General features: G+C 45.1%; 1 protein-coding gene across 1 annotated transcript; it reads left to right on the top strand.

The window, feature by feature from the left end:
• Nucleotides 1-22,691: 22,691 nt before the first annotated feature.
• On the top strand, nt 22,692-51,071 carry SPINT2 (serine peptidase inhibitor, Kunitz type 2). The gene is made up of 8 exons (XM_040323530.1): nt 22,692-23,333; nt 41,122-41,292; nt 43,608-43,667; nt 43,844-44,005; nt 45,688-45,741; nt 47,152-47,322; nt 48,481-48,531; nt 50,580-51,071. The coding sequence occupies exons 1-8, from the start codon at nt 22,985-22,987 to the stop codon at nt 50,747-50,749; spliced, it is 1,188 nt and encodes a 395-aa protein (XP_040179464.1). The 5' UTR covers nt 22,692-22,984; the 3' UTR covers nt 50,750-51,071.
• Nucleotides 51,072-67,326: the final 16,255 nt, after the last annotated feature.

The raw sequence follows: 67,326 nt of genomic DNA, 5'->3' as shown, positions 1-67,326 counted from the left end.
CTGCTGCAGCCAACACAAAGATTCTGGACAAAAAATGACTTTTCCCCTAAGTCCGTTTTTCACATTGTAGGCTCCCCATGTGACAGCACTTAGCTCTGTTGATTCTTCACTGCATTGAGAGAAGCTGGGTGGATGTAATAGCACAGCCAGCAATTATCTGCCATTATGGAGAGATGACTGCTCCTGCACTCAAGCTTTTTGCATCCATCTGTTCATAATTTCAGGTAATCGCTGGCTGTGCAATAACATAGACACACCCTCGGACAGCTGCGGCCTTGCATTCACAGCTGTTCTCATCCATCTGTCTGCTGGATTATTGCCGCAGCTGGAGGTTTGTCATATGAAGACTGCGCTGCTTCTAATTTTGATTGTCCTATCAGCCTGGACCACAAACCTTCCTCACTGTGCTATGTTTTCTGCTGCCCCATTGGCATGGTTATATCTTCTTATTCCTCCTCCCTATAAAATTATCTTAAATTTGTGCTTAAATTAGAACTATAGGCAACACTTTTTTTTTAATTTTTGGATAGAGTAAGGGAGGGTTATAGCCCATGTCAGTTTATTTTTGACCATCCCTGTCCCATTGCAGAGATTTCCCTTCACTTCCTGCCCCATAGTCGAACAGGAAGCGAGAGGAAATCTATGCAAGTTAAGGGAATTCATTGCCCCCTCCCCCCCAAGCCCTTTAGAACTAGTGTCCCCACTCAAAAATTAAATTTAACAGCAAGGGGTGTGGCCTTGACAGGAAGGGGTGGGTCATATTTAAATTAGGGGGTGCACAAGTTTAGTCAGGCCTAGGGCAAAACAAAACCTAAATACACTACTGGCTGAAGCCCTTCTGCCTACACTTTATGGCCTCAGAGGAGACACAAGCAGCCCTCCTCAGGGAGTCAGGGGTGTGGCCGAGCTGAGTGTGTCTATGGACGCACACATCCTGGATCTGGGGTGCGCCCACACTGGTGCCCCCATAGTACACAGTTTGCTATGTGGGCACCTGCAGGAAATTTAGAACATGCTCTAATTTTTCACTACGTTTTTAACGTCGTCGTTTTTAACGTCATAAAAAATGGTCGTGTGTGGGTTTTAACGACGTGAAAAAAACGTGCATGCTCAGAAGCAAGTTATGAGAAGTGAGCACTCGTTCTGGTAAAACTAGCGTTCGGAATGGAGTAAGCACATTCATCACGCTGTAACAGACTGAAAACCGCGAATCGTCTTTTACTAACACGAAATAAGCAAAAGCAGCCCCAAGGGTGGCGCCATCTGAATGGAACTTCTCCTTTATAGTGATGTCGTACGTGTTGTACGTCACCGCACTTTGCTAGAGCATTTTTTTTTCACGATTGTTTGTAGGCAAGGCTGTTTTAACGATCGGGTTGAAAAAAACGTCGCTTTTTCTAGACCATTAAAAATTTCATTTTTTACAACATGAAAAACGGTCGTGTGTACGCGGCATTACTCTCAGCCCTGGTAACATTAGTGAACAGGAATTATAGAGAGGGTGAATCCTCCTAATGGGAACACAAAGTAAAAAATAAAAAAAAACTCACGGGGGTTCTAACCCTTCCCCACTACATCTAAAACAAAAAGGTTTTGCCTTTAGATATATTCTAAGAGCATTTCTATTGGTCTCAGAGGGCATGTCCTTATCAGTATATATTGTGAAAGTTTATTGTGCCAAATGGTAATTTGCCATTATATTAGTAATTTAAAGTCAGTAGCCATCTTGGCTGAGCATATGTTTGTATATGATTTCTCTTGCCTCCCCCTTCCCTTATCTCATCAGGAACACTCATATAAACAGACTGCTCCTGTGTAAGCTGGTTGGATCATGTATGCAGGTTTGGCTATTCTCCGATAGCTCCAGCCAAGTTTAGGATGCCTTTGATTCTTGAGTACTATTGGTGATAAAAGACTTATGCCGCGTACACACGATCATTTTTCAGCATGAAAAAAAACGTTGTTTTTTAGCATGTCCAAAAAACAATGTTTTTCCAACTTCATCATTAAAAACGATGTTGCCCCACACACCATCGTTTTTGAAAAATGATGAACAAAGCGTGGTGACGTACAGCACGTACGATGGCACTCTAAAGGGGAAGTTCTATTTGCCTTTGGGCTGCTTTTAGCTGATTCCTTGTTAGTAAAAGACGATTTGTGCTTTTTTGTCTGTTACAGCGTGATGAATGTGCTTACTCCATTATGAATGGTAGTTTTACCTGAACAAGCGCTCCCGTCTCATAACTTGCTTCTGGGCATGCGCGGGTTTAAAACGTCATTTTTGCCCACACGATCATTTTTAACAACACGAAAAACAACATTTTAAAAAATCGATGTGAAAAAATGCAGCATGTTTGGGAAAAAAAAGATTGAAGATTTAGCCCCCTTTCACACTTGTACGACTTCAAAGTCGCGCGATTTTACCGCGATTTCACAGCCACGATTTTGCCGCGACCCGCGGCCGCGATTTTAATGAATGCCTGCGTAAGTGGCATCAAAATCGGACCAAAGTAGTGCAAGGACTACTTTGAAGTCGGCACAACTTAAAGTCGTGCCAGTATGAATGGTAGTCATTGAAAATAATGGAGAATGACTTGTCATACGATTTTGCAGTCCAAAATCGTGAGCCAAGTCGTATAAGTGTGAAAGGGGACTTAAGGGAAGTTCAGAGAAGTAGTTGGCTCTGAACCTGTTTAATTGTTTAAATTTAGGGCCTCTGCTCTAGCTTGGCTGTACTGTCTGTGCATGCTGTCGTTGTCTGGGGAGTGAGTCCCACCCCAGGCCGACAGGTGGCAGCAGTAGGGTCAAGTCTAGTTGGATATTTCTCCCCGGCAGCCAATCAGGGAGGGTGGCTACCTCGCTGTGCATGCTGGGGAGGGGTATTTAAACGGCAGACGCCATTGGTTCAGGGTCGTCGTGTTTACGCCCTTGAGCTGGGCAGTCATCCCAACACCCCCTGTGTGGCCCCCCTGGCCGGGGTGCGTGTTGCGGTGTTCCCGGGACCACGTTGGTCCGGAGCAATTGATCTGCCGCGTGGGCCCAGTAGTCGACTGGGTCTCCAATCTGAAAGTGGTCCTGAGCTGTCCGTCCAATTGGAGGAAGCTGATTGATGAGGAGTCTGTCCGAAGGATACCAAGCACGAGGCTGGTGTTTCAGGAGAGGTGTGTCTGTTCATTGGAGGACAACCTTGGTTCTGAGAGGCAGGATGTTGGTCGCCTGTCAGTGCTATTTTGGCTAAAACTAATTGAAGGAGATCCGGGTGCTAAATCCAGTCAAGAAGGATTTTGGACCACAATTGTCTCCAATCTTCGGGAAGGTCTGTGGCAGAGACTTAATCCTATTCATCCGAGTGACACTCTGCCTGCCAGGCTGGTGAGAGGGGCCTGTCCAGGTGCGCTAGGTGCTGGAGTGGCGATGTAGAGTTATCGTAGGAAGCAGGACTGTTTCAATATCCAGTTACACCTGAATTTGCTATCTTTCATTCTGCTATCCCCTCACCTTCCACTCATTTCTACTATTTTACCCTGTAATAAAAGCACAGAAAAGCACCTGATTACCCGTTGAGTAATAAAAGCACAGAAAAGACACCTGTCGTGTGGACATTGACTTTATTGCAGCTCTCATCAACTACCCTAGACAGAGGAGATACAGAGGTAACGTTCCACCCAAAACAAACCAATAGCTCCTTTGAGGGTAGTGCTACACTTGCATGTCCCCCTCGGATCTACAGCGACTGCACTTTCAAGTGCACTTTGCACTTGTAGGCCCGGATTCACACAGCACTTACGCCGACGTATCTCGAGATATGCCGCGTAAGTAACTATGCGCCGTCGTATCTGTGTGCCGTGCCCACAAAACTAGATACGCCTGAAAATAGGCTTCCTACGACCGACGTAACTTGCCTACGCCGTTATGCAAATGAGGGAGATACGCCGATTCACAAACGTAGTTGCGCCTGGCGCATCATATACGTGGTTTGCGTAAGACTTACGTCCGGCGTAAAGTTATTCCCCATAGGAGGCGCAACTCATGCAAATTTATGGACTAGGAACAGCCGTCGTATTTTACGTCATTTACGTAGTAGTACGTGAATAGGGCTGGGCGTAGGTTACGTTCACGTCGTAGGCAGTGATTCAACGTATCTTAGGGAGTAGTTTCGACGTGATTCTCCTCATGCGCACTGGGTTGCGTCCACGGGACAGGGCGTTCGCCGTACATTATTCGTATCTTTATGACGCTCAGTACATCATTTGCATGGGGTCACGCCACCTACGCTGGCTTACGCCGAGGAAACCCATCGTAGATTTGGGGGCGAGTGCTTTGTGCTTGGCGCTCTGCGATACGCTAGCGTAGCCTAAAAAAGATACGCTACGCCGGCATAAATATGTGCCAATGTATGTGAATCCGGGCCGTAGTAGTGCAAAGTGGATTTGCCTTTAGTAAATAACCCCCATAGACTTTACAGTTGCATTTCAAACAGCTTAGTGAATATGGTAAAGCTCTGCAATCATAGTGCAAGAAAAAAAATGCTGTTTTCTTTTTAATTTTCCTTGTACCTGATTGGGTATTCTTTACAAAGTGAAGCTTTAGTACATTTACTAAGCTCTGAAAAAATATGTTCAACTGCACTGTCTGCGGGCTACAAGGTGCCCCTCTTTATCATTTCAGAAAGTTGGGATGTATGACTTCACTGTTGGTAGAAGTTGTCCTTTGATCCATGGTCCCATCCCATAAATACTACCTGGAGAACTACTTAGCTTCAGGGATTTTCACTGTTCCACTTTCCTTGAATGGTTGCCTAATTTGAATTGTTTATGATAAATTACAAAAATAACTTTAACAAATCCAGAATTCCCTCCATACATCCTGTACTAATGCCTAGGTAATATGGTTGGTAGCCCAACACTGTCCAGATGAGAAGAGACATTGCATTTATTCTGTCTGCCTTCCACAAATAGATATCATGCAGCTTTCACTTTAAGGTCTAGTTATTGTTTTCATTGTTTACAGGCTGCTGTCACATGTTTGCCAATGGCACAACTGGTTTTGTAATGTGCTCTTGCTTCATGGAGGAAAATACTTCCAGACCACATAGATCAACCAGTTTTACAAGAATTGTTGTCTGATGACCAATTAGAGCTTCTCTCATTGCTGCAGATCAGTGTTTTCATCAGCTTTGACTTTGTGTCACTAGTGATCTTATTAGAAAACAAAATCTGAATATAATAATGGCGTATTTGTATCAAATGTAATAGTATTAGGGTTGCCACCTGTCCAGGATTCACCCGGACAGTTCGGGTTTGGAATCATGCGTCCGGGTTTCAGACTGTCTGAGACCCGGACACATTATTCAGACTGCACTAAGTCTCCCCCTCCCCCTTCTCTCTCCTGCCTCTAAGTAAGTACGCTAAGGTAAATCAGGGTTCTTAGAGCACTCATTACATCAGAGCTCCCCTTTACACCAGAGACCACAGTGCTCCCCCTTACATCAAAGTCCTTGCCATACACCAGAGCATCCCTTATCAGGGCTGCCATCAGGGGGGTAAAGCCCACACTCATGTAAGGGGCCCGGGCATCCCAAGGGGCCCGGATGTCCCGAGCGACTTGGGCCCCCAAGATATTTCCAACCGCTGCCTGAAGGCTAGATGATTGACAGCCACTTTCGGTCACTCCGCCACACTTCCTTGTTGCCAGGGGAACGTCAAGCTCACTCCTTACAGGCGCCGCCGATTAGAAGCACATGCAAAGCCATTTGGCAGCGGTGCTTTGCAGGCACCTTTAACCCTTTTTTGGCCGCTAGTGAGGAGTTAAAAGCGGCGAAAAGTGCAGTTAAAACTACGGTAAAGCGCTGCTAAGGGGGAGCAGGCCTAAAGCTGTGTAAGGGCTTTTGATGGCTTCCCTGCCCCTTATGTTAGAGTTACCAGAGTTCTCCTTTACATTAGAGTCTGCAGAGTCCCCCCCCTTACAGTAAAAGGGTATTCATATGTAAAAGGGTAACTCGGTGGACTCTGATGTAGAGGGGTAACTCTGTGGACTCTGATGTAAAGGGGTAACTCTGTGGACTCTGATGTAAAGGGGGACGCTTGTGATTAACTTCATATGATTAGAAATGTTATTTAATAGCAACATCTATGCATAGTTTATGTATACTATAAAAAAAGAATTGCTGTGCGACGCTGAAGTGTTCGGGTTTGTCTTGAAGGTGGCGACCCTAAATAGTATAGGTACAAGCTGGGAAAGTGTAAGCCAAATCAAAATGAGTTCATATGTTTTTGAGAGTGGGAAGGAAGTGTAAATTCTATGAGTTTTTTTTTTAGAGAAGTAGGGCTGTTTTGACCATACTATGATCACAGAAGTGCACAGTTAGTTCTGCATTCCTGTGACTCGTATTCAGCAGACAGTGGGCAAAAAGTCTGCTGACATCACACTGCTGAGAGCCTAAGCCAGCCCCTCCCACTCCCTCCACAGCCCAGCACTCCAGTAAGCACTTGAGGGGCATAGAAAAGAGCCGCTGACTAAAGTCCCGTACACACGGTCCGAATGGTCGACCGATGTTCAATAAAAATCGTCTGACATTTCGACCTGTGTGTATGCCAGACGGTCCGACAGAACCTAACCAATGGCAGAGAGCGCTGATCAGAGTGTTCTGGCGGGGGGCGTCCCGTCTGTCAGACCACAACAGCTCAGCAGGGGAGATCGCTGTACCAACGTTGGATAATTAGTACCGCAGCTCCGACCAAAGCTGACAGCTTTTTTTCATTCAACCCGCTGGGTTGAGCGAAAAAAATCATAGTGTGTACCAGGCTTTAAAGTCACAACTCCTTGCTCAGATTGGAGGGGAGAACTGAGTGATCAGTGGTTTGATTGCTCAGTTCTTACTGCAGAGCCAGCGGGGGACAGATGCAATATTGGATCAATGCTGCATCCACCTAGGTGAGTATACATTTTTGTTTTTTTAACCACTTCCGGACCAGCGATGTATGGGGACTTTCGGTGATTTTTTCGGGATGATGCCTGCCACCAGTTCCATTGTAAAAGCAATCCTAGCCGTTAACTAGCTGCTAGACTGCTTTTACAAGCAGCGGGAGGTGACGTCCCCTCCCGCAACCCACCAGCCACCACTGGCTCTGACTAGGTCATGCAAGACATTCACCTTGTTCTCCTTCAACCACAGTGTGGTCATTTTTGCTGTGTACTTTGGGTCATTGTCATGTTGGAAGGTAAACCTTCTTCACATTGACAACTTTCTGGCAGAAGGCAGCAGATTTTCCTCAAGAATTTGATGGTATTTTGCCCCATCCATTTTCCCTCTATCCTGAAAAGTCTCTGATGCAGAGAAACACCCCCAATAACAGGATATTACCACCTCCATGCTTTACTGTAGGAATGGTGTTATTTGGATGGTGAGCTGTATTGGATGTCTGCCAGACATATTGCTTGATGTTGAGGCCAAATAATAACATTTTAGTCTCATCTGATCTGACCATAACACATTTTTCCATGTGGCCTCAGAATCTTGAAGGTGCATTTAAGGTGGTCAGATGAGACTAAAATGGATGCCCTGGCTTGGGCAGGAAGGGGTTAAGAAAATTCTGCTTGAAGTAAGTATTGTCATAGCAGTCCCCATTCTTCCCACTACTGAAAAGTTTGTATGTCCTTTTATCTAGGTTTCGGAATTCAGCTGCTTGAGGCAACCTAAACAATACATAGAAATCTGACTCTGCGGATTATGAATATTTAATATACTTTAAACAAGTCGTGGACTAGAAACATTAGATGTTTACCTGGACAGTCTACTGAAAACTGACAGTTCATTATGTGGTGGAGAAGAAAATCTCTGCGCCCTCCCCCACTCCTGGACCATACTAGGCCACATGCCCTCAACATGGGGGTGGGTGCTTTGAGATATTGGGGGCTCTGTACTCCCCATCCCAAAGAATCTTGTTGCCATGCTCATACTTATTCACATAGGGGGGGGGCTGGGATCCAGATTACGATAAGGCCCCTGCCCCAAAATCACTGCCCAGGGTTGTCGGAAAGAGGCCCTTGTCCCGCAGGTCTGGTGTTGTCGGATCCTGTTCATTGAAGCCTTATGGAAGTGGGACATAAAGCCACAGGGTAGTTATTTTTTTATATATTTTCTTATTATTATTATAAATTCTTAAAAAACAAAACAAAGCCAAAACACATATCTTATTATCAACTACAAACATTCCACTTATGCCTCTTACACACAATCAGTTTTTCTGACAGGAAAAACTTTTTTTTTTTCCAGCAGGTAAATGGCTGAAATGTGTCTTGCATACACACGGTCACACTAATCTTGTCTGAAATACTGAACGTCAAGAACGTGGTGAAGTACAACACGTACGACGAGCCGAGATCAATGAAGTTCAATAGGCAGTTCGGCTCTTCTGCTTGATTTTGAGAATGCACGTTTTTTTCACGCCGTAATTGCATACAGACGACCGTGATTCTCGATAGTAATTTTTCCTGTCATGAAAATTGAGATCCTGTTCTCAATCTGTTTTTGGCAGAAAAATTGACAGAAAAAGTGTGGTGGAGCATACACATGGTCAGAATTCCTGACAAAAACCTCACATCGCACTTTTCTTGTCAGGAAAACTGATCGTGTGTACGAGGAATTACCTATTCCGATTCCCCCCTCCCCCCACAGACAAAAAAAAAAAAAGCACCCCGATCTATCTCCCTCTTAACCCTTCTCCCCCCTAGACCTCTGCTCTCCTACAGAACCATTTCCCCCCCTTACAGATCTATTACGTAGTCATATCGCTTCTCCTTCTCTTGGATACAACCATCTTCATAATTCGTAATTCTCTTCTATTCACTATTAATTATTAATCCCCTCAGGCACCAGATATAGTCATGTACACTGTAGACTTTTTAAACTTTGACCATTTCCCCCAAATGGTTTAATATACCTCTAGGGAATCTTCTGCAGTATGTTTTGTTTCTTCAATAGATCTCAATAAGTCAACCTTTACTACCCATTCCCTCATAGTCTGGGTATCAAACTTGTGGCTGCATTTAGCAGATGTGTTACTAGGGTGTTCTTATACTGGGCTAGCCAGTATATATGGTCTGTCTCCTGTGATTTGATAGATCACCCTAATAATATGCTCCCAATAAGTCTGTAGCCTTAGGTCGCGTACACACGATCGGTTAAACCGATGAGAACGGTCTGATGGACTGTTTTCATCGGTCCAAACCGATCGTGTGTGGTCCCCATCGGTTATTTATCCATAGGTTAAAAAAAAAGCAATCTTGTTTTGAATCTAACCGATGGATACCTAACCGATAGAAAAAAAATGATCATCCACGCATGCTCAGATTCAAGTCGACGCATGCTTGGAAGCATTGAACTTTGTTTTTTCAGCACGTCGTTGTGTATTACGTCACCACGTTCTGACACGATCGTCCATCAGACCGTTTTCATCGGATGGACCGATCGTGTGTACAGGGCTTTATACATTCCCACCATAAATGCGCAAAGGTCCCCTGAGCGTTGCACCCCCCCCCCAACATGTTGGGGGAACATCTGCTCTGAACTTCCACGCCCTCTGTGGAGTCACATATCACCTAGCGAATAGCTTGTAGCACATCGTTGTCTTACCATAAAATGACGAAAAACAAACTAATCTTAGACCTTCCTCCTATTTTCTTCATCTCGAATGGCTCCTATTTCCTCCTCCCATTTCCCCAAATATAGTGGATATATGGGTTCTGCTTCCCTTACCTATATTTTGGATATACTGTGCTTAAGCACAGAGGGGAGCAGATCAATTTCTCTATTAACCTCATGCTGCCTTTTCCTCGCAACGGCTGCGGTAGGGATTGTGTAAAGTGCAGTATTTGTGTATACCTCCAACTATCTAGTGGCATGTTTCTTTATTTATGTGTTATTTCAATATATGTGCAAATTATATTCTCTTTCATCACATTCCGTAAGTGCTGGTTCACACAGGGGTGACTTGTCAGGCGACTTAGCCGCCTGACAAGTGGTGCTCCGTTCTGTACTATGGATCCATTCTAATACGCTCCAACTTAGAAAAGGGTTCCTGTACGACAGGGGTGCCCAACCTTTTGAAGAGCGAGGGCCACTTAAGCAACTTGGTAACCATTTGCGGGCCACAATGAGTGGAGCGGGCGGATGACAGGTCACGGCTACTCTATAGGCCCTCCGATCCGCCGAGATGAAAGGGGAAGAATTCCCTTCTGTTTTTCGGATTGGAGGTAGGCGGGCGTAAACTGACATCTGTCGCTCTATAGCGGTGAATTGAGGGTCCTATTTGGTCGGGCTGGTTGTGTGAAAGGGGCCTAAGACTGCTTTCACACTGATGTGCTGCGGTTTACCCACACTGCGGGTGCAGCGTAGTTTACCCACACTGCGGGTGCAGCGTAGTTTACCCACACTGCGGGTGCAGCGTAGTGCCCCTGTGTCTATCCTGCGGGTTAGCTGAACTTTGACATAGACTTCACCTGTGGCAAAAGCCAGCGCTGTAGAGGAAGCATCAACTTATGGGGCTCTGCTCCGCAGCCGCTTTCTTCCTCTACCACCAGCTTTATTCACAACACTGATGCTGTGGTATGACGGGTCAGCAACCTGCGATCTAGGCTTGCCAACCCACCATTCCAGAGCAGGAAGTCACGGGCCACATCAGAGGGCTCTGCGGGCCACATCAGAGGGCTCCGTGGGCCACATGTGGCCCCTGGGCCACCCCTGCTGTACGACTTTGGGACGACTTCAGGGCGACTTGCATTGACTTCAATACAGAAGTCATTTTGTAAGTCACCTCTGAAGTTGTGTGCAGATCGCCTTGCAGAGTCGCGCTGCAAGTCATGCTGCCCCAGTGTGAACCGACACTAACTGTATCTTTATTTGCCCATCTAGTAAAATATAAAAAATTCATCTGCATATGCAGCCACTTTATACTCCCTATCTCCTAGTCTTACCCATCTAATGTCTGCATTTTTTTACGAATCACGGCCAGCAAAGGTTCCAATGGTATCACAAACAGCATTGGGGAAAATGGACACCCCTGCCTGGTGCCATTAAATAGTTTGAAAGAGGGGGACAAACTTCTATTTACTTTCATTTTAGTTGTTGGATGGTAATAGAATGCTGAAATCCATTGCATCATCCTATCTCCAATACCCAAATGTCTCAAAGTTCCCAACATGAATCCCCAGTCTACCCTATCAAAAGGCCTTTTCGGCATCTATTGACAGAGGTACGACTGGGGTCTCCCTCCTTCTCACTTCATGTGTCAGGAACAATGACTTAAAGCGGAGTTCCACCCAAAAGTGGAACTTCCGCATAATCCACTCCTCGCCCCCTTACATGCCACATTTGCCATGTAATTTTTTTTGGGGGGGGGGAGTGGGGGCTTCAGGAGGAGTGGGACATCCTGTCCCACTTCCTCCTTCCGCCGAGGGGGCCGCTAAGGCGATACGTCATATCGCCTTTTGGCGGCCCCTCCCTGTAGGCGATCGCCTGGGACACGTGACAGGTCTCAGGCGATCGCCTGTCCAATCAGATAGCGCAGCGCCGCTCACGCATGCGCAGTGAGTGCCCCGACGTGAAGCCGAAAGCTGTCACGACCGGGTGCCCACAGCAACAATGAGGACGCCGGCCGGAGAGGGGGGGAGAGGAGAGGAGCTCCGGCCGGCACGTCGCTGGAACGTGGAGCAGGTGAGTGCATGTTTATTAAAAACCAGCAGCTACACTTTTTGTAGCTGCTGACTTTTAATAAACATTAAAAATGTCAGGAACACCCCTTTAAGGCAATTGTCTTTCCCTTCCCGACCTGTCAAAAATCCTACCTAATTATTATGGATACATCTTGGCAGTAATGATTTTAACCTTTCTGCGATTATTTTAGCAAAGATCTTTATACAGTAAAACCTTGGTTTTAGAGTAACTTGGTTTGAGAGCATTTGCAAGACAAGCAACATTTTTAAATAAATGTTGACTTACACAGCAAAGTCTTGATATACAAGTAGCGTCATGTCACAACTGAGTAAAAAAGAGAAGTGAAGTGTAACAATATGGTTACATTTAATGAAGGTACAACATTTAGCAACGTATTGCTACATTTAGAGATGTCTCTCTTCTCTTTTATACTCTGTAGCTCCTGCTGAATTTTGATTCTAATCCCCTTGTGGAGGGTTCCATTTGTGGATGGACATTTTATGGTTACACAACCTGGTCACATTGCTATAATCTTTTTATATGGACTATAAACTGAAGGACCTATGAATAAATGGTTGTGGAACGAATCATCGGAGTTTCCATTATTTCTTATGGGGAAATTTGCATTGATATACAAGTGCTTTGGATTACAAGCATGTTTCTGGAACGAATTATGCTCGCAATCCAAAGTTTTACTGTATCTGTATTTAACAATGATATCAGTCTGTAGCTTGGATCTTTTTCCTCCTTCAGAATAAGAGTTATATAGGCCAATAGTGACTCCCCCCGCAGATTCTCCCCCTCTCCAAGCACATTCAGGTAGTCACATAGTTTTGGGGACTAGGAGTTTTTGAAACCTTTTATAATACAAAATGGAGTACTCATCAGGTCCGGGGCTCTTCCCCAGGGCCATATTCTTTATTGCTTTTATCACCTCCTCCTGTGTAATCAGGTCCTCTAGTAGTTGATCGAACTCATCTTTGGGTATCATTGGAATGTCTAGTCTCTGAAGGTACTCCTTTATTGCAAGGTTCTCCTCCCTTTCCCCCTATTTTCCTCTTTCTGTCTCACATTATAGAGCCTACCGTATTATGAGTGAAATACTTTTTCAGGAGATGCACCATTTTCTCTTTATCGTTTTTAATTTTTGTGATAAAGGCTTTTTTTTCCCCCCTTACTGCTCTCACCCACAATTCCCCCGGTTTATTCCACCATTGGTACCTCTCCTTCATAACTTTATAAAATGCAAGTTTTTTTCTCTTTTTCCAGAAGTGCTGCAAGCTCCCCTTTTTTTCAATGAACTCTCAGTTTTCTCTCAGTTTTCTGGGATACCTTTAGGCCTAGTCTGTTGTTCCAACTCCTGAATCTCTCTATAAAGGGTACTCATCTTCTCCTGTGTTTTTTTTAAGCTCCTATACCTATTAATACCTATTAATACCCCCCTTTATATAGGCTTTATGCGATTCCCACAGAGTGGACCGTGAGGTTTCTGGTGTATCATTAACCACTTAACGCCCGCCGCACGCCTATTTACGTCCACAGAATGGCACGTACAGGCAGATGGGCGTATATATACGTCCCTGCCCGATCGGGACCCCCCCCCCCCCGCTGCGTGCGGCAGGCGGATTCCCGCCGGGAGGGATCCGGGACGACGGCACGGCTATTCGTTTATAGCCGCTCCGTCGCGATTGCTCCCCGGAGCTGAAGAACGGGGAGAGCCGTATGTAAACACGGCTTCCCCGTGCTTCACTGTGGCGGCTGCATCGATCAAGTGATCCCTTTTATAGGGAGACTCGATCGATGACGTCAGTTCTACAGCCACACCCCCCTACAGTTGTAAACACACACTAGGTGAACCCTAACTCCTACAGCGCCCCCTGTGGTTAACTCCAAAACTGCAACTGTCATTTTCACAATAAACAATGCAATTTAAATGCATTTTTTGCTGTGAAAATGACAATGGTCCCAAAAATGTGTCAAAATTGTCAGAAGTGTCCGCCATAATGTTGCAGTCACGAAAAAAATCGCTGATCGCCGCCATTAGTAGTAAAAAAAAAAAAATTAATAAAAATGCAATAAAACTATCCCCTATTTTGTAAACGCTATAAATTTTGCACAAACCAATCGATAAACGCTTATTGCGATTTTTTTTACCAAAAATAGGTAGAAGAATATCGGCCTAAACTGAGGGAAAAAAATTTTTTATATATGTTTTTGGGGGATATTTATTATAGCAAAAAGTAAAAAATATTGCATTTTTTTCAAAATTGTCGCTCTATTTTTGTTTATAGCGCAAAAAATAAAAACCGCAGAGGTGATCAAATACCACCAAAAGAAAGCTCTATTTGTGGGGAAAAAAGGACGCCAATTTTGTTTGGGAGCCACATCGCACGACCGCGCAATTGTCTGTTAAAGCGACGCAGTGCCGAATCGCAAAACCTGGCCTGGGCATTTAGCAACAAAATGGTCCGGGGCTTAAGTGGTTAAAGGAGAAAAAACCCTTCAGCTCCTGTTCTATCTTCTTAATTTCTGTATGATCCTGAATAAGGCTGGATTCACATTTATGCATTTTTAGTGCTTTTTTCATTTTTGAAGATTTGCACTACAGAACGTGTTCCATAGGAAATCATGTTAAATGGACTGAAGTGCAAATCTGAAAAATTCAAAAAGCACTAAAAATGCATAGGTGTGATTCCAGCCTAGGCCTGATTCACACCTATGAAGGTTGCAGTTTGCATATTGCAGGTGAATTTTGCTTTTTTCAATACATGCTTTTCATCCATTGAAGTTTATGGAACACAAAACCAGAAAAAAGTCCATAGTAAACCATGTTAAATGGACTGTAGTGTGTTTCTTCAAAATTGAAAATGTGCTAAAAAATGCATACTGTAGGTGTGAACCAGGCCTTAGAGCAGGGGTCTCAAACTCAAATTACCTGAGGGCCACAAGACAAGTTTTCATATGCCATGGGGGACCGCATGCAAACTTTCAAACTTCAAAAACAACAGTACTGGTGTCAGCGAGCACATTATTACCACCAGCACTGGTGTAAGTCAGGGTTTGACAAATTTTCTTGGAATCTAGGAGCCAGCTAAAAAAGTTAGGAGCCAGAAAACGCACCCTGTCCCGACGAGCTTGCGCGCAGAAGCGAACACATACGTGAGCAGCGGATATGTAAACGGTGTTCAAACCAAACATGTGAGGTATCGCCGCGATTGGTAGAGTGAGAGCAATAATTCTAGCACTAGACCTACTCTGTAACTTAAAACATGCAACCTGTAGATTTTTTTAAACGTCGCCTATGAAGATTTTAAAGGGTAAAAAAGTTTGTCGGCATTCCACAAGCGGGCGCAATTTTGAAGCGTGACATGTTGGGTATGAATTTACTCGGCGTAACATTATCTTTCATAATATTTTAAAAAATGGGGATAACTTTACTGTTGTCTTATTTTTTAATTAAAAAAAGTGTAATTTTTTCCCAAAAAAGTGCGCTTATAAGACCGCTGCGCAAATACGGGCGTAACAGAAAGTATTGCAACGATCGCCATTTTATTCTCTAGGGTGTTAGGATAAAAAATATATATAATGTTTGGGGGTTCTAATTAGAGGGAAGAAGATGGCAGTGAAAATAGTGAAAAATTACATTAGAATTGCTGTTTAACTTGTAATACCAACGTCCACCACCAGATGGCGCCAGCTCACATCTGGTGGTAATAACTTGTAATACCAACGGCTCACCACCAAATAGCGCCAGCTCACAAAAAAAAAAAAGAAAAAAAAAATTTTTTTTTTTTTTTTGCTCCCCCCACTTCTGCCCTGCCTGCGGGCCATTTATAACTGGTCCGCGGGCCGGTACTTTGAGACCACTGCCTTAGAGAGTCACTCAATTTCCAAGTGATTCCCCCTCAGGTTCCTGTCGGTATTTCTAACTGAATCACTACTGGGGCATGATCAGAGATAGCAATTGTTTTGACGGCTGCGTTTTTAGGAGAGACTATTAATGGGTGTTCTAATAATACATAGTCAATCCTTGAGTATGACCCATGGACAGCAGAATAATAAGTATAGTCTCGGGCCTCCGGGTGTCCGATCCTCAAGGCGTCCACTAGCTGATGTTCTATTAATAATTGTTTTGTTTCGTTCTGCCTTTGGGCTGTAAAGCAGGTAGAACCCCCAGGGGTAGCCATCTGCAAGTCTTTACACATGTTAAAGTCTCCTGCTATAATATGTTTTCCTTCTTTAAATCTGTCAACCTTCTCAAGATTTTCTTCAAGAACTTATTTGGATGTGACAGTTTGCATAGGTGTGAACCCAGCCTAAAGAAGAATTAAACCCTCCTATCCTTTTCAGCCAAGGAAGCTGCCATCTTGGCCTCTTTTTAATCTGCAACTGCCATGGTGTTGCACATGTGATCAGTTATGACACCAACCATTTGATGATTTGACAGTTTGGTTAAGAGCACAAGCAAATGTGACAGTTAGCATTCCTGGCATGCCAGGAATATGAGGGTCCTTTCACAGGTTTTTCAGTTAAAAAAAAAAAGCATGAAGGCCTAGTTCACACTATTGCAGGGGTGGGAATCACATGTGTTCCCACACCCACATTTAAAATGCTTTTTAACCAGTTCCCAACTAGGCCAATTCTGACATTTCTCTACTACATTTTTTTGCTAGAAAATTGCTTAGAACCCCCTAATATTATATATAAATTTGTTTTTGTTTTTTTTTTTGTTTTTTTTTAGCAGAGACCCTAGAGAACAAAATGGTGGGTGTTTTTTATGTCACACAGTATTTGCACAGCAGAGGTCTACCCAAAAAAAATAAAATAAAAAAAAACAGCAGCTACACATACTGCAGCTGCTGGCTTTTAGTAATAGGACACTAACCTGTCCTGGAGTCCAGCAATGTCGGCACCGCAGCTGATGTTTCCATCAGCTGTCAGGTGCTGCCGCCACCATTGCGGGTAAGGGTACCTGGCAGTGTAGCCTTTAGGCTTCACTGCCGGGAATCCTACTGCACATGCGCAAAGGCCTGCTCCTTTCATCTACTGGCCCAGCGACAGGTTGAGGAGGAGGGAGCCCCAGCCGTGAGGTCAATATCTGCGGCTGAGACTCCCAAAAGTGGGAAAGGATACCTGTCTGTGCCCCCCCTACCCCCACAAAGGTGGCAATTATGGCATCAGAGGGAGTGAGGAATCGGATGAGCGGAAGTTTCACTTTTGGTCCCGCTTTAATTCATTTTTTTGCACACAAACACTATATAATACCCAATGTTTTGTTAAGATGAAGTTACGTTAACTAAATGGATACGTAACATGTCACACTTTTAAATTGTGTAAGCCATATGCGTGCGGGACTTACGTGTGAGTTCACATTTACATGTAAGCAGAGGGAGAGGGGGTTCTTTAAATGTTCAATTTATTATTTATTTTAATTCAAACTTTTTTTTTTTATCAACTTTATTGCTTTTACAATGAACAATATCCCTTGTGAAAGCATGGGCCGTGACAGGTTCTCTTTATGGAGTGATCTGGGGTCTATTAGACAGATCAGTCTGATTGGCTGCTTCCCTGGCCAGGTAAACAAAGAGTTGAACCCTAAGACCTATTTCACACTGAGGAGTTTTTCAGGCGGTACAGCACTAAAAATAGCGCTGCTATACCGCCTGAAAAATTCCTGCCCAGCTACCTCAATGTGAAAGCCGGAGGGCTTTCACACTGAGGCGATGCGCTGGCGGGAGACAAAAAAATCTCCTGTCAGCAGCATCTTTGGAGCGGTGAGAGGAGCAGCGTGTATCCTGCTCCTTCACCGCTCCTTCCCATTTAAAACAATGGGAAACCGCAGCAATACTGCGTGCAATGCTCCTCTGCAGAGGCGCATTGCGGGCGGTATTAACCCTTTATCGGCCGCTAGCTGGGGTTAATACCGCACCGCTAGCGGCCGATTCCCGCGGCAATCACGGCAGTATAGCGCCGCTATTTTTAGCGGCGATATACCGCCACCGCGGCTCCCGGTCCAATGTGAAAGGGGCCTAAGGCTCGATTCACACCTATGCATGTTTCTTTTGTGCTTTTCGCGGTGCTTGCTGCGTTTTTACTGTGATTTTGCCGCGATTTGCGTATTTTTTTTCCATCAATTTTTATTTTTTTACATTTCCTTTAACAACCAGCTATAAACAGGTAAAAAACGCAAAACGCAGCAAAATCGCGGTAAAAACGCAGGAAAACGCGGTACTTGCGTTTTGGATGCGGGTCCATTGAATTCTATTACATGCAAAACGCTGCTTTTTGCAGGAAAAAAAGTCCCCGACCCTTTCCAAAAATGCAGAGGCACAAAAAAGCATTGATGTGAACATGTTCCATAGGAACCCATGTTAAAAAAAATTCCCTGCATTTTTGCAAAACGCAAAATGCACCAAAAAACGCATTAGTGTGAATCGAGCCTAAGTGACAAAATCCTCATCGCTTCTGGTTTCCGAGGTCACAGAGAGGCAGGAACAATGTCAGTTACTTTCTCTCTGTGTAGATCCGCTGTTGAATTGCTCCTGGGCTCTGCCATCGGATGGCAGAGCCCAGGAAAGACGCCCACAGAGGTGTTCAAGTGGCTTTGAATTACTTCTGGTCAAGAAGGAATTTCCGGCTAAAAAATGTCATATCGGAATGATGCCTGCACCCGGTTTAATCCGAGGACGTCATATGACGCCATACAGGGCACAATTGAACACAAATGTGCAGGGCTGCCTTTCATTCTGAATGGCACCCTTACGCATCTAAAAACGCAGTGTGTTTGCGGGTGCGGTAACCACTGGGAAATCGCATGGTGTTTTTTTCCCGGCCGCTGCAGGCATAGCTGCTCCGTTGCAAAAAGGGTTTTCTTAACTGAAAAATTGATCAATGTGAAAGGGTCCTAACTATTTTTTTTAATGGTTAAAATTGATGGTTCCGCTTCCACACCTGGAAATGTGCAGGAGCGTGCGTTTCTGTGATCATTCTGGGATCGTGCAAAAAACACACATCATGCTTGCAGTGCCATAGTTAGGAAACACGCGGTTTGCGGTGTGACAAACTCGCCATAAATAAAAGTGAAAAGCTCACAACCCAAAATTGTGCTGGAGCTTTTTTAGTGCTTGTAGGGCAGTCTATTCAATTGAATGAGGTGCCCTATGCTGTTGTGCAAAAAACGCACCAAGAAAGTGTAAACACAGGTATGTACAGCGATGCACAGGTATGTAGGGGACCACACTTGCCTGCAATTTGCAGGTGTAGGAATCGCACCAGTTACCACCACCAGCCAAATCGCACTGCTCTTATGAGACGCGCAGGGCTGTAATTCATTCTGAATGGCACCTCCACGCATATTGGCCAGAGTGTTTGGGGAGGCCGCAGGGAAATCGCATGGCCAAAAAAACATGCGGTTTCCCTGTGGCTGCTTTTTTTTTTTTTTTTTTTAAATTGCATGCCACTTATTTCTGCAGGAAACATAGGCACAGCAGCCTATTCAAATGAGCGAGGTGCCCTATGCTTTTGTGCAAAAAACGCACCAAGAAAGTGCAAATTAAAAAAATGCAGGTTAGTGCTATGCACAGGTGTGTAGGGGGCCACACTTGCCCGCAGTCTGGATGCAGGAATCACACCTGTTCCTGCACCCGCAACCACCAAATCGCACTGCTCTTACGAGACGCTAGGGGTTGTCATTCATTCTGAATGACACCCCCGTGCATCCCAGCTCGCAGCGCATTTGCGGGTGCAGAAACCGCAGGGAAATCGTATGGTTAAAAAAGACCATGCAGTTACCTTGCAAACCCGTTTTTAAAAAGGTGCATGCACCTTTTTCTTGCGGGAAACGCGAGCACAGCAGCCCATTCAAATGAATAGGCTGCCCTGCCTAAGAAAATATGGCCCGCAATAGTGTGAACCTGGCATAAAGATCCACCGGTAAGCAATGCGGCTTCTGTATCATGTGACCTCTGTGACTGGCTGGCAGGTCGGTTGTTGTACTAGGAGCACGCAGTGAATGCGCTCTCAGCACACAACCTCCCGTCACCATAAGCGCATGTGTGCCTCTTCTGGATGCTCACTTTTCTTGCTGTATGTGGTAGGTAAGAGGTTAAAGTAGAACTGTGGGCAAACAAATCGGACGACAGATCGTCTGACTTTTTTCGCTTACTAGTCGCAAGTAGAAATTGAATAGGTTACTAAAGTCACGAAAATTCGAGTACGACAGAAAAAAAAAATGGGTAGTGATGTCATGTGTTGTAATGTATTTGTATTGTGTTTTCGGACGACAACTGTACTGACTAAATGAAAATCGTACGATCTGGTATCGTACGAGGAACATTTTCGTGCATGTCCGATCGGATAATATCGGAGGAATTGTCGTGATCGGCTCTTGAAAGCTCTGTACTAACAATTTGATTATCGTACGATTCTTCCTCGAACAACAGTTTTCGGATCGTGTGTAGGAGGGTTATAATTCCTGTCAGATTTTTATTTATTTTTTGCCATCTGTGTCCCATTGCGGAGATTTCCCTTCGCTTCCTGTCCAATAGCCAAACAGGAAGTGAGAGGAAATCCCTGATAATTAAGGGAATTTCTTGGGGACCCCCAGGTCACCACAACTAGTGTCCCCATTGCAAAATGTCCCCTCTATTTTTTTCTGGGGACAACCTAAAATTTGGGGTTTTCTTTTACTTAATTATCGTTAAAACTCTGTTCACATCTTGGCGTCACGGATCGCGTCAAATCGCAGGAAGCCCGTGCAATCGCTGTCACTTCCAATGGCACCCCGGTCACACTGCGGGGGTGCCATTGGAAGTGACGGGGATCGCACGGGTGTCCCACGATTTGTCGCAATCTGGGACGCCAAGATGTGAACGAAGCCTACATAATGATAAACAGGATAAATATAGATGATGAATCTCCCTAACAGGGCAAAGGCAGCAATAAAACCTGACAGGGGTTATAACACTCTCAAACACTCTCTATCCAAAGATCAAAATCACAGCATGAACCAGGAATTGCCGGCAATCGGCTTTTCCTCAGTTGGCGCTGACAGGGAGAGCCGATCGGCTGTTATCCTGTTGGGGGGCGTGGGTGGTGTGTGCACTGGTTATCAGCACATTAATTATCAGCACAGCCCTCCATCAGAGGTGCCCACCACAGCTGCATATCAGTGTCCATCAGCTGCCAGTCAGTGCCCACCCAAATCACCAATCAGTGCCCATCAAAGTGCCAATCAGTGGCCCATCAGTAATGCCTGTCAGTGCCCTTCAGATGCCCATCAGTAATGCCTGTCAGTACCTCCTTATCAGTGCCTATCAGTGTAGCCTATTAGTGTCCATCAGTGCCACCTATCAGTGCCCATCAGCAGAGGTGTTGCTAGGGAGGTGCGGGGGGTTCGGTCCGCACCCGGGTGACACCCGCTAGAGGGGTGACACCATCCCGACATTGAGGATTTTTTTTTTTTTTAGCTGACACGTCCAGCTCTGCCGCGTGTATGTCTGTCCGACTTTGTCCCTCTGCCGAAATGCTTTGCAGGCGCTTCGGCAGCACTGCCCAGTCCATTTTCTGGAGCGCTGTATACAGCATTTTATGGCACAGTTGGAGCGTTTGATGGCACAGTGGCTGCGTTTCATGGCACAGTGGCTGCTTTTAATGGCATAGTGGCTGCGTTTAAGGGTACAGTGGCTGCGTTTGAGGGCACAGTGGCTGCGTTTGAAGGGCCCAGTGGCTGCATTTAATGGCACAGTGGCAGTGTTTCTTGGGCACAGTGGCTGCGTTTGATGGCACAGTGGCTGCTTTTAATGGCATAGATAGTGGCAGTGATTCATGGGCACAGTGGCTGCATTTAATGGCACAGTGGCAGAGTTTCATGGACACAGTGGCTGCGTTTGATGGGCACAGTGACTGCATTTGATGGGCACAGGAGGCTGCAATTGATGTGTTTTTATATATTTTTTGCCTGCCACCAAAAATTTTGAGCACCAGCCGCCCGCCACTGAGCAGGACAGAACACTGTGGCAGGCTAGTGTGTGTGTGTGTGGGGGGGGGGGGGGGGTGACACCAATTTTTTCCGCACCAGGTGACACCAACCCTAGTGATGCCACTGCCCATCAGTGATGCATACCAGTGCCCATCAGTGTAGCCTATTAGTGTCCATCAGTGCCACCTATCAGTGCCCATTAGTGCTGCATATCAGTGGCCATCAATTTTAAATATTAATGTACCACCTTATCAGTGCCCGTCAGTGAAGGAGAAAACATCATTTTATACTGAAAACTAAGAAAAAAAAATTTGGTTTAATATTGGTATTTTTTAGTTTGTTTAGCAAAAAATAAAACTCCCAGTGGTGATCAAATACCACCAAAAGAAAGCTCTATTTGTGGGAAGGAAATGATAAAAATGTAATTTGGGTGCAGCAGTGTATGACCGCGCAATTGTCATTCAAAGTGTGAGAGCGCTGACCTGGGCAGGGGTGCCCGGTATTGAAGTGGTTAATGATTGGTGAATGACATGTTGGTGATCGCTCATCAATCGCTGACACTGTCAGTAAAGCCCTCATTCATTCCTGTGTGTCCCCCCAATACACAAATGATTGACCCCCCTCTGGAGGTTTATGACTCTCCTCCTCATCATCACTAATGAGCCTCCAATACACACACATAATGAATGGTGGACAGGAAGCCCGGGGTGAGAGAACATCATTGTGTACGGCTTGGTGATGGTGACTAATGACATCTCTGCTAGGACACTGAAACTACCCCCCGCCTCCTGAAACCGGTTCTCAGACCGGAAGCAGGGGGAGGCTGAAGAGTGTGAGATAAACAGGAAAACAATGCGGTGACCCCGCCCACCTTACCTGCACAGCGGCTGGGCGGGGAGGGGGAGGAGAAAAAGGCGGTGCCCGCTAACTATGTTACCTGTGGTGACGTAAGGGGGTGGGGCGGGACGGGAAGGAGAGAAAGGCGCGTCCACGCTTCATTACCTGTGGTGACGTAAAGGGGGCTGTACTTATTGAGGAAACACAGAAGTCTGGTCGAGTTACTTGCAGACTCGCTAGTGACGCGAACGAGGTGACTGTGAGGAAGGAGAGCGGACCACCTGTCTTTATCGTACGGAGAGTCGTAAAGGGGGTGAAGGACTCAGCAGAGTGGCTAGTAGCGCGCGGTATCGCCCCCCAGAGTCAGCACAGCGAGGGGAGCGTCCGCTTTACAGCAGCGAGTAGAGTTCGAGTGACGTCACTGTCTACTCCCCGCCCACGCGGAAATCTTAGCAATGGCGGCTTGGCTCCGCGGGTTCCTCCTCTTCCTGCTCCCCTTGGCCCTGGCAGACCCAGACTTGCCATGTGAAGGCTTTGAGGTGGTGGAGGGCGTCGGTCTGGTGGATGTGGAGGCCCCCACTGCCTTTGGGGTGAAGGTTCTGCAGGCGGAGAATGCAGAGTCTGATGATGCCTGCTGGAGGCAGTGCTGCGGGATGTCCACCTGTGACCTGGCTGTGCTGTCCAATGGGACGTGTCATCTCATCCGCTGCAGCGTCAAAGAGTTCAACATGTGCCAACTGACCGCCCAGGAGGGGACCAGGTCCTACCGCAGAATGGACGCCGGGGCCCAGCCCAAGCAGGAAGGTAATGACACCGGCTGGTGAGACCGTCACCAGAGAAAGGCAAAAGGAATGTAAAACGTGTGGATAGAATAGGGATGGGTAAACCTGTGGGGTGTTTTTGTTGTTGTCTGGGTCCCCATGTGAGCTTTCCATTCACTTCCTGTCCTGCTGACACAACAGGAAGTGAGGAAAATACCAATCTTAGATACACCCCCCCCCCCCCCTCCACATCAATTTTAGATAGCCGGTGACTTGTCCTATGTTCCCCTAACGGGGAAGTTCCTTGGAAGTCTGCGCAGGCGCAAACTTCCAGACGGAAATCTCCAAACCTCGCCCGGCATCCAGGCTCATTCTTTAACATCCCCGTGGATTGGATGACGGCCGAGGTTCGGAGATTTCCGTCAGCAAGTTTGCGCCTGCGCAGACTTCCAAGGAACTTCCCCGCTAGCTGGAACCATCTCAGCACATCAGATTGCGCATGCGCTGGAACTTCCAAGATAGCTGGAACCAGCACGGCAGATCACCGGCCATACATGGATCAAAATTCGGCTGGTTCTGTAGGGACCTGCCAAATATCGCTCCATCTATGGGCAGGCTGATTGTACCATCTATTGATCGACGTGGGTACAGGCACTACCCTTAATCATTGTGATGGACCAGGAAGGCTCCCTGTGATCCTCAGAATACAATAGCACTGCGGGAGACATGTTGATGGGGGAATCCAGGGACCCGAGATAAAATCCATTCCTCTGACTTGTCTAAAGAAGAGCCTAATGGCCTCAGAACCCTTAGCGGGCTGCAGTGCATCCATGGACCTGCTTAGCAGGGGATCCATGAACAGATCCTTGCTGAATCAGAGGAAGACGGAGCAAATTGTCCATCTGGGTTTTGTCTCCAGCCTGAATCTGGACCTATGTTAGGTCTATGACTGACTGACAGGCAGCATCTCTCCGCTTGGGGAGGTGAGAGACCCGAGCCATCAGCAGTGTTCGGTTCTCAGAGGCGCCGGGGGACAGATACAGCATTGGACCCATTCTGCATCCACCGAGGTAAGTATGATTACGGTAAAAACAAAAAATATTCCCATACTTCTTTTAGGTTTCTTTTTCTGAGTTATACAGAACCCAACTTGCCCTGTAAACTAGCAACATAAGATGTATAGTTTCTGTTCGGTAATCCATATCCAATGGATGCATGATACATAGTTTCTGTCTAAAATGTAACGGTGTGTTGAATCACTTGCGTAACATCCTGTGTATAGCCCTTTATTACCAGGACGGGTTTCAGTGCTTTGATAGTGACAATTACTCTGTCATGCATCACTGTACCCAAATGCATTTTGTATCATTATTCATTTCTTTCTTTTGTTTATTCAAAGGAGAAGTCCAGCCAAAGCTTGTTTGTCTGGACTTCTATGGATCACAGAAGTGCAGTTAATTTTGCACTCCTGTGACCCATTTTCAGCGGGCAGAAGTCTGCTGACGTCATGGATATCAGGCACGACAAAGGGGTTGTAAAAGTTACCCCCCCCTAAATACCGGTAGCTTCCTTTACCTTAGTGCAGTCCTCCTTCACTTACCTCTTCCTTCCATTTTGCTTTTAAATGTCCTTATTTCTTCTGAGAAATCCTCACTTCCTGTTCTGTCTGTAACTCCATACAGTAATGCAAGGCTTTCTCCCTGGTGTGGAGTGTCGTGCTCATCCCCTCCCTTGTACTACAGGAGAGTCAGGGCGCCCGCTAACACACAGCTCCTTTCTCTATCTGCAACGTAGAGAGCGTCTTGACTCTCCTGTAGCCCAAGGGAGGGGGCGAGCACGACACTCCACACCAGGGAGAAAGCCTTGCATTACTGTGTGGAGTTATAGACAGAAGAACAGGAAGTGAGGATTTCTCAGAAGAAATAAGGACATTTAAAAGCAAAATGGAAGGATGAGGTAAGTGAAGGAGGACTGCACTAAGGTAAAGGAAGCTATTTAGGGAAAAAAATTGTACCTTTACAACCCCTTTAAGTCTGGATCCGCCAGGTGCCTGGACCTATGCCCGGCTCAGCCTCTCAACGAGCCGGTGTTCTGCCGAGATGTGTACCCCCCCCTGGCGGATAATGTCTGCGCAGGCGCAGCGCCCTAGCAAACGGAGATGCCGAATATGTAGAGCAGGGGATCGGCTGTAGCCTGCGCAATGAACAGGACATTGTGAGAGACGTTGCCGCACGCTCCACTCTGCAAGGGGCGGGTGTATTAATATACCGTGTAAGGGGCGGATGTATTATTAGGGTGGTTTCATCAAGAAACTACACATGTTTGTGGGCCATGTTTAATCAAATGAAGGGCAAAGAGGCTGTATTTTAAATTGATGGACCTAGACGCTGCAAAACCCGCCCTTCATTTGATTAAACATGGCCCGCAAAGACATGTTTTTTTGATAAAACCACCCTACGAATGCACCCGTCCCTTGCTGTAGCCATCCGCCCCTTACACAATATAATAGTAATATACATCCGCCCCTTGCAGAGTGGAGCGAGCATCGGAGCGTGCAGTGTGTGTTGGTCATTGCGCATGCGCCGTGTACAGATGAGTCACATCTGTGTTGATCTTCTGGTATTTTCGGAGGTCCATTGTGCTCTGTACTGCGCAAGTGCGGCGCCTGTGCATTACAGAGCGGGCATTATCCGCTGGGGGACAATTCTCGGCAGGACACCGGCCGCCCCCGCCCCTCCACAGCTTGGCTCTCCAATGTGCGAGGAAGTAGAAGAGCAAAGAGCTGTGACTGACAGGCCGTACACAGTGGGGGGTAATGGAAATGAAGGGGTTAGTGATAAAGGAGGTGAAGGGTTAATATACAGGTCACACAGAGACAGGATGCAGATCAGATGTACAAGGGAGGAGGGGAGATGGAAGGGGTTAAATAACAATCCTACATTAAACATGACAGTTCAATTCCATGAAGGGCACATCAGACGCCCAATGGAAATTTCTTTACAAGTGGCAATTCAGAAATGGGTGTGTGTTTTGCTTTAACAATATGGCAGAAGGGAGGAGGTTTAAATAACTCTGAAGCCAAAGACTTCTATTTTTGTGGTAATGGGGAAAGGATAAAATCCCAGTCCTTTTTGTGGCACACTGGGAGTATTTTTTTTTTTTTTTTGTCTCTGAACTTTCTGTCCTGAAGACACAGCTGTAAGTGAATGGAAACCTCTGACTGGATTCACACCTATGCATTTTTAGTGCATTTTGTAGATTTGCTCTACAGAACGTGTTCCATAGGAAACCATGTTAACTGGACTGTAGTGCAAATCTGCAAAAAGCACTAAAAATGCATAGGTGTGGCTTAGGCCTAAGGGCTACTTCACACCACAAACACACTCTAGATCTGTTCCAGGTGCGTTTCTGCATGCATGTTTTTGGCGCATTTCTTAATGCGTTTCCAGATGATTTTTTTTTTCTTTTTTTTCTTCTGTACTGTGGTCTGGTGTGTTATGTGTTTGCTGTGTTCCAGTGTAGAATTTATTTTTATTTTTTTCCTAAATGGGTTCCTTTAAGCTAGTGCATTGTTACTTCACTTGCCCTTTCCTTCGATTTCCCTTCTAAATGTTTTTTTTTCCTTGTCTGAATTTCTCACTTCCTGTTTCTCCTCGGTAAGCTTGCCCCCATCATCTGAGCCATTCCGGCTGGGGGTTAGTCAGCGTGCTCTCCCCCAGCCACTTGGATGATGGGGGGGGGCAAGCTTACTGAGGAGGAACAGGAAGTGAGAAATTTAGACATGGGTGGGAACATTTAGAAGGGAAATCAAAGGAAAAGGTAGGTGAACCAACAATGCACTAGCTTTAAAGGAACCTATTTAGAAAATAAACCAGGGATCCTCAAACTACGGCCCTCCAGCTGCTGCGGAACTACACATCCCATGAGGCATTGTAAAACTCTGATATTCACAGACATGACTGGGCATGATGGAAATTGTAGTTCCTGAACAACTGGATGGCCGTAGTTTGAAGACCCATGAAATAAACAAACCTTTACAACCCCTTTTAAGCAAGGGGGAAAACGACTCATTCACTCATACAGGCAGGAAAAGGGGGTTCGGTTGAGCTGTGGTGTTGCCACCCCCTTAACTCACCACAGTGGTTAGAGAAGGTTTTTTTTACATGAGCAGCAGCTGCAATGCTTTGTGGCTACAGCAAAAATTACCCCTTGTTGCGTTCAGTGGGAAGAACTGCTGCCAATCCCAGCCCTTGCAGTGATGCTGTGTTTTCAGGGTCAAAACAGGAAGTGAGGAGGTGATATCTCCTCCCAGACACCATTTAAATGCCCTCTAAAAAGCGACCCTCCACATCTTGGATTTGATTGGGCCATAAGGGCTGCCTCTGGTGTAAACGACCCCTTAGATAGTTTCTCATTGGAGCCAGTGTCCCCAGTTGTTAGATTTCCACTCTAATTGTATTTCAATACAACCATAGCACAATCTAGTACCTTTGTTACTGGCCAGATCCTTCCAGTTTTGTCAGGGTAGCTCCTGATCCTACAGGCCTCGGTTTCCGTATTGGAAAACTTGGGCGCCTCGCTGCCTACAAGCTGGGGAGGGATCTATTGATAGCCGTTCATGCAAACCATTCCTAAAATGGAGGCTGATGTTGCTGGCTGTTCCTTCTAAAAATGCTACTTTCCTGGCTGTCATGCATTTACTTTTGCTTCAGTACTTTGAGTCACTTGCAGCAAGAGTGAGGATTCGGGCTTCTGACATACTGAGTCCCTGACCCAGAGCAAGCATGCGGATCAGGAAAGCCAGAGTAATGAAGGTGTGGGGGGGCAGCCAGGTAACCACTTTTTTTTTTTTTTTTGGGGGGGGGGGGGGGGGGGGGGAGATTTACCTTTGGTAAAGAGTAGAGAAGGGTTAAAACCCATGACCTGTTTATGTTGTGGGTTTTTTTGTTTGTTTTGGGGTTTTTTCGTTGGCCATCTGTATGCCATTGTGAGGGACCTCCCTTCACTTCCTGTCCTGTATTCACAATAGGAAGTAAATGAAAATTTCCCCAAAGTGAAGTTAATAGGCTCTCAGATGTGTACTCTGATTTCTATCTTCCTGTTATGACGACTCTCTCCCCTCTTTCTTCAGTCCTGGTGACAATGGTCCCAGAACAGTGTGGGTGAATCTACCAGGCAGGGATGTAGACAGCAATAAAAACCTTTGCATGTTTAACTCCTCGCCACTCTATCCAAAACCAAAAATAAGGGCTTTAGATTGTTTCAATGCACCCTACTTGGTTTGAAGTTTTCTTGGAGGGACAAAGTGGAAGGCAAAGATCAGGGGGCTACATGAATGCCATGGGAAGCATTGAGGAATAGAACACGGGTACTGAGGATGAGGGGAACAGTGTTGGATATGACAGGTTTGCTTTAAGCCAGATCAGGAAATGTGGTCACCCCGGAGGAGGAAGTGTGGTGACCGCAGGTTTACAGCCGACTCCTGTTGTGTCTGCTGTTTGTATTGTGTATTTAGAAGTCATAGCAAAGTTATTCCAACATGACAGAATACCAATGGTCGAGCCTGGCTACCAACAGCTCCATTCCCAATGTCTAGATATTTGTGATGGTGAAGATATTCCATGTCCCTGCCAAACCTCTGAATCATGTGGGAACAATATACATGGTTGCACAATGACTACACACTTAAAAATTCAATTGTGTAGATATATTAAGTGAATGCTGATTGTCTAAAGAAGTTTGCTATGGATTTATAGGCTGATAGTGTTATGTTCGAAGTATCGGGCAATAATTCATCTGATAATTAGAAATGGCACACTTAACACTACACAAGGCAAACGCCCGTTGTTGGCAGACTGCTGTAGTAGTACCCAGTTTTGTCTGGCACCGAGACATAGGAATAAAGCACAACTTCTGTTTTTTCACATTGCTTAAAGGGGTTGTAAAGGTAATTATTTTTTTTCTTCTGTCTGTAACTAAACACAGTAATGCACCCTGGTGTGGAGAAAGCCTCTTGAGGGGCAAGCAGGAGTGTCGAAATAACCCGGTAACACACAGCTCCTTTCTCTATCTGCATAGTAGAGTGTCCTGACTTGCCTGCTCGCCCCCTCAAGAGGCTTTCTCCACACCAGGGAGAAAGCCTCGCAATACTGTGTGGAGTTACAGACAGAAGAACAGGAAGTGAGGATTTCTCAGAAGAAATAAGGACATTTTAAAAGCAAAATCGAAGGATGAGGTAAGTGAAGGAGGACTGCACTAAGGTAAAGGAAGCTATTTAGGGAAAATAAAATTTACCTTTTCCACCCCTTTAAGATTTTTTGCCTTTGTGCATTCTATGCACGAGGGTAAAAAGCCCTCTGGGTGCAGTGCCCCCCATATACTAACCTGAGACCGATCCAGTGATGGGCATGAGAGCGGCGGCTCTCCTCGGTCTCAGTCTCCTCATAGGCTCACATATCAGGGGGAGTCATTGGCTTCTGCTGTCAGTCGCAGCCAGTGAGGAGAGAGCGGGGGTGGGGCCAAGCAGCACTGTGGATGGACACAGTGTGGCTGGGGAGCGAGGCCTGCTGGAGTGCCTTCATAGTGAGGATCAGGGCTGCTCTGTGCAAAACCACTGCACAAAACGGGTGAGCAAAACTGTAAAAAAAACAAAACTTTTTAGAATCTCTTTATAGGCTCATGCACACAGGCAGAAAATTGCCATTGCCATTAAGGCTGCATTCACACCTCGGCGTACTAAATCGCTGCGTTTTGTCCCGCGAATTGCGGCGACAAATATCGGCGTTTTGTACCGCGATTTGCGGCGACAAAACGCCGCGATTGTGAATGCAGCCTTCACCCCCCTCTATGGAGATGGTTCACATCTCCTATGCCGAACTTTTTTTTTTTTTATCAGATTTCTTTGTTTTAAAGACTACCCACCAGATTTTTATCAAATTTTATTTTAATAAAATGCTTTTGAAGTAAAAATCTATCTAAAGATAGTTTTTATATTTAAGATGCATTAATTTGTTTATTCAGCATAAAATGGAGCTTGGTTATGTAGCATGAGGCTGTATATTCTGCAATATTTACCTTTTTTTTTTGTAAACTCATTCATTGAATCCACGCTTTGCAAGCTGAGAACATGCACTGCATTGATGCATTCACACAATTTTACAGTAATCGGGAGATGAAACAAAGTGCTGAGCCGTGGCTGCAGCATATGTGAAGCCAGCCTAAAGGCAGAATTTTTTATTTTATATTTTTCTTGTTTTTGGATGGAGTAAAGATTGGTTATAACTCTCTCTCTCCTTTTTGCAATCTGTGTTGCATTGGGAGAATGAAATGTACTATAAAATGTTGCACTTGATTTACAGTAGTATTCTTTCCTGTTTTACATGAATACCTTGGTATATTCCTTCCTCCCCCCATGCTTTGTAGATGTGTCCTACACTGGGTACCTTGGTATATTATCCCCCCCCCATGCTTTGTAGATGTGTCCTACACTGGGAAGTCATCTTTACCGTGAGATCCAAATTTTATTTCAACTGAAACTCTGAGGCCCCGTACACACGACAGAGGAACTCGACGTGCTTGGCACGTCGAGTTCCTCGTCGAGTTTTGGGATGAAGCCGCCGAGGAGCTCGGCGGGCCGCCTTCTCCTATAGAACAACGAGAAAATAGAGAACATGTTCTCTATTTTCTCGTCGAGTTCCTCGGCGGCTCCATCGAGCCAAAACTGTACAGACGACAGAGTTTCTCGGCAGAATCCGGGTTTTGACCGAGTTTCTCGGTGAATTCTGCCGAGAAACTCTGTCGTGTGTACGAGGCCTCAGTGTTGGAGAAATCCTTGTGCTGCTTTTCTTCCTCATCTGAGATTGTGATGTAGATAATCATGGCAGGAATTGTCAGTTTCTGTTCCCTTTAGTTTTAGACTAAGCAGAATTTTATGACCTTTTACCAAAGCTGATAGTTGTGCCAAGAGATGTCTGCTGTTACCATAAGAATCTTTGAATTTTTGTTTTATGAAATTGGCCAGCAGACTGTATAGCGGGCGCGTCCATGTGCCAGCTTGCATGTCCAACCAGAGATTTCATGTTTGCACTCTGGTCTCACCTTGGGGTCTGCTGATTGACTGCCAAGTGTGATGGGCAGCCTCACTGACCCATAGAGACGAGAAAGGCGGGATGACTTTGGTAATTGATGTAATGGTGCGCCAGGTGTGCCAGCTCCTGGAACAGTGATAGAGCGTGTGCCGGTATTTGTGGATGTTTGCTATACAGCAAAACTGCTGACTTGCTTAGTGTGAGATCACAAGTGTTTAGGGAGCCAAGTGCGTCCTAGGATGCCAGATACAACCTTTGGGTAGCCTAATTAGGCTTGATACCATGTACAGTACTGGTTTATTTTTATTAATGAATTGCATGCGTTTGCTTAGCGGCACAATGCTACAGAGCAGGGTGTACAGCCAGCCTTGGAGCTGGTTCGTTAAAGCTTTTAACCGCTTCAATTCAGGGTGTTTTTACCCCCCTTCCTGCCCAGGGCTCTTTTTAGTTTTCAGCGCTGTCTCATTTTAACTGACAACTGTGCGGGGTTGCGATGTTGTACCCAAACAAAATTGTCTCTCCCCCCCACAAATAGAGCTTTCCTTTGGTATTTGATCACCGCCTGTGGTTTTTATTTGTTGCGCTATAAACAAGAGTGAAGTTTGAAGAAAACTACATATTTTTTTCCTCAGTTTAGGCCGGTATGTATTCTACATATTTTTGGTAAAAAAAATAAAAAATCAGAAATGTATATTGATTTGCGCAAGAGTTAAAACTTTTTTTTTTTTTTTTTTTTTTTGCGACTGACATTGCAGCGGACAGATCCTACACTTTTGACACTATTTTGGGGCCATTCACATTTATACAGTGATCAGTGCTAAAAAGAAAAATACACGATTACTGTAAAAATGTGACTGGCAGTGAAGGGGTTAACACCAGGGGGGCGATCTAGGGGTTAAATGTGTATCCTAGGGAGTTACTCTAACTGTAGGGGGTGGGGACTTGCAAGGGGAGGAGACCGATCGGTGTTCCTCTGTACAAGTAACACACCATCCGTCTCCTCTCGCCTGATGGGGTGTGGATCTGTGTGTTTACACCCCCTAGCTGGCAGGGAAGCCCACAGCGTCATTACGCCCGCCCCGGATGGGAGATGCCTCCTGCGGATGTCGTATGACTATACGTGGGATGTGAAGTGGTTTAAAGTATTTTTCAGCTCTAGTTTGGGAATGTTAAACACAGATCTCAGGTTGGAGAGCAGGCTGAGTATCCAGCACAGCTAGAGAACTGACCACCATGTGTTCTGCTTAGTGTGGTCAGTTTTGAATGGGAAAGCAGAGGGACTTGCATGTACACTAGGGATTTCTCACAAAAGAAACTCTACAAAGAGAATAGGATACTTTTTCATACAAGTACATGGTAGAGCAGACACATATCGGGAATATCAAATGTTGAGTTTACAGATTCTTTTATAGACGGTCACAATTCTCCAACACTAGCACTGGTGCATAGACACGGCTATAGACACCACCGGTTTTCCAGAGGCCTTAAAGGAGTTATAAAGGCATTCTTTGCATTAAGATAAATCTTTTGTGTGCAGCAGCAGCAGCCTCCTCAGCACCCCATAATACTTGCCTGAGCCCCATCTCTCCAGCAATGTCCATGAGTGTGTTGGCTGTCCTGGACTCTCCTCCTGATTGGCTGAGACACGGCAGCAGCGCCACTGGCTCCTGCTGCTGTCAAAGACAGCCAATCAGGAGAGAGGAGACAGGGCCGGGCTGCAGCTCCATGTCTGAATGGACACACTGAGCTTTGACTCGGCTCAGGTGCCCCCTTGGCAAGCTGCCTGCTGTGGGGGCACCCAACAGGAGGGAGGGGCCAGGATCACAGAAGCGGGACCCCAGAAGAGGAGGATCGGGGCTGCTTTGTGCAAAACCAACTGCACAGAGGCGGCAAGTACAGGGAGTGCAGAATTATTAGGCAAATTAGTATTTTGACCACATCATCCTCTTTATGCATGTTGTCTTACTCCAAGCTGTATAGGCTCGAAAGCCTACTACCAATTAAGCATATTAGGTGATGTGCATCTCTGTAATGAGAAGGGGTGTGGTCTAATGACATCAACACCCTATATCAGGTGTGCATAATTATTAGGCAACTTCCTTTCCTTTGGCAAAATGGGTCAAAAGAAGGACTTGACAGGCTCAGAAAAGTCAAAAATAGTGAGATATCTTGCAGAGGGATGCAGCACTCTTAAAATTGCAAAGCTTCTGAAGCGTGATCATCGAACAATCAAGCGTTTCATTCAAAATAGTCAACAGGGTCGCAAGAAGCGTGTGGAAAAACCAAGGCGCAAAATAACTGCCCATGAACTTAGAAAAGTCAAGCGTGCAGCTGCCAAGATGCCACTTGCCACCAGTTTGGCCATATTTCAGAGCTGCAACATCACTGGAGTGCCCAAAAGCACAAGGTGTGCAATACTCAGAGACATGGCCAAGGTAAGAAAGGCTGAAAGACGACGACCACTGAACAAGACACACATGCTGAAACGTCAAGACTGGGCCAAGAAATATCTCAAGACTGATTTTTCTAAGGTTTTATGGACTGCTGAAATGAGAGTGAGTCTTGATGGGCCAGATGGATGAGCCCGTGGCTGGATTGGTAAAGGGCAGAGAGCTCCAGTCCGACTCAGACGCCAGCAAGGTGGAGGTGGAGTACTGGTTTGGGCTGGTATCATCAAAGATGAGCTTGTGGGGCCTTTTCGGATTGAGGATGGAGTCAAGCTCAACTCCCAGTCCTACTGCCAGTTTCTGGAAGACACCTTCTTCAAGCAGTGGTACAGGAAGAAGTCTGCATCCTTCAAGAAAAACATGATTTTTATGCAGGACAATGCTCCATCACACGCGTCCAAGTACTCCACAGCGTGGCTGGCAAGAAAGGGTATAAAAGAAGAAAAACTAATGACATGGCCTCCTTGTTCACCTGATCTGAACCCCATTGAGAACCTGTGGTCCATCATCAAATGTGAGATTTACAAGGAGGGAAAACAGTACACCTCTCTGAACAGTGTCTGGGAGGCTGTGGTTGCTGCTGCACACAATGTTGATGGTGAACAGATCAAAACACTGACAGAATCCATGGATGGCAGGCTTTTGAGTGTCCTTGCAAAGAAAGGTGGCTATATTGGTCACTGATTTGTTTTTGTTTTGTTTTTGAATGTCAGAAATGTATATTTGTGAATGTTGAGATGTTATATTGGTTTCACTGGTAAAAATAAATAATTGAAATGGGTATATATTTTTTTTTGTTAAGTTGCCTAATAATTATGCACAGTAATAGTCACCTGCACACACAGATATCCCCCTAAAATAGCTAAAACTAAAAACAAACTAAAAACTACTTCCAAAAATATTCAGCTTTGATATTAATGAGTTTTTTGGGTTCATTGAGAACATGGTTGTTGTTCAATAATAAAATTAATCCTCAAAAATACAACTTGCCTAATAATTCTGCACTCCCTGTATAGGTGTGTGTGTGTGTGTGTGTGTGATCATTTTAAACACTGTGAGGCTTCGACTTTTTTCTGTATGTTTTTACTTCTGACATTCGAACTTGGCTTATGTTCAGGTACTGGTGTGGGCATATGTAAACTGTGAATACACAAGGCCTATAAATCCATAAAACTCTGGTGTATAAATATTTTCAGTAGAAAAGGTGCAGTATGTGTGCTGGGTGTGTCAGTGTATAATGGGTTATTATGTACAGTAGGCAGGACAACAAACTGAACTAAACACAACTCTTGCACAGGTGAAGAAAACAAACCTGGAAATGTTCTAAGGCTAGAAGAGTCGCCCATAAGAGTTATGTGAACCAATGAGTTTGAGAAAAGACACGCTTTATTACATAATGCATAAAAGTATCTGTATGTAGGGTCAGGTTTGAAGTAATTGTAAACTCTCATCCTGTAAGGCTTCATTTGCACCTAGGTGATTTGAATCGCTGCTATTCTGCCTGCCATTCCAAATCGCAGGACGTGTTTGCAATGCCAATACTTCTTAATAGCACCCCAGTTGTAGTGCAATTTTTTTTTTTTTTCGCGATAAATCGCAAAGCTTGTCGCTCAAAGGAACAGGAGCTTCTTTTGGGTGACTGCAGTGCATTTTATAGTGCCAACCCGATTGGTAATGACATCACAAAAGCGTCCTGCGATTTGGAATTGTGGTCAAAATCGTAGCGATTAAACACCAAGTATAGTGTGAAAGGCGTCGGCTGTCCAGTTTGCTGTGGTTTGTAGTGCTTCTGTTTTTACCAATAAAGGCAACGATTGTTTGGAGTGCGGCTGTCCAGAAAAATTCCTTTATTTTTAATTTTTTTCCACTACGCAGGGAGTGCGTGGTAAGCGTGATCATGGGGAGGTGGTCAGTAGACGACCACGCTGTAGCCGTCATTCAGCTATAGCGTGGTCATGAAGGGGTTACAAGTATTGTTACTTGTACTTTGTCTTAAAAGTGGTATCGTTGCAACCCAGGCTTCCTTATGTTAAAAGCCAGCAGCTACAAAAAGTGTTGCTGCTGACTTTTAATAGACACTTTCCTGTTCCACGGTCCAGTGATGCGGCCACCCGACTCGACGCTCCTCTCCGCCGGCGCCTCCATTGCCACTCTGGGCACCCGGCCGTGACAGCTTTTCGGTTCCCGGCCGGCCACGCCGGGAACCGGAAAGCGAGGAGTGCTTAAAGCGGAAGTTCCACTTTTGGGTAGAATTCCGCTTTAAGTCTTAACTTTCAAGACTGGAGAAAAACCGGAATGGTCTCCAAAGAAACGGTTTAGTTTCAGTGTGAGAATGAAAGGTTCTGTTTTCAGCGGACAACAACCATAGTTCTGCTCCAAGTTTATTTTCTCTAGGTTGTGGAACTCATCCACTGGCTGCTACAAGCCATACAATACACCCTGGGATCAATGGATTTATGGAGGAAGAAAACTCTCCTGCTGGCTATTGTAGTTGGACAGCTGCTGCTGCCAGAATACCTGAACAATGACTACATCGGATTGGCTGCAGTTACTGGTCAGCTGACCATTTTCCACTCGGCTCCTCTGAGTTATAGATTTGAAGTATGTCAATTCGGATGGTGCCAACAGGGCCACAGGTGGGTCAAATATCCATCAGTTCAGCAGGAATCATGGGTGGGCCAGTGTTCTGGCGAGAAATGCCCGCCCTGTACTGCGCAGTGTTTGCCTAGTACGGAGCCGCCAAACATTGGAAAACGTTCCCGATGCTCGTGCAAGGGGCACACTTGTTCATGGTGGGAGCGTGTGAGGGGCGGATGGCAACTGAAGGGGTGATTTTGTAATGATGGGCAGTGCTGTTAAAATGGGAGCGGCATTTGTCACAAAAATGCAAATGCATCACCTAAACAAATATATCTCTGCTATTCTTCCTACATGAGCTAAGGGCAACACTTGTAGGAAGAATAGCAGATATATTTGTTTAGGTGATGTGTTTGCATTTTGTGACAAATTCCGTCCCCATCATTACAAAATACACCCCCCTCTGTTGCCATCCGCCCCTCGCGGCTCCCATCATGAATATATCCGCCCCTCACGGCTCCCATCATGAATATATCCGCCCCTCACGGCTCCCATCATGAATATATCCGCCCCTCGCGGCTCCCATCATGAATATATCCGCCCCTCGCGGCTCCCATCATGAATATATCCGCCCCTCACGGCTCCCATCATGAATATATCCGCCCCTCGCGGCTCCCATCATGAATATATCCGCCCCTCATGGCTCCCATCATGAATATATCCGCCCCTCACGGCTCCCATCATGAATACATCTGCCCCTTGCAGAGTTGCACGAGCATCGGGAGCGTGTGGCACAATATCGTCTTGTGTACAGCTGATCCTAAATTTTAATATGTTGGGACACTTTCGGTGGCTCCGTACTGCGCAAACGATTTGGCGGGCATTAATTGACAGAGGGCATTTCTCACCACAACACCAGCATAAGTCATATGGGGCCAATCTACTGTTTATCATGAAGACTATCTGACAAGCTGGAAAGTCGGCTTTACAAGACGGATCCACATCTCTAGAGACGAGGAAGTGGTTGATTGTTGGTTAATTGCACTGCATTGTTCAAGAATAGGCAGGTGTCTTCCCAACCCCCCCCCCCACCCCCCCTTTACCAAGTCTCAGAGGCATCTGCTGTTCTCTTGCCAGCCATACATACACAATTGTACAATCACGAATTGGTCAGAAGTGAGCTAACCTTGTGCTATTAAAACAGAACGGCAACAAACATTTTTGTTTGTTTTAAAGTTGGAGAGCGATAATAAAAACCCTGTCTTCTTCCCCCCCCCCCCCCCCCCCCAATTTGTTGGAGGATTACGTAATAGTCCCTAAGACTAAAAATGTGGGGTGAACTGGCCCTTTAAAGGTTATCATTAGTTTTTTGGATTTATGTCTGTGTCAGACAGTCACAAGTTGGTTAGTTGGCGCTGACCAATCAGTGACTGTGTCTGAACACGGTTTCCTGTATGATGGTTACATGACTCCCTAAGCGCACCGAGAGTTATTCTGGCCATACACTATACAAAAAATCGGTCGTTCAAACAGTTGGTTCGTTTTTCGAACAGTTAATGGGCACAAAATCGATAATCGTTGGGACGGAAAGGCCCAAGGACAAGTTTGGACATTTTCTGCCGAACGATAAATCGGAAGGTTAATGTGTTTCCCGTCCAAACATTCTGCACTAGGTATATGTAAAAAAAAAAAAAAAAAAAGCGAACCAATTTGTATTTTATTTATGTCCACTGAACGATTTATCGGTCATTACATGATGGCAATATCGTTTGCGCTCACGGCCGAACGTTTGTTTTTGGAAAGTTTGTTCGGACGATTTTTCGTAGAGTGTATGGCCAGCATTAGACAATACTGGTTAGAGGGTTTGGTCCTCTATAGTAGGACATGGTGCATCCCTTGGTTCCTACAACCGATCTATTCATACACATTTTAAATGTAGAGCAGATGTGTACTTCCAGGATTGTTCCCAATAAGCCAACTAGTTCCCTAAGCAAATCTCGGATACAAGGTATCTGGACACCTCAAATGACATACTGCTACATTCCTAATCCAGTGTGTGATTGTCAGATGGGTGATTGGCCCTATGATTGTCCTCCCCCAGCTGACTGATCTCCAGAGAAAAAACAGGAATGTTTGCTGTAGATTTTCCCAGACTTTTACTATTGTTCCCCAAAGATAAGGTTAGTATCGTGGTTGATTGTGTGACGACACATGCTGGGGTGGCAGTCTGCATGCCTGACCACTGTTTTATGTCTGGTATCACAAGCCTTGGTGTGTAAAGGAAATGATAAAACCTGAGCAGACTATGCAGCTGTGAAAACAATCGGCCTCCGCTGACCCAAATGCATTAATTTCTTGGATTTTCCCAGCTTGATTGTAATGATCTCTCTAGGACCAAGTAAACCCGTTAGACCTGTTTGTAATTTACCGTAATCTACAGTTGCTTTAGTGTTTGCTGTTACTTTGTAGCCATTTTATATTTCCTTGTTTGATGATTACACTAAACAATGTATACATTCCAGTCTCTAGTGAAGCAGAACATTTATTTGCAGCATAAATACCAAGGTGACTTTCTTTGGCATTTTAGATGAAAACTGTCATGTATTGTCTATGGTGCTTATTTAGGTTCATAATGTATATTTGAAATTATGACATTTCCCATCTGAATGTTTTTGTTGAAAATCTTGGGGGGGGGGGGGGGGGGGCATGCAATTTTGCCCTCCACCTGCTGATACATACAACAAATATCAGCTAGACTTAATCGGTTTACTGTATCAGATCAGGCAGTGATTGTGAATGGTTGCCAGAGAGGTTACAGCATATCATCATTACCACTTACTGACTGGTTGTTGGTGGTTACAGCACGCATTACAGGCTCACTGATTAGTTGCTAGAGGTTACAGCACATTATTTGTTTGGTTGCTAGAGATTACTGTACAGTAGTACTGCTCACTAATTGGTTTCTAGAGGTTACAGCACATCATCTCTTCACTGCAGAGGGGGGATGACCCAGGGCTTCTTCTTTTTTTTTTTTTTTTTTTTTTTTTTAAGGGGGAACTTAAGGGAACTCGGTTCCACCACCTCTGGCTCAGACCCTTTTGGTGCCCGCTCACCACTATTGCTTGTAAACACAGAAGTCCGGTTTCTGCGTTTACAAGTGACAGCTCTGCACTCTGTGTAACCCCCCTGAACTCTGCACTCTGTATTAGCGGTGCAACGGATCAAAAAACTCACGGATCGGAACGATCCTCGGATCAGGAGTCACGGATCGGATCATTTTCGGATCAGCAAAAAAAAAAGACAAATCTTGTTACACCCACCAGAGTTTTAGATTTCACAGTTATTCTCAACACAAAACGGAGCTTATGTGCTTAAATACAGTGCTAGGAGCTAGGCCGAAGCCGGGGACTTTCCTACGGCCGAGGCTCCGGAGCGCTCCGGATCGCGTGGTGTGCTGATCCGAACGGGGTGGCCCGTTCGGATCACAGATCGGTGACGATCCGTTGCACCCCTACTCTGTATGTAATGCAATCCTGGTATTTAATGCCCCTTTAAGATCCTCCTACTGGTTGTGAAAGTTGACTGACCACACCCACTGTTTGATTTTGGAGGGTGTGTAGGGGGAGGGTTTTGTGGGGTCGTGGTTAAGTTCCAGCACCTATTGTTTTGGGGGGGGGGGGGGGGGGAATAAAAAATGAATCCCATCTTCTCTGCTCTTCCCTGATTGGCTAACTGACTTTGACGGCCATGGGAGACAATTGTGCTGCTGTTGTATCTCCATCAGGAGTGCTGCGGACTGCTAATACACTCATGGACCACTCTGGATAGAGATGGGGCTCAGGTAAGTAGGTGGGGGGTGCTGGGAAGGCTGGTACACAAGGTGTGTGTGTGTGTGTGTGTGTGTGTGTGTGTGTGTGTTTGTTATCTTAATGCATAAAATTTCATGAAGAAAAACCTTGTGCCTTTAGTACTCCTAGATGTGTGATGACGGGGGCTCGATTTCAACCTGTCCCGATCACGATGGTCTCCCCTCTGACCTCACTCTGTTTAGCGTGTAAGTCTGATAAAATTGCCCTTGATTTTATGTGATTAATTACTAGTGACCAGTGCATGTAGTTTGTGGATTTCACAAACTTGGAGCATGGTGCAATTATCAGCTACTACATGCTACACCTCATTGTCCCCAATGTGTAGCTAATCACCAGTTTATATACTATATAGTAAGTCCTCATTGGGGAGAGAATTGCCAACTGTATGCCTGTTTAAATCATATGGGATCCCTTACAGTGTAATTTGAGCCCATTTATTTTGTATGTCTCAAATCGCACTGCACCCGCATGGGGAAAAAAAGGTGCATGCACTTTTTTTTTTTTTTTTTTTTTTGCTGCACTGGAATCAGATTGCATTGGCGTTCACATTAATGCGATTCAATTCTGCCAATCGCACTGCAATTTGCAAATCATTTTTGGGGGTGTCAAGTTGACATTGACACCCCCAGCGGTTAACATGAACACACAACGATTTTGATGTGGTGTGGAAAACGCACAGGAATCGCTGGAAATCCTGCACCGGATCAGTGTGAACCAGGGTTAATTTAATTGTATGTAGCCAGCGTGTAATGCAGCCCTCCAGCAAACGCCTACAACGTGAAATACTGTTTTATACACCTGTAATGGTTAGCATTGCATCTTATGATGTACCTTTTTTTCCTACACACCAGATTTCTGCCTTTCAAAAGGTGAAACCGGACCATGTCGGGCATATTTTAAAAGATGGTGGTATGACGCAGAGACCGAGACCTGTACAAGCTTTACCTATGGAGGCTGCCCAGTGAACCTGAACAACCATGATGGAGAGGAGGAGTGTATGGAGAAATGCAAAGGTGTAAAAGGTGAGGTTTGTGTGTTTAGTCCTCCTGTGAACCATTCATGTGCCTGTAATGTAGTTGCTGAAGTAATACTTGAGTTAGAATAAAGGCATTTCAATGTTTTTATTGTATCTATACTATAAACGGTTCTGGTTATACTGTTGATTATAAAGAGGTTTCAGAGGAAGGTAGAACCTGTTTTTCTGTTTAAAGTGCATTCCTGGGCAAAAAAAACCCCACATTCTCTGTAATTCGTATTTCCTCCATGTTTTCTTTCAATAAAATTGCTGCAAGTACCTGCTGATCCTCCCAGAAATCCAGTGAGCTCCTAACCTCTGCTTTTGCTGCATTGACATGCCAAGCAGTATTATCAGCCCTTCCCTTGGACTACAGGACACCTCACTGTTATGGAGTGGGGAAGGGGATTTATATCCAGCAAATAGAACTAAGCAGGGCTGATTGCCACTGCTTGGGATTTCATTCAACAGACACTGGGGGTTATTTACGAAAGGCAAATCCACTTTGCACTACAACTGCACTTGAAAGTGCAGTCACTAGATCTGAGGGGGACATGCAAGGAAAATTAAAAACTGCATTTTTGCTTGCACGTGATTGGATGATAAAAAATCGGCAGAGCTTCCCCTCAGATCTACAGCGACTGTACTTGTAAGTGAACTTGCAGTGCTACTTGTAGTGCAGAGTGGATTTCCCTTTAGTAAATCAACCCCACTGTGTTCCTAAGTCGGGAGTGCATTTCTAGCACTTTAACTTTTCCTGTACTGGCTTTTTAAGAGACTAAACGTGGAATTTTGCATGTATTTTAGAGATGTACTTCAGTTTTGTTTTTTTGCCTATGCATGCACCTTTATAAAAAAAATCCAAATCATTTGGGTTTGTCCACAGAACCATAATAGAGGGACAATGTTCTAATGGGGACACAAGTTCTAGTGATGTGGGGGCCCTTAAGCAGAGATTTCTTCCTGTTTTGGCTATGGGACACAGATGGCAAAAAAAGCAACAAGGGTTGTGTACCGCCCCCCACTCTATCTAAATAAATAAATTTGCCTACAGTTCTAAGTGATGCCCTGTATTGTCTTAAAGTGGATGTAAACCCACTCTCATCCTTTCTAATCTCCTGCCATAGTTCTGTAAGGCTATAGATGCCTCCTGCATGTATCCTTGCCTCTCAAATGTCTCCCCTCTGTCTGTTATAAGAACTGAAAAATTGCAGATTCTGTGGGTGGGTCTGTTGCCTGGAGCTCTGTGGGTGGAGTTGTGATGTCAGTAGTCTCCCCGCCCACCTCTACACTCCCCTTGTCAACATGCATTTATTCCTATGTATTCCTTACACTAAATTCTGCTATGATCACTAACATCCAGTCAAAATCCAGAAAAGGAGTTGGGGTGGGAATTAAAAAAGAATATTGTCTTCAGGCTAGTGCATGAGATGTAAATAACCTGTCACTCACAGCAAGGGGGCGGAACGGACTAAGGTTTTTCTCTGTAAGTCTGTTTTATTTCACGGAACAATAAAAGAGGATTGCTCAGAGCTGGATTAACTCTGTGGCAAGACTGGGCACATATGATAGGAAATCTTATGCTGTATATTGTGACATCAAAAAAATAAATAAAATGTTTTGGGTTTACATCCACTTTAATAAAGAGGCAAGCTTGCAACTTGGAGGCGCTTCAGGCTCTCCCCAAAAAAAAAAAATCAAGAGTCGGCCGCTACAAAAACTGTAGCTGTTGACTTTTGGTATGGATGCTTACCTGTCCAGTGATCCAATAATGTCCTCACCCAAGCTGATTTTTCAGTCAGCTTTGGGTCCATGCATCTGAAGTAAGGGAAACGGGAAGTGCTTTAAAGCTGGTTTCCTACTGCAAATGCACAAGTTGTGCTGCAACTTGTGAGAGGTCTTGTAGTCTTCTGGGACCTGTGAGGGGAAGGAGGCCCATCGTGATTGGAGTCAGAAGTAGGAGCAGGTACCTGTCAAAACCAGGTAACCCACCTTGCCAAAAAAATGTGGGGTGAGTAGAGTGCAAACAAGTGGAATTTCCACTCTTGGGTGGAGCTCTGCTTTAGCTTGTCTACAGAGCCCTGTAAATGTGATTACCTGAGAGCTCTAAAAATCCACACTGGGCTCATGGCTGTGAGCTTAGTTTAACCCCTGGGATACTGTATTGATGGCTGTCGCCTTACAATGCACTACTAAGGTAAATCCACTCCCATGTGGGTATTTCAGCTTTATATTTAGCCCTAGCCTTGAAATCAATTTAATATTTATCATGTATGGCATATTCATATATATCATTTTTTTTTTTTTTTCCCCTCTGTTTAGCAACCAAGGCTGAGATCAATCCCACTCCTGAACGCTTGGTGGCCGACGCTCCTCTTTCAGGTTAGTCCAATGCTGTCTCCTCACATCTGTTCAGTCATGCTGTTCTGATGTCATACAAAATGCTTTTATTATACATAATATTGTCATTTGGGTTATATTTGCAGAATTGTATTTATTTCATTCATTTCTCATTTTTGAGACCCCTTATGTATGCAGTTTTTTTTCTTTCCCTGTAGAAATGTGTTCAGGCCCCTCTGTAACTGGCAATTGTCGCGCTGCTTTTCCCCGATGGTACTTTGACTCTGACCTGCAGTCTTGTCGCAAATTTATCTACGGTGGTTGTGGAGGCAGTAAGAACAACCACATGTCTGAAGATGAGTGTGCTGACAAATGTGTTGGTGAGTCAAGTTATTTTTTTTATATATATATATATATATATATATATATATATATATAATTTTTAAATAAATACAATTTTTCTTAAATTAGAATAATGCAGTACCTTGCAGAATATTAACATATTCTATATATTAAAACGTTTCGAGGTCCTGCGTGGCCTTGAAACGTTGCAATCCTTGTGATGTTTTCATTGCATTAAAACTTTTGGACGTTTTTTATACAATCCGTGGTGTGCTGGCGAATATGTTCATATGGTAAACCTCTCCCTGTCCCCTAGTCTGCTGACGACACATCCTAAGAGTGCTTTCACACTGAAAGCGCCCAAGCACCAGTGGTAAAACGCAGCTATATTTAGCAGTGCTTAACCGTTGGGTTAAAAGCGCCCCACTAGCGTCCGAAAAAGGGTTAAAAATGCTGCCTTGCCGGCGCTTCGGCAGCGCTGCCCGTTGATTTCAATGGGCAGGGGGTGCTTTAGGAGTGGTGTATACACCGCTCTTAAAGCGCTGCAAAGAAGCTGCTTGCAGGACTTTGATGCCCTGCCAGCGCAGCACCCCAGTGGGAAAGCCCCTTATTTTTTTTATTTTTTTTTCACTAAAGCGGAAACAACCACTCGTATCATACTTGGGTATTAAGCTTGCTGCAAACCCAGAAGAACTCTACGCAGCCAACTAACTATGCTAAAACGGCTTCAGAAAAATGTGTATATCCAGGGTGCGCCAAGCATTTGAATCCTGACAGATAGTCTGTGTTGGAGAGGGTAGCAAATCTTTACACACTTTAGGCAGCACTCAGGGAGACGAGCAATCTCTAATGGAAACAGAAAAACAAACAAGGTGCCTCTAAGTGCAGCAGTATAAAACTTTTACTATCCCCTGAAGAGGTTGAACACTTACAAGAAAGTGGATGAAGCAGGCATGTAGCAGGTAAGTGTGACCAGGAGATGTTCCAGTGGCAGGGAAGTCCCAGTCTGTGATGGTAAAGCTTCCAGGGAAGTTCACGAGATAAAAGCCAACTTGTGCTGTGAATGTTCAGAGAACGCAATCACGCTGGAGCCTGGGGATGATGTCAGAGGAAGTGAGACATAAACCAGCATGGAACACATACAGGAAGTGTGTCATAGAGACGGGACCTGTTTCGGAACAGCTCATTGGTTCCTTCTTCAGCCAGTGACTGGCTGAAGGCGGAACCAATGAGCTGTTCCAGAACCCCAACTGCCTAAACCCACCTTATACACACCTCGCAGCAGTGGCAGGCTTGGTGTACCCAACTTTACAAAATACTACTATGCCGCTCAGCTGGTACAGCTGACCAAGTATTGCGACACAATGGGAACCACTAGAATCTGTCGACACTGACCCTTTCTCCACAGAAAATCTCGAATGGCTAGCACCTGCGCAGTGTCAGTTGGTCACCAATCCATCACTAAACATGGCCTATCCATATGGGACATGTTTTAAAATGCACTTTGGCCTCAAATCCTCCCCATCTTTATTGAATTTGTACTGTAATCTGCATCTTCCAATTAAACATTTGAACGAGGGGGGGATTTAATTCTAGGTTATAATGCAACAAAACAAACGCCAAAGGGCTTAATACTTTTTGCAAGGCACCATAACGCTTTTACTGTCCTGAGCTATTAACTATTGCCCATCCACTTAATGCCCTTTCTTTCTATTTGCAGTTAAAAAACCAGAACCTGCTGCGGCCAAGGCCCCCAAAGTTGGAAACTTCAAAGGTTTGTGATTTCTGCTGCTTGAGGAGATGTTGCACTGACTGGTTTAGTGGGCGCACACAGCAGGGATATTATAGTTGATGGAAACGCGGGCAATAAGTTGTAGGTGTAACTGAAAAAGTACTTGTGGTGCCCAACATCTTGTCGTTGGCTTTACGTTTTAAGGTTATTGAGTTTCTTTTTTTTTTTATTTTTTTTTCTGTATGATCTTCATTTTATCTTGTGTTCTTTACCAGTATAAAGTGAACCTGTATTTTGCACATGCATCATGGTCACATAATCGTTTGCGTTTTTTTTTATTTAAGAGTTCACACAAACACTTTGTAGGTAGAACACTTTAATGACCGATACAGATAACAAATGTAATATGAATAGTACTTTGGATGCCTTTTCACCAAGGAGTCCCACTAGTTTTAATGGCTTGATCAAAATCTGGCTTCTGAGAGGAGACTGATTTATTTCAAGTTTTTTAACTGTTTCTATACAGGACTAGTGTGTAAGGAAATTATCAATCCCCCCCCCCCCCTTTGAAAGCAACATGACCTTTTTAAGGTCTTGGTCAGTTTGTGATGACATTCATTTTGGTATAATGTCAGCTAAGGTACCAGGCTTAGAATTTGATATTGTGGGCCAATAAGACTAAAGAAATATGAAATTTCCCCCATCAGTAGGTACATTTTTACTGTCTGCTTACCTGATGATTATGTTTTCATTGTGTTGGCACCCTTGCTGCCTCATTTGACATAGAGGGTGGAGACATGCCCAGTATTTTTGGGGTCTGGGTGGGGTACATGTGAGCATCATCTCTTCCTCTAATGCAACAGTACTGGTACTTGGCCATTGACCACTCAGGTCTGCAGGGCTATCACATGGGGTGGGATAAACTCCTCTGTAAAGTAAATCTCAATTTATAGGTCACATGGTGCTTCCTCTCTTGGCACACATTGACCAAACAAAGTGGTTGGGGAAAGAAAAGGTAGGCGCATACATGCAGCTGGACAAGCAAAGCAGAGGTTTACTTTAACCTGTCCTTTAAAAGCAGAAGTTGCCAATCGATCCCATGCATGGTGTGCACAGCTCTTTTCAGAATACCGTAGTCCTTGCTGGGCCCAGTGCTGCTAAACATTCATAACAAAGTCCATGTTATGGACAACTGTGCACTCCATTTGGAATAAAAGTATGGTTCCATCTGTGTGAATAAAACGGTGTGCAGCAACCAACTGTTATGAGGTGTATTCCTTTTTACTAGGGGATGTGGGGGTTCTCTGTTTAGTAAAGGATTTATTAAAGAGGGGGTCTTTATTTTTTTGGCCCTTCTCAGTGGGCATTGTGCATCATTTCTGTGTTGGGCCAAAACTATTGAAGGATGACATTGCCCTTGTCCTGACCCTAAAACTTCTTACCTACCCACAGATTACTGTGCTGCACCTCCTTCAACTGGCAATTGCCGTGCTTCCTTCACAAGATACTACTACGACCCCGAACAAATGGCTTGTAAAACGTTTATCTATGGAGGTTGCAAACCCAAAGAGAACAACTACCTCACAGAGGCCGATTGTATGAAGATGTGTGACGGACGATCAGGTAAACTTGTCAGTCGTGTGAGCTTGGCTGGGTCCTCTGTAGGATTGCCTGCTACCTGAAAGAGGCTGTGGTGGAATAAGCAATGTAGTAATTGGTAAAGGGAATGTTAAAGGTTTTTATATATATATTTTTTTTTTTTTCCCAATACTTATTTCAAAGGTGGCAAGCTCTGTGTTCATGTTTCTTGTCATAGATGCATTCTGTAATGCAGATGTTTAAAAATGTTATACATTATAATTATAATGTGACTTTTATATTTTTAACAGACAGCCAGCAGCTTGACCTCCTTGAGGCCCAGGGCCACTATTCTACCACTATAGTATTATACAAGGGTTATTCAAGTCAAACAGGGACATTTTAATTTTACAGGTATAAAAAAAAAAACTGCTAGTGTGGCAGTGCTACATGCAGTAGTAAGTGGCAAGTGTGTCCTATTACTGATAGGCGGCACATGACACAATTTCTGTGGGAACAGTAAACTCAATCCTTCACTAGGCATGAAAGTTTTCTCTCTATTAGACTGAGGCTTTTCTAGTTACAATGACCTGGGAGTTATTGCGTTCTCTGCCTCCCTGTTGCTACACTGATGTATCTTCTCCAAGCAGTATGCTGCGTTAAAGTGGAACTTGAATAATTTTAGTGTTTTTATTAAGTCAGCAGCTACAAAAAGTGTAGTTGCTGACTTTTAATAAACACACATTTGCCTGTCCAGCGACGCATACCGGGCTGTGACATCTTGCAGCTTCACAGCAGGGTGCACATGCGTGAGTCACGCAGCACCTAATTGGTCAGGCAATCTTCTGGGACCTATGATGTGTCTCAGAAGATTGCAAGGAGGGAGGGGTAGAGTAGAACTTCCATTTGAGCCACCTAGGCGGTCCGAGTGAAAGCAAGTCCAGGTACCTCTCCTGGGTCATTTTCTTCATTGGTGTTTGGCATGTTAACCCACTGCATGTGCAATTTTTGTGCTGCTCTTCGTGAATGGTTCTGCAGCCTTTTGGGACCTGTGATGTGTTGGAGGAGAGAGTGGAACTTCTCTATGGGTGAAGTTTTGCTTTAAGCTGAATAAGTATTGCAGAATGTATGATCCATTTTATAACATAGTCACTTGATGTCTATAGCTGAGAATAATACAACTGCTTGTCTTGTGTATTGCAGAAGAAGATGACAGCGCCGTAGATCATCATTTCTTCCATCGCCCATTAACCTGTAAGTGTGTGTGTTGTGTGTGTGTGTTGTTTTTTTTTTGTTGTTTTTTTTTTAACAACTTAGACATGTACAGTTGAGACACACCCAGGCTGCTGATCTATGGTTTTCAGTGGCCTTTTTAATCCATTGAATCCTCTAGGGAGACCTGTCGGGATAGAATTTGTATGAAATCCCATTGTGGATTTTGTTTTTAAAGCTGTGGTCTCTAGGTTTACCATTCATGCTCTACTCCTTGGTGGGTTACTGATCTAGCACAGGTATACAGCCATTGAAGTTGCCGTGTTTGTGTGTGCGTGTTTTTTTTTTTTTTTTTTACCTTTGTGCAAGCCTGAGGCTGAGGGCATGCTAAATAATGAAGCAAAGGCTACACCTTTAACCACTTGCTTACTGGGCACATAAACCCCCTTCGTTCCCAGGCGAAATCTCAGCGTCCGGCACTGCGTCGCTTTAACTGACAATTGCACGGTCGTGCGACGTGGCTCCCAAACAAAATTGGCGTCCTTTTTTCCCCACAAATAGAGCTTTCTTTTGGTGGTATTTGATCACCTCTGCGGTTTTTATTTTTTGCGCTATAAACAAAAAAAGAGCAACAATTTAAAAAAAATATATAATTTTTTTTACTTGTTGCTATAATAAATATCCCAATTTTTTTTTAAAAAAACTATTTTTTTTTCTCAGTTAAGGCCGATACGTATTTTTCGACGTATTTTTGTAAAAAAAAAAAAAAAAATCGCAATAAGCGACTGGTTTGCGCAAAAGTTATAGCGCCTACAAAATGGGGAACAGAATTATGATTTTTTTTATTATTTTTTTTTTTTACTAGTAATGGCGGCGATCTGCGATTTTTATTGGGACTGGGATATTGCGGCGGACGTATCGGACACTTTTGACACAAATTTGGCGCCATTCACATTTATACAGCGATCAGTGCTATAAAAATGCACAAATTACTGTATAAATGTGACTGGCAGTGAAGGGGTTAACACTAGGGGGTGAGGAAGGGGTTAACTGTGTAGCCTGGGTGTGTTATAACTGTGTGGGGGGAGGGGGGTGACTGGGGGAGGGGACCGATGCTGTGTCTCTATGTACAAGAGACACAGATCGGTCTCCTCTGTCCCTGACAGGACGTGGAGCTCTGTGTTTACACACAGAGCTCCACGTCCCTGCTGTCACCTGCCGTGTCACCGACGATCGCGTGTACCCGGCGGACATCGCGGCCGCCCGGTACACGCATCGGGTCTTCGGCGATGCGTCGGGACAGTTTTTACCCGCCGCGCGGGTAATGCACATAAGAGGCCGTGTTTAAACGGCCACTTGGCACTTGAGAGCCGCGCTGCGGACGTATTTCGTCTATAGCGCGGATCTCAAGTGGTTAAAGAAGCCAGCAATGGAGTCCATCGTATTTCTGACCTTTCAAGAGGTTTATATAAGTTCATTCCCAGAGTCAGATGCGAAGGGTACATATGCATGAGTTCACTAGTAGATGTCTTAATACAGTCTCTTTGCTCTGTACATGTTTGGTGCATACTGTGTGCACATTTATTTAGCATCTAAAATACAGTAGGTCAGACGTAAGTCGAGACCTGATTTCTCTGGTTCATAGTGTGTGTGTGTGTGTGTGTGTGTGTGTGTGTGTGTGTGTGTATATATGTGTGTGTGTGTGTATGTGTGTATGTATGTATATATATATATATATATTGTATTTATTTTAGTAGTATTATGCATTACTTTCTTCATTCTATTTCAGCTATTTAATTTTGTGGATCTGAATATTTTCCTTTTTTTGGAGGAGAAGGGGTCTTTTAAACTAATTTTGTCTGTACTGTATGGGTTTTATGAGTAAATGTTAACCTGAGGTCAGAAGGATAAAAAAATAAATAAATGGGATGACTGCAGATGGGAATGACAAGAACAGCATGGCGTCACCAGAATACAAAGTGCTGTGATTTTTTTATTTTTCTGGGCTGTTAATGTCAGATTCTCTAACTCGCACAAAGCATTATATCGGTTACTGGTTCATTTACTAAACCTGTACATTTCTTCTACAGCTGTGGTATTGCCAATCCTTCTTGCAGTAATGGCCGCCACCCTGTTGGGCGTTATGATCACGTTCTTTGTGAAGATGTCCAAGAAGAATCAGCACAACGCTGACATCCGAGCAATGTGGAACCCCATTGATGACAAAGAATGTCTGATGAACAATGCCTACACTCTGTAGATGAAGCCATTCCAAATGGCTGTAACACTCCATGCCTCAAACACAGATTTTAGCACAAGGTTATTGTATCTTGCTTAAAATGTATGTGTCACTCCAAGGACGTGTGTTTCCAACATTATACAATAGCTGAGAGGAGACTCATTTAATCAGAAAATAAATCTTACTAGAAAGAGGTCTCCCCTCTGTGGGTTGTTTTTTACCATTTGTAAACTTCTTTTATTTTATCAAACAGGGCATTTTCTCCTGTGGGTACTTTTATTTCAGAAAGTTTCTTTTTATGTTGATTTAATTTTGCAACTGTATTAAACTGTTTTAAATCAGATTGTGTGGCCTATTAAAGTACTTTCTGATTTTTTTTTTATTTATTTTTTTTATGAAAACTGCAGAAATACTTTTTTTTTTTTTTTTTTTTTTTGCACCTCCTAGGTATGTTTAAAGATACATTTTATTTTTTATGGAGAGGGCAATGTCAGACTGGCTTTTTTTTTTTTTTTTTTTTTATGCCACCCGTTGGCAATCCGAAGTGCCCGCCCCTTAAAGCTTAGACATTTTACATCTGCATTTTGTCCACTTTTGTCCACTTCTGTGGCAAGACTGTCACACCACTGCTAGTCACGCCACTTTCCCCATCCCCCCCCCCCCCCCGCTGTCTCCTGGGAAATGCACTGGTCCCAGAGGAGAGCAGGGATCAGTGGGGGCGCGCGGTGCTCCTCGCGTATGCGCAGTAGGGAACCGGGCAGTGAAGCCGCAACGCTTCACTTCCTGATTCCCTCACCAAGGATGGCGGCCGTGGCAGCCAAGAGACGAGCGATTGCTCGGCCACCAACACAGCGGGCGCGCTGGACAGGTAAGTGTCCATTTTTAAAGTCAGCAGCTGCCTATTTGTAGCAGCTGGCTTTTAAAAAATTTGTATTTTGGGTGGACCTCTTTAAGATAGAAGTCTGATCAAAACCTAATTAATCGTAAATCTACTTCCACCCATTCTAAGCACTATCTACAACTTTTGTAAAGGAAAGACTTGTACACTTGCCTAATCTAAGGGCAATACAGTCCAGTCGTGATCTCCCAGAGGCTGGCTTCAGGGAAGCAGATGGGGCAGCTACAATGGCTGCAGAGCCTTGGTGGTGACATTACCCATAGACTTACTATGGGGCATACACTGTCCCTCTTCTATCCTGAAGCTGGTGCTGGAAGCCAATTAAATGACTAGACCAGAGCACCCTTAGTTTAGGTGGGTGTGTGTGTGTATGTGTGTGTATGTATGTATGTATATATATATATATATATATATATATATATATATATATATATATATATATATATATATATATATATATATATATATATATATACACACACACACACACCTTTTCTCTACAGGGTGGTTAGACTAGGGGTAGGAGTAGGTTCAAGCTTGGATTTTGACCAAACTTCCACTTTAATGCTAAGCTTCCAGATCTCCCTTTACCATAAGGATGACCTGCATCAATTAGGACCAAGTTCACTATTAGGGAGGCTTACCGCATTTTCTAATTGGAGTAGGCAGCCATGTTGGTGCTAAAACCAAGATTCGAAGAAGCGCGGAATATGATAAAAATGACACGTACATACTTGACTAGGTGGATGCTGCATCTGTCCCCTGCTGCCTCTAAGACCAAGAACCGAGTGATCAAATACCACTGATTGCTCAGTCTTCAGAGAGCTGGTGACTGTCAGTCGTTGGCTCTCTGCTTTGCCCCTTCTGCAGGCACTGGGCTGTGTAAGGTGTGGGAGCAGCTGGCTCAGGCTCTCGGCAGTGTGGCAAGAGGCTGAGCCAGCTGCCAGTTGGGAAGCTTGGCAGATCCCAATATTGAAGTCAGGATCTCTCCAGCGTCTGGACCGGCCGAATTATGTCAGCATACTTAAGCCTGCTGTCTGCTAAAAAAGATCACAGGAATGCAGAAGGAATTGCTAGATGTTTTCATTATTGGTCAACAGGCACCCTCGGTCTGTATCTGGTCTTTTATCTTCACTGATTTTTGTTTTTAAAATGAAATTAGGTAGAAAATCGATCTATAACTGTATATTATAAATTTAGAGAAGAGTGTACATGGCTTCAGAATTGTGAATCTGTATAGAAATGACACTGGTAATATAACATTTTGTTTCTGATCTAATGTTTTCTGTATATCTGACTGTTAAATACTTGCCGGTTAGTTACTTTTTCATCTTTGCGTGATGCCCTAATCATTTAACGCAAAGTGCTATATGGACTACCACACTCCATTGTCTATTTGACAAATGTCTGTTTTGTAGCCAGTCTTGATGGCTTTAGGGCTTTGCTATAGTGGTGACTTTTTTTTTTTTTTTTTACTGACATTTTGTGGAATCAAGAATACTAGCTGGAGTTTTGTACAGTGAAGCTAGCAGAAATAAGACTGTAAATTGCCTGATATCACATTGTGGCAGAGGTGCATGGGGGGGACACCAAGCCGTACAACTGTATGGCTCAACTCGCATTGCACAAACATCACATGCAATTGGCACTGCAGTACGAATCGCATGCAATGTCTGTGTTCACACTAGTGTGAATGTGGACTAAAGCAGGGTATACATGCACTAAAAATAGTCCTGTTCAGCAGGGACCAGACTCATTTTTGCCGTGTTCTGCTGTCTGTTCAACAAAAGTCAGTCTTAACGACCCTGGCTTCTGTTGAGCGGTCCTGCTGGAAAGCAAGCACTTGTGTATCCTGGCAGGGGGAGAGAAGTCCACACTGTCAATGCAATAGTGCTGTGGGAGAGATCCCTGCATTCACATCACATGTTTGAATGTCGAAACCTGTGAGGGTTTTGGTTTTTGTATTCTTTAACCCTCCTGAATAAAATGAAAATGTAAATTTTAAAAATGGTAGTGTACAATGCCGTTTTAACCTTAAAGGAGTTGTACAAAAAAATAGTTTTCACCTTAATGGAATCTATCCATTAAGGTGAAAAAACATCTGATGAGGCCGCCCCCCCCCCCCCCTCAAGTCCTGCGCTCAGTCCTGGGTTCCTCTTTGCCACTCAGCCTGACCGCTGATTGGCTAGAGCGGATGGATTGAGAGCAGCGCAGCCATTGGCTGGCACTGCTGTCAATCGCATCCAGTGACGCGGCACGCCGAGGGGCGGGGCCGAGTGATGCAGCGAGCGGCTATGACCGCTTGCTGTATCACGGGAGTGCGCCCGCAAGGACTCATCACCATGCAAGCCCTCTTGCATGAAGGTGATGAGTTCTTGCGGGGAGGACCAGAAGATGTGGACCGGGGCCACTCTGTGCAAAATGAACTGCACAGTGGAGGTAAGTATAACCTGTTTGTTATTTTTTAAAGATTTTTTTTTTCCTTTAGTGACCCTTTTTAAATACTTCACAGCCACTTCCTTTTAATTGACGTTGCTGTGGAGGAATCTGAAGTATTCAATAACAAGTTGACATGCCCTACTATCATGCATGTGCATTATATCCTGGCTGTCAACTTTTAACATCACTCTGTAGTGGTAGCAGCAATTGGATTGCTGACCATCACAGGTTACCCAACCCATGTATAAACAGACATCTGTTATAGTCCTGCCATTGGCAATTATGACAAGTCACCTCTGGAGCAAAACCCTGGAGCATATTTTCATGAGATTCTTCAGATGTCAGCATATGTATGCTATTTTATTTGCAATAAAAATCAGTTGTCTTACTAAGTTAAGTCTCTTTGTACTAAGTCTTTGTAATAAGCCTTAAATAAAAAATATTTGGATACCGAACATGCTTTCTGCTGTTATTAAATTGGTACAAAGTCTGTGTGGGTATTGCACAGCTCTCCCAATGGGGAATAGACTTTATTACTTGTGAGTGTTAGCGGTGAGGGAGTGGGAAGTTGGGCAATGTCGTTTCTGTGCCCCCCATAGGAGAGCCCGGAGGTCTACAGAGGCTAAGTCCGGAAACCTTCAGGAAGGGACAGGGAAACCATTCCAGTATGCGTGCCATGTGGGTGGCTTTATAGTAAGTCTCACAGTCAGCTTCTGAAGGGTAAGCAATTTGTATTTCACCCTAGGCAACCCTCGGTTCCACATGAATCCTGATAGTGATGGAGGTGAAGGACTTGGGAACCAGAATGGGGATCGTTTGGAAGAGGTACAATAGTTTGGGCAGTGTGTCCATTTTAAGGGTATTGATGCACAGGTGTTTTAAATTTGAGTCAATGGCTTGGTATTTTGGACAGCTATTTTATCTTAGAGAAATTCCCAAAACACAGCCTGTTGGGGATACTTGAGGACAGGGTTGAGAGCCACTGCTGTAAAGAACCCTTCCTTGTTCTCTATAAAGACAAGGTGGTTTTGCGGCCCCATGCCTCATTTCTAAGGTGGTTTCCCCCTTCCCACCTTAAACAGAACATCATCCTGCCTTCGGTTTGTCTTGTTCTAAAGCACCTCAAAGATATCTCTCTATATTAAATAGATGTTGTGCAAATAGTGTAGGTTTATTTTTTGGTTATGGAGTCCATTGGAACCTCAAATTCTTATTTTGTCCTGACAACGGGCTCTCTCAAGGGCTGTCCTGCATCTCACTCTAAGGCCTTGTACACACAGCCAGACATGTCCGATGAAAACGGTCCGCGGACCGTTTTCATCGGACATGTCTGCTGGGAGGTTTTGGTCTGATGTGTGTACACACCATCAGACCAAATTCCCCGCGGACAGAAAACGCGGTGACGTGGCGGCGATGTGCGCAAACCAGGAAGTTCAATGCTTCCACGATTTCGGTCCGCTGGTTAGACGTACTAACCAGCGGACATGTCCAACGGACAAGTTTCTTAGCAAGCTAAGAAACTTTTGTCCGCTGGAAACCTGTCCGCTAGGCCGGAAAACTGTCCGGTAGGCCCTACACACGGTCGGACATGTCCGTGGACCAGTTTCAGCAGACATGTTCGGTCGTGTGTACAAGGCCTAACATCTCTAGGTTTGTTTGCAGGTTTTCAGTAAGGCTTGAGCTTTGAAGGATAGGATTTCTCTATTCCCTGTTAAGGCTCATTCCACTTGTTCAGTCTGTGCCCATTGGGATTTTCAGCACCAGACGTCTGTTTCTCAGATTAGCAAGGCGTCACCTGGTCTTCCGTTCACTTTTGTATAAATTCCTCTGATGGATATAGAGGCCTTTGCTAATGCTTCGGCTGTAAAGTACTTCAAGCTGCTGCTTTCCTTGTTTTGGGCATATTCGCTTTGTTTGCTGTATTGACCACTAGAGATGGCCTGGCGGTCTTTTTGCGGCGAACTTTGCTTGTTTACTCATTTTACATTGAGAAGAACTTTGACCCATGACACATCCATCAGGTGGTACAGGACAGCCAATTGAGACATTTTAGCACATGGACATACCCCCTTCCTTATAAATAGATCTGATCTGGTGGCCATTTTACATTCTGCTGTTTGTCAGTGTAGGGAGAGGTTGCTGTGCTGTGTGGAGCAGGGACAGGCTGTAGTACTAGTGACACAAATCGTTAGCTAACGGGTCCACAAAAGTCCTTTTAAGGACTGGTATAGGTGTACTATTTTGGTGTGCAGTATATAGGGATGTAATACACTTATATACTTTTTGTCAGTGTAGGGACAGGTTGCTGTGTGCGGAGCAGGGACAGACTGTAGTGACACAAATCGTTACCTGACAGGTCCACAAAACGACAGATTGAAGTGGGGTGTTATATACCTTCTTCCACATATACTGCGCTTCTCCAGAGAGAGGGAGGAGAACGAGGATGACATTATCCTGGATGATGAGCAGGAGCCAGGCCACTACACCGCTTCCAGTTTAGTGCAAATGGGGGCCTATATGCTCCAGTGTTTTAAGAGGAACCCCCATATAAAAAGCATAAAGGGCAAGGACTGGGTGGCAACATACTTAGACCCCCGGTACAAACAAAACATGGCGGAAATGTTACCACCATCACAGAGGGCTATCAGAATACAGCACTTCCAGGCCTTGCTTCGAGAAATGCTGCATTCTGCTTTTGCGTGCGCTGGCAGAGGAATTTCCTCTGGACTACTGGGTGGGCAGGCTTGCCCTCTGGCCAGAGCTTGCACAATTTGCAATGGAACTGTTGGCTTGCCCCTCGTCCAGTGTCCTGTCCGAAAGGATGTTCAGCACAGCAGGGGGGGTTGTGACCGATAATGGCACTCGCCTAGCTCACAACAGTGTTGACTACCTCACATTTCTAAAAATGAATGAGGCATGGATCTCGGAGGAATTCAACACATGTGACCAGTAGACCATGTTTGATTCAAATTCAGGTGAACGCCTGTGGGCTAATTTTTGGGGCCTGTACTGGCCGGCACTTAATTCTGTATCCGGTGAATGCCTAATGTACCACCAGCCACAGAATACAACGTTGTTTGCTGTCAGGTGAACGCCTGTAGGCTAATTTTTGGGGCCTGTAATGGGCGGCCGAAACAGACCCACCCAAGTACTAGGTGGGGCTCCCCTGAAGGGAGACCCCATGAGAGAAGGCGAACTAAGCCAGAAGGCCATGTCCACCCACTCCCAAGACGTTCAGGGCTGGCCCGAGGACCTACACCCTACTAATCACACTGTGACAAACGTGCTACACCAAACAAAAAAATGTATGAAAGTGACAACACAGGAGTAAATAAAAAGAGAGTGGGGAGAAGGAAGATGAGGGAGAGTGAAAGTGACCATCGTGCAATGCAATGGTCGACACTTACTTCTGTATCCGGTGAATGCCTATTGTACCACCAGCCACAGAATACAAAGTTGTTTGCTGTCAGTTGAACGCCTGTGGGCTAATTTTTGGGGCCTGTAATGGCCAACACTTACTTCTGTATCCGGTGAATGCCTAATGTACCACCAGCCACAGAATACAAAGTTGTTTGCTGTCAGGTGAACACCTGTGGGCTAATTTTTGGGGCCTGTAATGGGCGGCACTTACTTCTGTATCCGGTGAATGCCTAATGTACCACCAGCCACAGAATACAAAGTTGTTTGCTCTCCGGTGAACGCCTGTGGGCTAATTTTTGGGGCCTGTACTGGCCGGCACTTCTGTATCAGTTGAATGCCTAATGTACCACCAGCCACAGAATACAAAGTTGTTTGCTGTCCGGTGAACGCCTGTGGCCGTGGGCTAATTTTTTGCGGCCTGTAATGGCCGACACTTACTTCTGTATCCGGTGAATGCCTAATGTACCACCAGCCACAGAATACAAGGTTGTTTGCTGTCAGGTGAACGCCTGTCGGCTAATTTTTGGGGCCTGTAATGGCCGGCACATACTTCTGTATCTGGTTTCTCACTTAATACTTCTGGTAGGTCAGTGTCCATGTTGTGGGACTATTTGTGCACAGCTAGTAAGTATTTTGTGGCTGCAAATATGACCTGCAGGTTTTTACTGTTCGCCTGCCATTAAAGTCAATGGGGCCCGCCGCAAACTTGCGTTTCGCGAACATTTGCGTCCCGTCAGATGTTCGTCCATCATTATTGACCACCCTTGTGTGTCCTGACTCCTGTACTGTAAGAAATAAGGATTTTAGATTTACCTGTATAAAATCCTTTTCTTGGAGTACAGTACATGGTACAGTTGTCTGTCTTGGCATTTATCCTCTGTTGCTTGCTAAAAAAAAAAAACAGACGATTGCTGGGAGAAGGAGGAGTTATATGCACTGTCCCAACAACTTGGTTTGCCAGTTACGTCACTTGAAGGTGGCATATAACCCAGTCAAGATTTAAAAGGGACTGTGTCCTGTACTGTATTTCAAGAAAAGGATTTTGTAGTCAAGCCACAAAATCCCTACATTTTACACTATTTTGGGTAGATTTTAATGTAAAGAGCAGTTTTACTTTCAGTACTTAACCACTTCCCTACCCGCCCATAGTAATATGACATCCACAGATGGGATCTCCTATCCTGGGTGGACGTCATATGACGTCCTGGGCTTCCCGGCAAAACCCCTGCCCAGCATTCTCAATATGAAAGCCCGAGGGCTTTCACACTGAGGCAATGCGCTGGCAGGAGAGAAAAAAATCTCCTGCAAGCAGCATCTTTGGAGCGGTGAGGGGAGCGGTATGTATACCTCTCCTTCACCGCTCCTTCCCATTTAAAACAATGGGAAACCGCGGTAATACCGCCCGCAATGCACCGCTGCAGGGGCGCATTGCGGGCGGTATTAACCCTTTATCGGCCGATAGTGGGGGTTAATACCGCACCGCTAGCGGCCGAATCCTGCGGCAATTCGACGGTATAGTGCCGCTATTTTTAGCAGCTTTACCGCTACCGCGCCTCCCGCCACAGTGTGAAAGGAGCCTTACTGCCACAGTCCATGTATAGGGCAATAATCCTCACAGAATTTAAGCTGGCCATACGTAGATTGAAATTTGGCAGGTTCAGCAGGGACCAGCCAAATTTTGAACCATGGATGGGCAGGCTGGTTGTACACAAGTTGATCTATTGATCGACTTGTGCATCCAACCTGTTGGAAAATGTGTCTCTCTATCAGTGCCACTGGCTATAGCCTGTGGTGCTAATGAAGGCATTCAGAAGGCATGGAAATCTGCCCGCTGTGTGTGGATGGAGGAATCAAATCATTTTCTTTTGTTCAACCTGGTGGCTGAACAGAAAAAAGATTTGTGTGTAGCCAGCCTAACAACCCTGAAGCTAGTTACCGGGCCTTTATCTGGATAAATGCTGATAACATAAATGTCCTGAAATCTTCATCTTATAATAGCATCCTCTCTCCAGGTGCTCAAGGCTACTGATAAGTGGGAACTGGTGTGTAATAAATCGAATTTTGCCTTACAAATGTATTTATAAAGATAAACTCTAGGCAGATGTAGAAGACACAAATATATGAAGCTGTTTTTTTTTAAATGCAATCAATGTAAATACTTAAATTAGACCCGGTATCTGCCTCTCGCAGTCCCTGTACAGCAGGACTGGAGTTAAAGTGATTGTAAACGATCACCTTGTAAAACAACCCATTCCGTTTAAAATAGAAATGAAAGGCAACACATTTTTGTATTGATATGAAAAAACATTATAAATACCTTTTTTCCCTGCCTCTTTTAAATTTGTGATCACATTCCCTCTGTTCTGAGCTGCATAAGAGCTGGGGGGGGGGAGAGAACAGCAGTATACTGAGCTTCCCAGTGAATGGCTGCGCAGCAGGGGCGTGTCAGGACAAGTCCGATCATTTGAGAAGAGCAAGCTGATTTCCCAGCATAGCTAGAGAACTGACAATGATGTGGGCCCCTGCTTGGTGTGGTCAGTTTTTAATAGGAAAGCAAGGACTGGCATACAAGTACATAGTACAGCAGCCACATATCAGGAATATGAAGTGTTGGAGTAACAAATGCTTTAAGGGCCCTTTTACACCGGCGGATCAGTAATGATCCGCTCCGTGTGTCCTCAAAAGCTCAACGGGGATCCTCCGTAAAATCCCTGTTGAGCTGGCAGCTGACAGGGCGGTCCCCGCACACTGTGCAGGGACCGCCCTGTCTTTCCTCCGCTCTCCCCCATGGGGGATCGGATGAACACGGACCGTATGTCCGTGTTCATCCGATCCGATCCGGCAGACGGAAGAAAAATAGGATTTTCTTCCGTCCGCAAATGCGGATCTTTGCGGAGGCGGACAATTACGGGTGTCATCGGATGGTCATTCGCTGACACCCGTAATCACATAGGGACCCATGTATGTCCCGTTTTCATCCGCAACGAACGGATGAAAATGCGGACATACGGTCCGTACGTGTGAAAGGGCCCTAAGACAGGAAGAAGCAGTACAAGTAGCCAATTAGGTTATGCACCCACAAGAAGTATGCTGATAGAACGAGAGAGTGAAGTGACTGAGAAATTAGCTTATCACTCACTGTGCTGCTTCTCCTTTCACTGTATAGTCACAGGCAAAGTCTAGCGGGGGCAGATCCAGGATGACCTGGGTTCAGAGGAAGTGGGTTGAATGATGCTGGCCATCAGATCAAGGACAGTGACAGAAAAACAAGCACTCAGGGGGTAGTCTCTGGACTGATGGTGAATGCCGCAGCAAAAGTTGGTTTTGCTATTTAACTCCTTGGCGCCAGTCAATATGCGGCCCCCTGGCGCCTAAGAGCCACATATTTGCATGAACTGCTGTCCATACAGTTGTGCTGAGAGCACGCACAGTTACCGGCGCCTAACCGAAAGCTTTCAGATCCCGTGACCGCATTGACAAACAATCACGGTGGTCACTTGCTCTTAAGCCCCGCCTCCCAGCATCATAACCCTAAAGGGCTGGGAGGCGCTGAATGAAGAGGCTAATCTTTAAATATACTATTTTGGCTGAAGTTCTGCTTTACCATTTGCAATGCTTGAAAACATGCTGAAATTCTCTTTAATGGCCTTGGCTGTTATAGCACTCTACCAGTGGTTCTCAACCTCAGTCCTAAAAATACCCCCCAATGGGCCATGTTTTCAGGTTTTCCTTTCAATGGTATCCCAACACATCTTGTGACAGATATGCATTGCTGTACCCTGCCAAAAAAAAAAAAAAAGCATGCATCTTTTTTGGCAGTACACCACATCCAGCTGGTGCTCAATATTTTGGGGACAGCGGCAATCAAACCTGATCCCTCACTCACACAAACAAACCCACCCCCCGCGAAAGATGGATGGGAAGGCGCCGATCAGACGGGAAGGCAGGGATCGGTCCGGCCGTACCTTAGAAGGCTGCTCCTCGCTCCAGCTTGCAGAGGGAAGAGCCGGGGCCGTTGCTTCCCCTCCCGGCCAAACAGGAAGAGGGTCCTGAAACCCGATTGGCCGGGAGTCGCAAGGCTCCCGGCCAATCGGATTTCAGGACCTGCTTCCTGATTGGCTGGGAGGAGAAGCAGGAATACATTAGCAAATATTAATTGGCTAATATCACACAATTGGGTGAGCTCAAAGCTCACCCAATTGTGCCACCCTTTTTTGAAGAATGGGAGAAATTGCCCAAAAATAGTTGTGCCAAGCTTGTAGCAGAATACTCAAAAAGACTTGAGGCTGTAATTGGTGCCAGAGGTGCTTCAACAAAGTTTTGAGCAAAGGCTGTGAATACTTGTGTACATGTGATTTTTTTTCTTTTCTTTTTTTTTTTTAATTAATTTTGCAAAGGATTTCAAACAAACTTTCATGTCGTCATTATGGGGTATTGTTTGTAGAATTTTGAGGAAAATAATGAATTTAATCCATTTTAGAATAAGGCTGTAAGATAACAAAATGTGGAAAAGTGAAGCGCTGTGAATACTTTCCGGATACACTGTAGACAGAACTTCACACCTATTAGATCAGATCAGACAGGCCAACTACCCAATAGAGGGAAAATAATAATGGAAATATTAGGTGGTTTTGCACACGACAAGCCCTACCCAGAAAATAAGCCCTACTGGGTCTTTTGTTGCCAAAATTAATATAAGTCCTGGGCTTATTTTCGGGGAAACGCAGTATTTAGCTATTTCATCTTTTTTTCTTTGTTATAAATATATTAGATATTTATTCTCAGAAACGGATAGGCAAGCACACAGATCTTTTCTCAATACCCATTAATTCAAGCTTTCAGAAGGTAAAAACATTAAGGGGCAGATCCAGAAAGAATTGCATGAGCGCAGCGTACACCGCTGTAACTTACTTTTTGTAGCTTTGAATCCACAAAGAATTTGCGCCGTAAGTTACGGCGGCGTAGTGTATCTCTCGCGGCGTAACGGCGCCTAATTCAAATCGGCGAGTAGGGGGCGCGTTTCATTTAAATGAAGTGCGTCCCGCGCTGAACGAACTTCGCTTTCGGCGTCCCTAAATTTCCCGCCGTGCATTGCGCTAAATGACGTCGCAAGGACGTCATTGGTTTTGACGTGGACGTAAATTACGTCCATCCCGATTCACGGACGACTTACGCAAACGAAAATAAAAAATTCTAATTAAACACGGGAACGACGGCCATACTTAACATAGCAGGTTTAACTATACGCCACGAAACAGCAGCTTTAACTATACGCCGGAAAAAGTCGACTAGAGACGACGTAAAAGAATGCGACGGCCGCTCGTACGTTCGTAGATCGTCGGAAATAGCTAATTTGCATACTCGACGCGGATTACGACGGGAACGCCACCCAGCGGACGCCGAAGAATTGCATCTTAGATCTGAAGGCGTACGAAGATGTACGCCTGTCAGATCTTACCCAGATGACGTCATATCTTGTTTTGAGGATTCAAAACAAAGATACGACGCAGGAAATTTGAAAGTACGCCGGCGTATCAGTAGATACGCCGGCGTACTCGCTTTGTGGATCTGCCCCTAAAACTTTTAGATTGTCCCAAAGCTACTATAGTGTTCCTCTGTGTGCGCTTACGCTATTAGTTCTGTAACATAATATCAAAACCACACTCAGGTACACAAGTGAATTATAATAATGTTTGGCACAAAATAGCTTCTTTCTGGAACTGTGACCAGCAAATCTGTATCTTTTTAGAAAATAAAGGTCTGTGCATTCAAAAGATAAGGAAGGTGAGAAAACTTGGTGTTCAGCATCTCTGAATCTGTGTATTTGGTGCCCTCTGCTGTCCGTATATTAAAAGAATACTGCATGATTTGTCCCAAGACTCCTACTCACTCACACAACAACATATAACACGCATCTTTAGGTTTTACAATAAATAGGAACTAATCTCAGAAAGCAGGTATAGGACTAGTTACCAAAAACACCTGTGCATTTTCTGTAACATTGTTCCGAGTTTGCATGGAGGCAGCCATTTTGGTAAAGGCAGGAATAGCTGCCTCAAGTCAGAGGCCGGTAGGGTTGCCATCTGTCCAGGATTCACCCGGACAGTTCAGGTTTGGAATCATGCGTCCGGGTTTCAGACTGCCTGAAACCCGGACACATTATTCAGACTGGACTGTGGCTTCCGAGCAGGGTTGCTGGCTGCAGCTGAGATTGTCTGCAACACCCTTTCATACTGCCCAAAGCCAAAACTAACAACCGCCCCGCCAAACACACACAGATGGGAGAGGAGAGAGGGCTCGACCTGCACCTCTTCCCCCCGCCCCTACCCCTCTGTGTCTGCCCACACTCCAATCCCCAGCACTAGGCCTCAGAAAAGGAAAGTTGGGGCCGGAAGTTTGAAGTCCAGCAGCCTCAGATACATCTGGATGAGAGGTGCCGACTGCTAAGGGGTGACCATCCATCTCTGTCTGTGACTGAAGTTTCCCCCCTTCTCTCTCCTACCTCTGAGTGAGTAAACTAAGGCAAATCAGGGTTCTCAGAGCACCCCTTACATCAGAGTTCCCCTTTACACCAGAAGACACAGTGTTTCCCCTTACATCAGAGTCTTCTCCGTACATCAGAGTTCTCAGGGTTCCCAGAGCATCCCTTACATCAGAGTCTGCAGAGTCCCCCCTTAGTAAAGGGGGAACTCTGCAAGTTCTGACGTAAAGGGGGAACTCTGCAAGTTCTGACGTAAAGGGGGAACTCTGCAAGTTCTGACGTAAAGGGGGAACTCTGCAAGTTCTGACGTAAAGGGGGAACTCTGCAAGTTCTGACGTAAAGGGGGAACTCTGCAAGTTCTGACGTAAAGGGGGAACTCTGCAAGTTCTGACGTAAAGGGGGAACTCTGCAAGTTCTGACGTAAAGGGGGAACTCTGCAAGTTCTGACGTAAAGGGGGAACTCTGCAAGTTCTGACGTAAAGGGGGAACTCTGCAAGTTCTGACGTAAAGGGGGAACTCTGCAAGTTCTGACGTAAAGGGGGAACTCTGCAAGTTCTGACGTAAAGGGGGAACTCTGCAAGTTCTGACGTAAAGGGGGAACTCTGCAAGTTCTGACGTAAAGGGGGAACTCTGCAAGTTCTGACGTAAAGGGGGAACTCTGCAAGTTCTGACGTAAAGGGGGAACTCTGCAAGTTCTGACGTAAAGGGGGAACTCTGCAAGTTCTGACGTAAAGGGGGAACTCTGCAAGTTCTGACGTAAAGGGGGAACTCTGCAAGTTCTGACGTAAAGGGGGAACTCTGCAAGTTCTGACGTAAAGGGGGAACTCTGCAAGTTCTGACGTAAAGGGGGAACTCTGCAAGTTCTGACGTAAAGGGGGAACTCTGCAAGTTCTGACGTAAAGGGGGAACTCTGCAAGTTCTGACGTAAAGGGGGAACTCTGCAAGTTCTGACGTAAAGGGGGAACTCTGCAAGTTCTGACGTAAAGGGGGAACTCTGCAAGTTCTGACGTAAAGGGGGAACTCTGCAAGTTCTGACGTAAAGGGGGAACTCTGCAAGTTCTGACGTAAAGGGGGAACTCTGCAAGTTCTGACGTAAAGGGGGAACTCTGCAAGTTCTGACGTAAAGGGGGAACTCTGCAAGTTCTGACGTAAAGGGGGAACTCTGCAAGTTCTGACGTAAAGGGGGAACTCTGCAAGTTCTGACGTAAAGGGGGAACTCTGCAAGTTCTGACGTAAAGGGGGAACTCTGCAAGTTCTGACGTAAAGGGGGAACTCTGCAAGTTCTGACGTAAAGGGGGAACTCTGCAAGTTCTGACGTAAAGGGGGAACTCTGCAAGTTCTGACGTAAAGGGGGAACTCTGCAAGTTCTGACGTAAAGGGGGAACTCTGCAAGTTCTGACGTAAAGGGGGAACTCTGCAAGTTCTGACGTAAAGGGGGACTCTTGTTATCAACTTCATATGATTAGAAATTTTATTTAATGGCAAAATATATGTATAGTTTATACTATAAATAAAAATTGCCGCGTGCTGCTAAAGTGTACGGGTTTGATTTGAAGAAAAGGTGGCAACCCTAGAGGCCGGGTTCACATAAGTGCGGCCGCAGCTTCATGCCTGAGTTCTGGTGCAATCCTGTTCACCGGTTCAGGTCTGAATTTTTGCCTGAATTCGTATCTGAACCGGACCCAAAAACTGGAAACTGCTCCACGGCTGCCCTGGACCTGTGTGAACCGGCTCCATTGAGAGTAAGTCACACTCGCATGTCATGTGAATTGGATGTGGGAAAAACCCTTGGAATCCATGCGTCCGGCACCCTGCATGTAGATTAGGGGGCCGGACTGATGGATGAGGGGGGGCTCCCATGCACCCCTAATGGACAGGCTGCCACTGAGCTTAAATGAGTTGATGAATTCATTTGTAACACCTAAGGAAGAGTGTATAGGAGCTTACACAGTAACACATGGAGTAAGTCCCCGAGTGGTTCAATCAGGTCCACCTGTCAGTTTTTCAAGAGGACCTCATTGGACCCTTCAGTCTTTTCCATGGAAAGGTGGATGGTGGTCCTTTTCCCCCCCATCTGTCCGGCGCATCGGATGGAATAGCATTGGATCGGCGTTCCATTTCCATCCGATTTCCCCACAGAGGAGAGCGGGCCGTGTCCTCTCTGAATAGCGGACAGGTACCCGTCATAAAAAAAAAAAAAAAAAAAAAAACACCCTACGAACAAAACCGCCTTCATAGGAGGCGGCCGGCCGAATGACGCTCTCCCGGTGTGACAGCTCTTTTATAGCCGGGCTCACACGCGCGCAACCACCGGGCAAGTGTTGTGGGGATGAGGCCTTTGCCCCATCAAAATGGGGACATCCTCCCCATGTTGAGGGCCATGTGGCCTGGTATGGTTCAGGAGGGGGGGCGCTCTCTCCTCCCCCCATCTTTTCCTGCACCCTGCCAGGTTGCGTGTTTAGATAAGGGTCTGGTATGGATTTTTGGGGGGAACCCCACACCATTTTTTTATTTTGGTGTGGGGTTCCCCTTAATATCCATACCTGAAGGGCCCGATGTGGAATTTGGGGGGGGACACCATGCATTTTGTTTTGTAATTTTGGTTCGGGGTTCCACTAAATATTCATACCAGACCCAAAGGGCCTGGTAATGGACTAAGGGGGGAACCCATGCTGTTTTTTTTCAATGACTTTTATCTGTATTGCTGGGACCCCGACAATTCATTATAGCCGCGAGTAGTTTTAAATTACTTTTTTTCCCCTTTAGAGATTTAATTTTGTGCAGGGACTTTTCTAAGCACGGGAAACATGCACTACTTTACAGGCATACTATAAACACCCCCCCAGGTACAAAATGTAAAGGAATATTTCACTTTTATGGTTTCACTTTAAGCATTATTAAAAACACTGCTCCCGAAAAAACACCAGGTTTTTAAAACTTTTTTTGCATTGATACATGTCCCCTGGGGCAGGAAGCACCAAAGCTTTTAAAATGAGCAATTTTGATTTTACATGTTCGTGTCCCATAGACTTTAATGGTGCTCGAATACATTTTTTGCCTGCTCACATGTTCTGCTGCGAACCGAGCCGGGGTGGGGTGTTTGGCTCATCCCTGTACAGCAACTATACTTATGCTCAGTGACAGCTGAAAGATAACAGTACAATGGTGCTACATCAATCAGTGCATGGTTGTGTCCACAAGCTGCAGACAAATGGGTGGAGCCTGACTTGTGGAACGATGTCTGGCCCATGATACTGACCACTTGCTTGCAGATTGGTAAAAACAGTAGTGTGTGTGTGTGTGTGTGTGTGTGTGTGTGTGTGTGTATATGTATATGTATGTGTTTATACTTCATTTGTC

The sequence above is a fragment of the Rana temporaria genome, chromosome 9 (assembly GCF_905171775.1).
Source record: "Rana temporaria chromosome 9, aRanTem1.1, whole genome shotgun sequence".
Taxonomy (NCBI): Eukaryota; Metazoa; Chordata; class Amphibia; order Anura; family Ranidae; genus Rana; species Rana temporaria.
This window is presented reverse-complemented; position numbering and strand designations above follow the sequence as displayed.

Bases quoted from the DNA above. Each gene is read 5' to 3' on its own strand.
- SPINT2 (XM_040323530.1), top strand. From the start codon at position 22,985: ATGGCGGCTTGGCTCCGCGGGTTCCTCCTCTTCCTGCTCCCCTTGGCC. The intron at 43,668-43,843 runs GTTAGTCCAATG...CTTTCCCTGTAG, and splicing joins GGCCGACGCTCCTCTTTCAG to AAATGTGTTCAGGCCCCTCT. The intron at 45,742-47,151 runs GTTTGTGATTTC...ACCTACCCACAG, and splicing joins CAAAGTTGGAAACTTCAAAG to ATTACTGTGCTGCACCTCCT.